Genomic DNA, 64,523 nt, shown 5'->3' on the forward strand with positions numbered 1-64,523 from the left:
TAATGAGAGTGTTTAATTTGGTCAACATTAAAATTAATGGCTTATTTGCTACGTGAGGTCTTTTTGATCAAATAGAAGTTTCGTAATACTTAAATTGTTACGAATGGACACGTGACATCCCGGCAATGTTGAGGAAAAAAACACTATACCGGAGTTGTCTCGCGATGGCTATGCATATTCGTGGTATGAGGCTAGCATAATTAAGAGTGTATTCATTTTTTTTTTTTATGTAACCTTTATTTAACTAGGCAAATCAGTTAAGAACAAATTCGTTTTTACACTTACGGCCAAACCCGGACGACGCTCGGCCAATTTTGCGCCGCCCTATGGGACTGCCAATCACGGCCGGATGTGATGCAGCCTGGATTCGAACACAGAACCTCCCTGCCACTGATGGGCATTGCCAGAGCGATGGGCAGCTCCCTTGTCCATGATGATAGAGTAGTTGGGTCCCATGGCATGTCCTGTCAGAGTAGCGATGGTAAACAGCTGAGGAGACACCTCACGTACCGCCTTCACTCTCATCTCACAAAGTAGGTCGACCATCAGCATCTGTGTTGCCTACAAGAACCATGCGACTCGCACTGGACACCACCAACCACGTAGCAGCCCATAGCATCTCTCGTACTTGAATATAGGCGGTTGACGTCAACAACCCTCATCGAATATTCAAAAATGATTACAATAATGCAAAGAAAGGATAGGCGGGAGCTTGACAGCCCGCGGTGCCGCTTTGTGGACAACGACTCAGATTGCTAGGGCGGAGGGACATGCATCTTGCCATTATATCCATAATATTTGCTATCTCGTCATTATATCAAAATCTCTGCCCAGGCAGAACCATTGGCAGGTCGGGCTCGAAACATAATACACTTCCGGTTGCATAAAAAAAAATTGCGGCTACTGACACAGCTGGAGTGGGGGAGGCCTTCCTCTAGTGAAAGCGAGCTACTGGGGGGAATGGGCGACGTTTGATCGGGAAAAGGTGAGTTCGACAGAGTAAAAACATTGATTTGGACACTAATCGAATATAACCTCATCGTCAAAACGTTGTTGCTGCTTGTGTCATTTGGTGAAAAAGGTTCCACTCTAGCGGCGCGCGCTAACTGTTCAACGTGGGTAACATTAGGTAACGCACACGCCTAGCACATTTTGGGGGAATTTGCCTGTTCTCTTCGATATCTGTTAAGAGCCATGGTCTCAGCCCGCACAGGTTTGTTCTGCATTACATAGCTTGCTAGCTAACGTTAGCCAAATGACGTCAATTAGACCTAGTTAGCTGGCTAACCAACATTAACTTATTTTGGATAGCCCCAAGTGTGTCAGTCTTGTGTTTTTATGCGGTAGGATGTATCCAGCTAGAAGCTAGCTAGCCTGTCAGAATTTGTTGCAGGCTGACGTTAACGTCCGTTCGGGCGGCAGCAAACTTTGCTCGACTCTAGATAGACAGACAAGGAATAATGCCTTTGCAACTTTTCGAAGCTAATGTCTATCTTGTTAGCTACTAATAATAATTATAGTTGGAGCTAACGTTTGCTCAAATCAAACTTTTTCTCAACAGAATTATCTTGTCAGTGTATCAAGATAACGCCCAGTTCATGTAGCTAACGGTAGATGACGTTACGATGTTCATTCCATTTCATTTGCATCTATCCAAAGCAATGGCACTATTGCATTATTAACGTTCGTGTTTTTGTGGAAATGGAAAGGTCGATTGCCTTTAGGTAGGTAGGTGACATTTGTGGGGAAATACTGTAGAACAAGTAACTAATAAACTAGCTATCTAGCTAAATTACTGTGTTGCAAGTAAAGTTGCCTAGTCTCCTGCATTGTCAGTTGATAGTTAGCTAGGCATTTAGCTAAATAGCATGCAAATTAGCTACAGTGATTGTAAACAAACATTGTAATAGTAATACAGAAATATAAAATGTAGGCTATTGGCTTAAAAAACACATGATGGGTCTGTGTTTTCGGTAGTCAACTTTACTTGGAGCATCTGACCTCGATAAAAGGCCAGATAAAACCACTGGTAGTCTGGTTGTATGTTGTAAAAACACTAGTTATGGACATGATGTAAGGACACAGCAGTACAAAGTGCATTGTCATCTGGGGTCATCCAGTTCACCTGAGTTCTCCTTGAATTCAAGGGTAATTATATTAACTTGTTAGACAGTACAATTGTGTGTGTCCCTTTCACTAGCTAATACACATACAGTACTTTGTCGATGACTTGGTCGAGAACCATACCACAAACTCAAAGGGCAGTGCATTGTAATAGTTTATTTATTTTCTAATGAAAGGGAAGACAGTAAAACAACACCCTAGAAGCCCATACAACCTTCTAGGGAGTTTTATTGTGCTGCAGTATTATAGGAGTTACTCAACCACTGAATATTTTCACTGAATGGCTTGTCAGACTATACAGAGACAAACCAATTAAGCCTTGTGCGTGAGTAGCATTGACTTTGCACACATTAAACCCTGCATTTATAGTCATGGTTCTCATCAGGATAAGCTTTAAAAGGTTTTAGTCTGCCTCTGCCATCAGTGTTGATTGAGCAGTACAAGGGCAAGCTGCTAGGAATAGCCAGACGAAGGTCTGGCTCTGAATAAAGCAGTAATAGCCTTGATGTGAGGTTCTCATTTTAATTCCTTTATCAAAACATATTTATTAACATTGCCTGTTTTGATATCTCAATGGTGAGTAGTTATTTAGGCTAAATATATGCTTGAAGTTGTATTGAGTCATCTGTCTTTGAGAACAGGTTAAGGAAGTTATAGTTATTACCAGTAGGCTAGTTAGCATAGTGTTGCATTTGTGCAGCTCAGCGCTCCATTTGGGTGAGTGTAAAAGAGAAGGATTTGACTTCTCTGCCCAACGACTTACAGGGAAGTCGTTTTTTGTTGTTGTACTGATTAGGCTATGACCAGCAAATAGGCCTATGCAAAGCCTGATTTCCCTTGCTAATTTTGTAATAGCCATTTTTTAATTAGGCCTTTGCTACTTGTAATTGTGCTGCAGTTATTCCACGGCAGCTTGGTTATCAGTTTCTGGTCATTGAAATGTTCTTTACCCAAAGGGACTGGCCTGAACAGAGATGATTGAATGGACATGGTACTCCCGTGTAGCTCAGTTGGTAGAGCATGGCGCTTGCAACGCCAGGGCTGTGGGTTCGATTTCCAAGGGGGACCAGTATTAATATTGATTCACTCAATACTGTAAGTCGCTCTGGGTAAGAGCATCTGCTAAATTATGTAAATGTGAAAACATTTAAATGTAATGGCTGAATGGCGTGAATAGTAGTCCATGTCAGTAATAGAAGTAAACAGAGCTTAGAGTGATGACCTGCCAATAGAACGAGGCAGGTAGTGACATCCCAAGTGGGGGTGTTATTTTCATGGTGTTGGTTACATTTTGATTAGGCTAGTAGCTAAAGGATTGTGTTGTCTTCCAGTGCTTTTTCTCCAATGCATGGGGAATTCTAATAGGCCTGCTACACAGATGATAGGAGATTATAGGCTAATGGATAATGGAACTCTCATGTCTTAATCAACCCAGAAACCCGATTTCATGTGGGTCAGTGCTACATTTATTAATTCATTCCTTGTTATTTCCAATGCTCAAATTTAAAATACATCAATGTGCTTGCATGTTATGCTGCTCACACCAGGGCAGATAAGATAATCCCCACACATTATCCCCCTCCAAATTCACAAAATACATTTTCTCAGAAGTCTCCCACTCTGCAGACTATTTGTTGCCCATCTCATATTGCTCTATCATGTCTTGCTTGGTTCGGGCTGCATGCTGTTTTGCAAAATACTGCGTATCTTGAAGTAAGCATTCTTTGCTTGTTTGCCAGTGCTGATGGGCAGGTTTTGGAGGTTGTCTTTGAAGTGTAGTCTTTTGTTCAGCCATAAGTCACAGGCCCACAATAGATTGAATCTTTCATTTTGGGCTTAATCAGACCTGCTAAACTAAAGTGAGTGTTTGTGTTTCCCATCCAGTCCATTTTAGCATTGCTTATGTGACCGGCACCCCTTTGGGTTCAGCTCAGCCACAGAGCATACATTCTTTGGCTGCCCTTCAACTTGGCTCTCAGTTCAGTTTGTAATGCATAGTGTTGGCAGAGGCCACTGATAGGTTTAATATGCACGCAATATTTGCAAGCCTCATGATGGCAGAGTGAAAATAATGTAGGACTGCACCTCCATTTTCCCTTTCGCTCCGTCTTGCTTCTTTCCCCCTCAGTCTCCTGTGCCAGGATGAGAACATATGGGTAGTGTGACAGGTGTCTTGGCAAGCCTTGGCAATTGGAGAAAGTGTTTTCGTTCTCAAACTGCTGACAGAAGATCATGCTGAATTGCCAGAGAGGCGGGCCGGGAGGGGGAGAGATGGGAGAGGGGCCGATGGATTGGGGGGAGAAATAAAATTGTACTTGTCACATGCTTCGTAAATGACAGGTGTCGACTAACAGTGAAATGCTTACTTACAGCCCTTCCCAACAATCCAGAGAGAAAGAAAATAGAAAAGTAATAACACGTAATTATAAATACACAATGAATAATGATAACTTGGCTATATATATATGGGGTACTAGTACCGAGTCAATGTGTAGAAGAGGGCAGAGCTTGAGAACGGACTCAGACAAACCAGTTTTTGTCAAATTGCTCAGGCCAAGTGGCTCAAACAGGATACATTTGAGCAATTCCATATTAAGGTCAACCTGAGCATGAAAAAGCGAACTAGCTTATTTCCTAATTAAACTACTTTCATATTTACCTTGAATGTGTATATTTTGAAGTAAAGACTACATTTGACCTTTATATTTGCCAAATTGAATGTTATTGTTACTACGAAGTAGGATACAAACTCTCAAAATAAGTATTTTCAGTAGAGGTCGACCGATTATGATTTTTCAACGCCGATACCGATTATTGGATGACCCAAAACCCCCGATACCGATTAATCTGCCGATTATTATTTTTTTTAATTAATTTGTAATAATCATAATTACAATACTGAATGAACACTTATTTTAACTTAACTACGTAACAGCCAGTGGAATCCCGTGGCGCATTATTCAAATACCTTAGAAATGCTATTACTTCAATTTCTCAAACATATGACTATTTTGCACCATTTTAAAGACAAGACTCTCGTTAATCTAACCACACTGTCCGATTTCAAAAAGGCTTTACAACGAAAGCAAAACATTAGATTATGTCAGCAGAGTACCCAGCCAGAAATAATCAGACACCCATTTTTCAAGCTAGCATATGTCACATAAACCCTAACCACAGCTAAATGCAGCACTAACCTTTGATCTTCATCAGATGACAATCTTAGGACATTATGTTATACAATACATGCATGCATATTTATATCAAAAACCAGCTTTTTACATTAGCATGTGACGTTCAGAACTAGCATACCCCCCGCAAACTTCCGGTGAATTTACTAAATTACTCACGATAAACGTTCACAAAAAGCATAACAATTATTTTAAGAATTATAGATACAGAACTCCTCTATGCACTCGCTATGTCCGATTTTAAAATAGCTTTTTGGTGAAAGCACATTTTGCAATATTCTAAGTATATAGCCCGGCATCACAGGGCTAGCTATTTAAGACACCCAGCAAGTTTAGCCCTCACAAGTCAGATTTACTATAAGAAAAATGTTATTACCTTTACTGTTCTTCGTCAGAATGCACTCCCAGGACTTCTACTTCAATAACAAATGTTGGTTTGGTTCAAAATAATCCATAGTTATGTTCAAATATCCTCTGTTTTGTTCGTGCGTTCAAGACACTATCCGAAGTGTAAAGAAGGGTGACGCGCACGACGCATTTCGTGACAAAAAAATTCGAAATATTCCATTACCGTACTTCGAAGCATGTCAACCGCTGTTTAAAATAAATTTTTATGCCATTTTTCTCGTAAAAAAGCGATAATATTCCGACCGGGAAAGCGTGTTTACGTTCAAAGAGAGAGAAAATAAAAACATGGGATCCCCTCGTGCACGAGCCTCAGTCTGATGGTCCTCTGATAGACCACTTAACCAAAGGCGCTAAAGTTTTTCAGCCTGGGGCTGGAATTACATCATTCAGCTTTTTCCCGGGTTCTGAGAGCCTATGGGAGCCGTAGGAAGTGTCACGTTACAGCAAAGATCCTACATTTTCAATAAACAGAGCCAAGAAGCCCAAGGAATGGTCAGAGAGGGTACTTCCTGTACAGAATCTTCTCAGGTTTTTGCCTGCCATATGAGTTCTGTTATACTCACAGACACCATTCAAACAGTTTTAGAAACTGTAGGGTGTTTTCTATCCAAAGCCAATAATTATATGCATATTCTAGTTTCTGGGCAGTAGTAATAACCAGATTAAATCGGGTACGTTTTTTATCCGGCCGTGTAAATACTGCCCCCTAGCCCTAACAGGTTAATTTAATACATCAATAAAATCAATTTAGCCTCAAATAAATAATGAAACATGTTCAATTTGGTTTAAATAATACAAAACAAAGTGTTGGAGAAGAAAGTAAAAGTGCAATATGTGCCATGTAAAAAAGCTAAGGTTTAAGTTCCTTGCTTAGAACATGGAAACATATGAAAGCTGGTGGTTCCTTTTTAACATGAGTCTTCAATATTCCCAGGTAAGTTTTAGGTTGTAGTTATTATAGGACTATTTCTCTCTATACGATTTGTATTTCATATACCTTTTGACTATTGGATGTTCTTATAGGCACTTTAGTATTGCCAGTGTAACAGTATAGCTTCCGTCCCTCTCCTCGCTCCTACCTGGGCTCGAACCAGGAACACATCGACAACAGCCACCCTCGAAGCAGCGTTACCCATGCAGAGGAAGGGAAACAACTACTCCAAGTCTCAGAGTGAGTGACGTTTGAAACGCTATTAGCGCGCACCCCGCTAACTAGCTAGCCATTTCACATCTGTTACACCAGCCTAATCTTGGGAGTTGACAGGCTTGAAGGGGTGGGTATAATTTGTGGAACGTTCCAACAGGAATCTGTTCCAAAAAACGTAAAGTAAAAGGTTGCCATCCAACAACGCATACAAAGTAACAACGCATACAAACCTAGCTAACTAGCTGCCGAATAGGCATCAACTCACCACGTAGCTTATTCTTAATGTTTGTCTATAGGCAACCAGAGTGAGGACAGACATTTTTCGGAATAAACGTGATGAGTGAAAAACACAATGAAATAGACCACTCACAACCCGGTATCTTATTCTGCCGCTATGCAACTTTGTATGCGTTGTTTTTTGGGCAACCTTGTTATTTCCAAAGTTTTTGGAATAGATTCCTGTTGGAACGTTCCACAAATTATACCCACCCGGTTTGAAGTCATAAACAGCTTGAAACACAGCGAAGAGCTGCTGGCAAAATGCATGAAAGTGCTGTCTGAATGAATGCTTACGAGTTATGTCAATGTTATGTCATAATTACGTAAAATTCTGTCAAATTAGTTCGCAACGAGCCAGGTGGCCCAAACTGTTGCATATACCCTGACTCTGCGTGCAATGAGCGCTAGAGATGTGACACAATTTCATGTTAGCAGGCAATATTAACTAAATATGCAGGTTTAAAAATATATACTTGTTTATTGATAAGGCATTGATGTTTATGGTTAGGTACATTGGTGCAACGACAGTGCTTTTTTTCGCAAATGCGCTTGTTAAATCAACACCCAATTGGCGAAATAGGCTATGATTCAATGATAAATTAACAGGCACCGCATCGATTATATGCAACGCAGGACACGTTAGATAAACTAGTAATATCATCAACCATGTGTACTTAACTAGTTACTATGTTAAGATTGATAGTTTTTTATAAGATAAGTTTAATGCTAGCTAGCAACTTACCTTGGCTTCTTGCTGCCCTCGCGTAACAGGTAGTCAGCCTGCCATGCAGGCTCCTCGTGCATTGGATTGGATTAGTAACCGGAAGGTTGCAAAAACGAATCCCCGAATCCCCCCTGAACAAGGCAGTTAACCCCCCGTTCCTAGGCCGTCATTGAAAATAAGAATGGGTTCTTAATCTGACTTGCCTACTTAAATAAAGGTGTTAAAAAAAGAAAACAAACAATCGGCAAATCGGTGGCCAAAAATACTGATTACCGATTGTTAGGAAATCTTGAAATCGGCCCCAATTAATCGGCCATTCCGATTAATCGGCCGACCTCTAATTTTCAGTACTCGTTCTAAGCATAACGGATGTGACCATTATGGACGCTTCATAACTTGATCAATTACTCACTAGTCAGCAACACTGCATAACACGATCATGTTAGAATGTTCATGCCCTTCCTACTGCTTCCAGTGTGTTTACGTTTGCAAACAAGCTAGTGGACAATCTTTATCTGTGTGTGTGATCTGTTTCGCATGTACTCACGTTCTCATATGAACTGCAATCATGCGTTCTGCTAACTGGAGCATTGCATGTGATCACATGGCATAATAAAGTCTTAAATTCATAAACATAATAAAGGTCTTAAAAATCCATGACAAAGATTCACCGGTCATGCTGAGTTTGTTTACTTCCTTGAGTATCTACGGGTACCCCCCCCCCAGTGACAATATTGATCTGTATCTGTGTAGTCTGCAATGCGCATGCTTGTGAACTGCAGCTGTCAAGTCTCAGAATCTCTACGAAAGTGCAAACCCTGTGCCACTGGTAGATTATTATAATAATGATTTTTATTTGTTTTACCATTTCAGTAAGGAAAATGAAGAAGTTAACCCTTCAGAGGAAAGGTGATATAGTAGGGATAAGTGAGGAATGAGTCCAGCTAGCTCAAATACCAGGGAATGAAATGGGTGTATCAATCCTTGAGTCTAGGGTTAGAGGTGTACACTGAGTCTACAAAACATTAAGAACACTTGTTCTTTCCATGTCTTACACTGGTCAGGTGTAAGCCATGATCCCTTATTGATGTCACTTGTTAAATTCACTTCAAATCAGTGTAGATGAAGGGGAGGAGACGAGTTAAAGATAGGATGCACTGATATTACATTTTGGCCGATTCTGATATTGTTTTCTTTGGCAAGGAAAAACAAAGTGTCATATGTTCGGTCCCGTGTGGCTCAGTTGGTAGAGCATGGTGTTTGCAACGCCAGGGTTGTGGGTTCGATTCCCACGGGGGACCAGTACGGAGAAAAAATGTAGGAAATGTATGCATTCACTACTGTAAGTCGCTCTGGATAAGAGCGTCTGCTAAATGACTAAAATGTAAATGTATATGTTCAGTTAGGAACAGATTGTTTAATAACTTGTAAATGAGAAAAATTACACATCCATGAATGTATTTTATCGCACAACAGGTCTTCATGACACAAATATTTTAGCTGCCCCGCATTACAAAGATGGTTAAGTTGTTGGTGGCTCTTCTTACTATCTAATCTTGACTGTATGTAGAAACTTAAACATGCTTTGAAAGAAATATTGGTTTAAACTAAAATGCAGTTCATCATTTTTGCTTTGACTGCTTGAAAAAATTACTGTCTCTAGTACAGGTCGACCGATTTAATCGGAATGTCCGATTTAATTAGGGCCGATTTTCAAGTTTTCATAACAATCGGTATTTTTGGCCACCGATTATTTTTGTAACTTTTTTTTTTAACACCTTTATTTAACTAGGCAAGTCAGATTAAGAACACATTCTTATTTTCAATGACGGCCTAGGAACGGGGGTTAACTGCCTTGTTCAGGGGGGATTCGGGGATTCGTTTTTGCAACCTTCTGGTTACTAGTCCAATGCTCTAACCACCTGCCTTACATTGCACTCCACGAGGAGCCTGCATGGCAGGCTGACTACCTGTTACGCGAGGGCAGCAAGAAGCCAAGGTAAGTTGCTAGCTAGCATTAAACTTATCTTATAAAAAACTATCAATCTTAACATAATCACTAGTTAACTACACATGGTTGATGATATTACTAGTTTATCTAACGTGTCCTGCGTTGCATATAATCAATGCGGGGCCTGTTAATTTCTTATCGAATCACAGCCTACTTCGACAAACGGGTGTTGATTTAACAAGCGCATTTGTGAAAAAAGCACTGTCGTTGCACCAATGTACCTAACCATAAACATCAATGCCTTTCTTTAAAATCAATACACGAGTATATATTTTTAACCCTGCATATTTAGTTAATATTGCCTGCTAACATGAAATTGTGTCACTGCTCTTGCGTTCATTGCCTGGCTTGTTGCGAACTAATTTGCCAGAATTTTACATAATTATGACGTAACATTGAAGGTTGTGCAATGTAACAGGAATATTTAGACTTAGGGATGCCACCCGTTAGATAAAATACGGACCGGTTCCGTATTTCACTGAAAGAAAAAAAACTTGTTTTCGAGATGATAGTTTCCCGATTCCACCATATGACCAAAGGCTCGTATTTCTTTGTGTTTTATTATATTATAATTAAGTCTATGATTTGATAGAGCAGTCTGACTGAGCACCAGCAGGCTCGTAAGCATTCATTCAAACAGCACTTTCGTGCGTTTTGCCAGTAGCTGTTCGCAATGCATTGCGCTGTTTATGACTTCAAGCCTGTCAACTCCCAAGATTAGGCTGGTGTAACCGATGTGAAATGGCTAGCTAGTTAGCGTGTGCGCGCTAATAGCGTTTCAAACGTCACTCGCTCTGAGACTTGGAGTAGTTGTTCCCCTTGCTCTGCATGGGTAACGCTGCTTCGAGGGTGGCTTTTGTCGATGTGTTCCTGGTTCGAGCCCAGGTAGGAGCGAGGAGAGGGACGGAAGCTATACTGTTACACTGGCAATACTAAAGTGCCTATAAGAACATCCAATAGTCAAAAGGTATATGAAATACAAATCGTATAGAGAGAAATAGTCCTATAATTCCTATAATAACTACAACCTAAAACTTCTTACCTGGGAATATTGAAGACTCATGTTAAAAGGAACCACCAGCTTTCATATGTTCCCATGTTCTGAGCAAGGCACTTAAACGTTAGCTTTCTTACATGGCACATATTGCACTTTTACTTTCTTCTCCAACACATTATTTAAACCAAATTGAACATGTTTCATTATTTATTTGAGGCTAAATTGATTTTATTTATGTATTAAATTAAGTTAAAATAAGTGTTCATTCAGTATTGTTGTAATTGTCATTATTACAAATAAATGTAAAAAAATCGGCCGATTTAATTGGTATCAGCTTTTTCTGTCCCTCCAATAATCGGTATCGGCGTTGAAAAATCATAATCGCTCGACCTCTAGTCTCCAGGCTGTCATGAACTGCTATAAATGGCACAACTTAAACTTTTCAAATGTGCTCAACTGACTTGACTAGTAAAATGAGAGCAAATTTACAACAGCTCATCTTTCATTTAGGAATAAAAAATAAAAAAAACACAACTGCTTTGTTTTTAAATTAATTGAAAATCTTGACCTATATCTGCCATGAATGAACAATAGAAAAGCCATTGGTCTTAGTAAAATTGTTTCCAGTGACTCTAGATGGCTGGGTTACAATATGACTGCCCATTTACAGTTTTAACATTTGGGAGAAGTTTTTCTTCACATAGAAGACTTGCTCTGCTTTGTCACGAGAGTCTGTTTCTTTTTTTCTTCAATGTTTGAAGCAGCACTGAAAAGGCGCTCACTGTCCACACTAGTACATAGAGCACCAAGATACTTGCATTTCCATCTTGTCTGTAACGTTTCACGTAAACCCCGTTTCTTGTCTGCATCAAAGTAGCGGTCCTTGTTCCTAGCATCGAGCATGGTGACGACACAGTATAGAGGCTCAGAGAATACCACCGAATCGCATGTTCACAGCGTCAAGTAGAGTACTTTTGCAAGTTTTAACCCCGCAGTCTGTGTTGGAAGTTTTGTTGATCAGGCATTTTAATGCCATGACAGAGGGTATCACGTCTGCTGTAGACGCAGTTGAAGAGCTTATTTCTCTAGTCAGTTGTTTGAATGGAGCTAGGAGTGTGTTCATGTTTTCAGTGAGTGCACTGGTTTGTACTGATTTGTTTTAGGTAGCTCATAGTCAGCTGCGTACACGCCAAGCACTCATTTTTGTTCCAGCAGGCTCTCCATCATGTAAAAAGTACTGTTCCTTCTGGTGGAAACGTCTTGCTTAAGCCTTTTCGTTTTCACTCCAAGCTGCTCCTGTATTGCTTGCAGGTGGCTGTATGCTAGCTGTGAGTGTTTAAAATGACCCACTATCTTCCTACCTGTTGCCACTGTGTCAGATATGCTGTGTTGGGCCAAAAGACCTTCGTTCACAACATGTCTGCCATGCATGGAAAACTGGCGACTCCGCATTCTTCAAAAGCCTTTGTCATGTTACGTGCATTATCACGTAGCACATCGTGTACTTTGTTCTTGGGGACTTGCAACTTAATTAGGAAGGTGTTCCTAATGTTTGGTATACTCAGTGTGTATATATATACAGGCAGTTTGTGGGATTGGTAACAGATAAAGACTGACTCTGATGCTGTTGAAATGCAGTTCTTGAGGAGAAACGACCACACAGGATTTGTGGACATCTTGCCAGCCAAGGATGACAAGGCTTGGGTGGCTGCAGGTCAAGTTGTCCAGTCCCTGTGTCCTTTTGTGGACAACGGGGAGGGGGTATCATAGAGCCTATGCTGGCAGATTAAAGGGTGTGAGATTAACACAAAGCATGAGTTTATAAAAAAAACTTTTGAGTTTTTGTATGTTTATTCTGTTACTCAATAGGTGATTTGACAACATTTTTGAATCAAACATTCATGATCTAGAATGAAATTACTAAAACTTTGTACAGTGTCATTTGCGGTCTGTCTTTTGGGACCCTGTTACATCCATAGCGCACAATGTCACATCCATAACATTTCTCTAGTGTTATTGTGAAAATGCAAATATTTCTATAATTGTTGAGGTATGCAGCACTCTAATTCAGAATGAAAGTAGAGTTTTTCCAAATAAAGAATTCTGAATGCATTTTCTAGCACATTTGTGCATTTATGGTTGCTTAAGATGGGACACATTAGTGCGCTTTGATAACCTGTATCTTGAATAGTTATTGCATAGGCTATTTCTTTAATATATAAACAGTTATTTTGCACAGCGTCACATCCATAACAGAGAATCTTCTATGCATAACGGTACATTTTCCTCTCTAAAGTATATGTGACAATTTTTTATATTTTCATCATTGTTGTTTTTGTGTGTAGCCAAGCCATACTTTCAAAGTGGCTATTAATATTTTACCCTAAGACTTTGAGATTGACTTTAGCTGGTGTGTCCATTCTCCCCAAAATGGCTGTCCATTTCCCTCACATACATAACGTAAGTTTTGTTGTTCCGTTACTTCAAAGTGGCATTACTTAGAATTTTGTAGTTTTGTCTACGCTTCCCCTATAGGGTTCTACAAATGTATCACAGAATTGATAGACATTTTGTTTCTCATTCTGTGTGGAAATGTCACATCCATAACACTGGATTTCCCATTTGCCTCATGGCATTGGTAATTACGGTGCCCTGGCCTGCATTTTTAACCCTCAGAGAGTGGTTAAGGTAGTTCCATCTATGTTGTAGGGTACAGCATTTTTCTTTTGATCTCCTTAACAAAGCAGTGTTCAGTCCTACTCTGGGTGTGACGAAGTGACTTTCTGACATTTACAGCTAGGCTGGGCTGGCTACCACTTTCTTGCCAAATAACCAGATTTCGTCTTTCTTTGCCAAAACGCATAAAACAACATGCTAGTGTAATTAAAATGCGGAAATGCTTTTAGAATACATTCTATTCCACATGGAGGACTACAGTTCTTGTCATATTCCTTCTAATGATTCATTTCAAATTGTGTTAGACAGTGCTGCAGCATGGTAGTCTATCTGTTCTGACCTCCAACGTTTAAGGGCCTGCTTTGTTCGTGCTGTGAGGATTTTCACTCCAGATGAAACATCTGCTTGTATTTTTTTGTTGTCGTTAGTTGTTTTTCCGTGGTGCATATTGCTTGTTTTCTGAGTGCTTTTGTGCGTTTAACTTGTGCACTCCCAACACTAAAGACATCCTGAAATGGGTGGAATGAATATGCTCTTGCACGCCATCTCCGAACTTGGATGAGGCTGCAGTTATCCCTACAGTCGTTCCTTTGGCAAATTACTGTGAAATTGCCCAGCTGCTGAATGGATCTTATTTCAAGTCCAGATTTCCAAATTGTTCTCTCATGAGAGTCAGTCGGGTCAATGCTGAACTAGGCTTTGACTGTCAATGCCTATTACTGCAATATGTCAGATGCACTAAATTTTTGCGCAGGTGATTCTTATCTGAATAAACGCTATATATATATATATATATTTTAAGCTTTTTCTGGCAAAGAATGAGAGGTTAGTCTAACTTGTACTGGCCATTTTGAAAGCATACAGTATTTTCTCAGGCCAGTGTGAATGTGAAATTCTATTGGCTGTAGCCAGGTTTCTTAGTGTTGGCATATTTCTGGCACAGACAGCCAAAGTTTGCTCATAAAGCATGCTTGTTGCTATTTGGCTGTTGTGGCACACCATGACTGTATTTGTAAAATATCTAAAATGAACCTCAATGTTAACTGTCAATGTTCTTTTGTATATTTTGTATGTGAAAATGAAACTTGAAATACACTAGTCACTAAACTTTGACTGCATGCAGGTGTTCTCAGATATATCCTGATTCTTAGTCCTAATGATTGTTTCATTTTCTGTTTCTGCCAGGTTGTCTACAAACTGGAAAGCCATATCCAAGAGATGGATGACGGCAGCGCCTACATAGAGTTTGACGTGCCAGAGTTCAGCAACACCGTCCTCAACCAGCTCAACGACTTGCGTCTGCAGGGGAAGCTATGTGACATTATCGTTCACATCCAGGGCCAGCCGTTCCGGGCCCACAAGGCCGTGCTGGCGGCCAGCTCGCCGTACTTCCGTGACCACTCAGCCCTGGGAACCATGAGCGGCCTGTCCATCTCCGTCATCAAGAACCCTGAGGTGTTTGAGCAGCTGCTGGCCTTCTGCTACACTGGCCGCATGTCCCTGCAGCTCAAAGATGTCATCAGCTTCCTCACAGCAGCCAGCTTCCTGCAGATGCAGGCCGTCATCGACAAGTGCACCCAGATCCTGGAGGGAATCCACTCCAAGATCAGCAGCGCCACCAGCCCAGACAAGGAAGGCTCCCAGGCCAGCCGCAACGGTGTCAAAGACAGCAGCCTTTTCATCAACCCTACACAGATCTCCCCCCCGTACTACTCCAGACACAGCATAGAGGCCCGCTCTGAGCTAGCAGCAGGGAAAGGCCATGGCAGGGTGCGGCACCAGGAGGAGGGCCAGTCAGACCGAGGCAGCAGTGACGGCGTGTCAGAGCAGGAGGCAGCCATGGAGGGAGAGACTGAGCAGGTGGAGCTGATTGGGAAGGATGGCCAGGTGACAGACGTGCATGTGAAGCTGGAAAAGACGGACCGGCCCAGCTACTCCGACAGCTCCTCGGCAGGCGACGATGGCTACCACACAGAGCTGGTGGATGGAGAGCAGGTGCTGGCTGTCAGTGTGGGCTCCTATGGTCCTGTCATCCATGCAGCTGGCTACACTTATTCAGGCCTGTCATCTCCCTGCTTCGTGAGCCTCAGCAGCTCCAGCCCCTCCCGCTCCATGCTCAGTGGCTTCAGGGGCGGCCGGGCCAGAGCCAAGCGCCCACCTGTAGCCGTCCCAGCAGAGATCCTGAGTCAGATCAAACCAGGAAACGCAGAGGACAGCAGCGAAGCAGTGTTGGGTCAAGCAGGCTTTGAGAATGACGTCCAGGAACGGAGTCTGCGCAGCCAGTGGTACCCCTACAATGAGAGGCTTCTCTGCATCTACTGCGGCAAGTCCTTTAATCAGAAGGGCAGCCTGGACCGCCACATGCGCCTGCACATGGGAATCACACCCTTCGTCTGCAAGTTCTGCGGCAAGAAGTACACTCGCAAGGACCAGTTGGAGTACCACATCCGCGGCCACACGGACAACAAGCCCTTCCACTGTCAGATCTGTGGCAAGTGCTTCCCTTTCCAGGGAACCCTCAACCAGCACTTGAGGAAGAAGCACTTGGGGGCCACAGAGGGCACCAATCACATGGACTCTCCAGAGAGGACGGAGGGGAGCTCTGTTCAGAAAGACCCAGAGGATGCCTCTGAGAGGATGGCCTTTGAGACGCAGTATGCTGAGGAGGCTCCGGCAACCGACATGGAGGAGAGCTCAAAGTGTAGCCCTGAGGAAGCCCAGGCGTCCAGGTGTGATTTTTAGGCCCCTGTTCTGGTTGAGGAAGCTTTAACATGTTTTTTATGTTTAGGATTTCTTTTGGAAGCGGCTCCTTCAAATGTTGAACCTACCTTGTACTTTCAGGTTTTCTGCCTGTCCATTTTTAGTGAAAGTAGAAACATAGAAGAAGAGAAGAAAAGGGTGCTTTTTAAAAATAGATTATTTCAAAAGGAAGGCAAATCAACTTGCTATTGATAAGGTGGCCTCAATAATCAAGGCCTCCTTGTTGTTTTTGTTTTCTCTTTAATCTTTCCATGTTTTTTAAACATATTTACAGAGTAATATAGGCATGTTGCAATAATTGATAATATGAAAGCTCTGCTGCTTGTCACAAGTTTTTACCTGACCTGTTTTTGCACATGTGGCCGAAGGTGGTCACTTTACTCACAAGGAATTATTTTTCTGCAAGTGCAAAGCTTCATGTGACATATCTGTTCAATACCTCATGATACAACTACATACTCATAACAGACAGTATTTTATGAAACTCCACCAGGTTCTACCTCATAGCTAAGAACCTAACAGGAACAGAAGTGTTTTCCATTTAAAAAAACAAACAGTTTTGTTTTAGAGTCTGTGTTATATTTGCCAAACTCTTAAGCAGAACAATCCTCAGTCTCAACACAAAGCCTTGATACTGTAGACTAATGTTCCTTGCTGGTTGCATGAACTCTGGACCTTGTCCATCAGTTCATGGTCAACAAGGATGTAATGTGGTCGAAGAAAGGAGTTGCTATATTTAAGCAATAAGACCCGAGGAGGTGGGGTATAAGGTCAGTATACCACGGTTAAGTGCTCTTCTTACGCACGACGCAACGCGAGTATATTGGCCATATACCACAAACCCTTGAGGTGCCTTGTTGCTATGATAAACTGCTTACCAATGTAATTAGAACATTTACAAATATTTTAGGGGTCATACCCATGGTATATGGTCTGATATACCATAGCTTTCAGCAAATCGGCATTCAGGGCTCAAACCATCCAGTTTATAATGGTGTATAAGAAATATTAAGTATGTTGTGTGTTTGCATTGAGCAAGCTCAAGGACAGTGGATAGAGTACAATAATAGAACACAATACATTACATGATTTCCACTGTCTATAGCCAAGATCTATAGAGACAGCAGATTCCACTTATCTGGCTCTTTTTTACCCAGTGAAGGTCACATGCAGTTGGCCACGGTGTGTTTTACAGATGTGATTCTATCTATTAATTGACATGGGATCAATGATTGAGCCTGACACAGTGAAGTCATTGGAGTGTCTTCCATTCTGATGGTGTTTAGTTCATTATTCTCAACCTGTTTATGTGGATCTGTTTTTTAATCTGTGTGGAGATGATGCTCAGTGCAGAGTTTCCCTCATTAGCTTGACACAGCAGGCGCAGCGCTGCCCTGGATCTGTGCATAGAATCAATATGCTCATAGTATGCAAACAGGGAGAAGAAGGGAATATCCGCCATCTTGTCATGGCATTTCTCTGTTCACTCCATTTCATGACAACTCTTGTTCTGCTCTCTTGTTTTCATTTACTGTTTCTGCCCCTGATCAGACGTAACTGTTGAGATGAGGGGATAAAATGGGAAAGTACGTAGTCTCATTGATGCTTCATTAGAAATTAAGAGTTTGATGGACAGAGGGTAGAGGGTTGTGAACCAAAGTAATGGTGCACTTTTTGTAAGTACAATAGTGGCAGTTAGGCCTATGTTAATTTTTAAATGTTTTTAAGAGCAGTGGTGACTGGTGACCATCAGTTTATTTTGTTAAAAAAAAGACTAAGTCCAATGATCAAATTAGAACTGCATCAGTCAGTGTAAGTCCATTTGACAACAGATTGGTAGCTAGCCTTTTCAGCGTTATTTGGTAAATAATAATGAAAGGGCACTGCTGGCATCGGTGATGGTGCTCTGCTTGTTTAGAGATTAGCTGGGCTCTCAGGGCTCAGCAGTTGGATGAATGTCATTTGACCACATTTCACAACTTCTGTTAAAGATTCCATTTTTCACATCGTCATAAGTCACTAATGCACACAATATGGTTGGGATGGGAGGTAGGCTATGTTTGTCAGATGTATATTGCATTACATGGCTAAGCATTGCAATGCACAATGCCATGGCATAGTTTAGGTGGCGAACGGGATTTCAATATTGGGTGAAAATGCTTCTAAGTGCAGTAGTTTTTAATAATATGGGCCTAAATTCTGATAATTATTGCTCTAACGTCCTAGCCCAGATCAAGCTCTTTATTTGGTAGATGCGGTTAAGATCAGGTGGAAAGCTGATCCTTTAAAAGCACTTTTTGGCGACAGTAATTTTGCTCCATTACCCCTCAGCTTACTGACTTGCTATTTCAGCAGTGAGTTGCCTTCCTTGTATCCTGTTATCTTTTAGTTTTTACACATGAACACACAAAACCATAATTACAGTATTGCAAGGAGCTAGCAGGCTCACTATTTAGAGAGAAATGTCCTGAAAAGCCCGGAGGTCCAGATGGGTGCGGGCAAGATAATTTCCTCTTCATTTAATGTAGCAACACCATTTACTATGCCTGTTTGTTATTTTTTGGGTTGTTTTCTGCATCTTTTTTTTTTTATCACATTACCAACCCCTTGCTTTTGGCGGAACTTGGTTTCATTATTTTGCTGTGATTTTGTTTTCATATTGGTATTGTGCAGTTTTGTATGTATTTCCATATTGTGTAACGTTAGGTCACTAATGCAGTCTTTTCTCCACTGAATGCTCACTACACAGGTGGTTGGCTCATTGTTTTACCAGATGCTGTTGGAAACTGTTCCGTTTACAACCAAAAGGACCCTTCTGTGATTCAGGGAGTTATCTGATTCACTGTCTCCATGTCTTGTTGCTGATCAGTGACAGGCCTTCCCTTTTTGTTTTATTTTTGTATTTCTCCATCAACAGAACATATGCTTGACAGTGTTGTCCAAAGTCAGCCACAATCTATTTTTTTTCTGTCAGAATGCCTGCTAGGCTAAGTCTTGGATATTTATGTTATGTTCTGTGTGGTAATGCACTCTGCACATTTGCAGAACCATCTCTGTAAAGTCTTAACCCTGCTCTTATTGAATCTGTCCCTCTGTCCCCCTACTGATTTAGAATGGGGAATCGACACTGAACAAAGTTATAAATGCAACAATTTTTTTGATTTTACTGAGTTACAGTTCATATAAGGAAATCAGTCAATTTAAATAGTCATTAGACCCTAATCTATGGATTTCACATGACTGGTAATACAGATATGCATCTGTTGGTCACAAATACCTTAACAAAAAGGGTAGGGACGTGGATCAGAACCAATCCGTTTCTGGTGTGACCACCGTTTTGCCTCGTGTAGTGTGACAAATCTCCTTCGCATAGAGTTGATCAGGCTGTTGATTGTGGCATGTGGAAATTTTTTCCCACTCTTCTTCAGTGGCTGTGCGAAGTTGCTGGAATTTCCGGGAACTGGAACACGCTGTCGTACACGTCGATCCAGAGTATCCCAAACATGCTCAATGGGTGACATGTCTGGTGAGGTAATGGAAGAACTGGGACATTTTCAGCTTCCAAGAATTATGTACAGCACCACTATGGGCCTCAGTATTTAAGCATGTTATCTCTGTGCATTCAAATTGCCATTGATAAAATGCAATTGCCTTTGTTGTCCTTAGCTTGTCTGCCAATACCGTAACCCCACCCCCACCACGGTACACTCTGTTCACCAAGTTGATATCAGCAAACCGCTGGCCCACACGACACCATGCACGCGGTCTGCAATCAGCCCGGTACAGTTGAAACTGGGATTCTTCCGTGAAGAGCACACTACTCCAGCGTGCCAATCAATGGTCATCGAAGGTAAGCATTTGCTCACTGAAGTCGGTTACGACGCAGAACTGCAGTCAGGTCAAGATCCTGGTGAGGACGCACATGAGCTTCCCTGGGACGGTTTCTGCAGATATGTTTCGCTTTTGCAAACCCACAGTTTCATCAGATTTCCTGGTGGCTGGTCTCAGACGATCCCGCAGGTGAAGATGCCGGCTGTAGATGTCCTGGGCTGGCGTGGTTACACGTGGTCTGGGTTGTGAGGCCGGTTGCATGTACTGCCAAATTCTCTAAAAGGACAGAGGCAGCTTACGATAGAGAATTAACATTGAATTCTCTGACAACGGCTCTAGTGGACATTCCTGCAGTCAGTATGCCAGTTGCACGGTCCATCAACTTGAGACGTGGCATTGTGTTGTGACACAGCTGTACATTTTAGTGGCTTTTTATTGTTCGCAGCACAAGGTGCACCTGTGTAATGATCATGCTGTTTAATCAGCTTTTTGATATGCCACACCTGTCAGGTGGATGGATTATCTTGGCAAATGAGAAATTCTCACCAACAGGGATGTAAACAAATTTGTGCACATAAACACAAAAAGCTTTTTTTTTTCTTTTTTTTTTTAATGGGAAATTTCTGCGGTCTTTTATTTTATCTCATGGAACATGGGACCAACACTTTACATGTTGCATTTATATTTTTGTTCAGTATACCATGTAAAAATATGGTCCTTAATAGGTTATTGTGCCAGGAGTCAAATCGAAGATATCCCAGTAGATAATTCTCCAAAGGTATGTCTATACATTTGGCTGATGAGGCATGATGAGTATTCTAGATAATACTTTTTTTTCCCAGTTCTTTGCTATTTCCAACTGATCTTGTTACAACACAATGCAGTTGAATCCCACACAGGATGTTGCCAGATATGATAGTCATATCATGAAAGAAATGTATGAAGCCATAAGTACTAAAATTGAGATTGTTTCATTGTCATTTTAAGATGCCAACCATACAAATCCTAGAAATATTTTAAAGAAAAATAAGCTTTTGAATCTTGATCTGTGCCTTGCCATACAAACTAACTGTATATCCCTGTGGATATAAAGCATCTGACACTTTCAGTAGACATTTGTTTTGTGCCTGCCTTCAATGGAAAGAATAAAAGGATCGAGGACAAGGTATATCTATTGATAAAGTACTGTTGATTTTCTTCGGATTTAAAAAAAAAAAATGTTATCGTTTATGCAAAAATTAAATGTCTACAAGGGAATAGGCACAGAATCATGTCTGAGATACATGCCCATGTTGCTCTCTTAAGTTAGCAGGGTAAAGGGCACCTCGTTTTTCAGTCAGCCATACCATTTCCTTGTCATCAGACCCTTTTTGATACTTGTATCCATTTGATAATGTGATGGATTGTGTTTTGTTATATCGTGACTTGCATGGCATCTAATCACAGTCATGAGCTGTTCAGTTCCTCTCTGCAGAGGCTATTTTGTATGTGTACTGTATCCTTTCTGTTAGCACTGAGGACAATCTAAGATCTCCTTCAGTCTCAGAGAGAGGAGAGTACAGCTAGACTCTTCCCTCTCAAGATTAATTTTGTTACATCTGGCCAGGGGGACAGCTTGTTGAGAATGAGCAGGTAAAAAAAAAAGTGCAAACGTGCTCGGTTATAGCTGTATTGCACATCACTCACCCACAAAATTGTTTAGAAATGCTGATGGCAGTTTTTGGAACTTAACATTAGTTCTTGTTTTTGTCTCATCTGGCATGTACTTAGAAATAGCATAACCTGTCTTTGATACATTCATGTTCCAGAGGGATATATCATCCTAGTCTCCCCTTTTTAAGGGATTGCTTTATCTTTAGGGACCTTTTTTTCCCCCCTTAAATGGTGCTTTTAGTCTGGTCAGGTTATTTATGGATTTTTATATACAAAAGACTATATACATGCATATATATACATTATAGGGGGATGGAGGGGTAATTTTGTTTAAATGCTTTTATAAACTTAAGTTACTAATGCCACAACACTCACCAACCAACTGAACCTGACACTTGTTTGCATTCACTCTGTTTGTTCAAAACTATTCATATTAAAGGCAGGGGGAGTGATATTTGTGGGCCAGAAGTGTTTACAGGGAAGGCTGTTGGACTACTTTTTGAATTTGCAGCTCGTTCGATTACTTTTTTAAAAACTGATTAACTTCAGGTAGTTTATGAACACTGATATAGATTTCCATAGCTTCTCAGCCTTTCTCCACTGTGTAATATACAAAAGCAATAACCTTTTTTTAAAGGGGATATATTGGTATCAATGAGACTAATCTAGTTCTTGGCCTTTCACTTCTCAAACAAATTCTGAATGTCAGGGAGCTGTAGAACTAAAGTAGGTCGAGGACAATTTGATATAGATTTATTTTTATATATTTTGTGAATCTTTGGACCGGTTAGGTGAAAATGCTCATTAGTTGAGACTGGTATTGCTGGTCTTTTAAGTAGGCATCCAAAGCCTAAAACTATCAGTGAACTGAAATGCAAAGCAAAACATGTGATTCCGTCAAACCCCAAGGGCACTGGTTTTAAAGTTGCACCTCCGTCTGTGTCAAATACTGAAAGGGATTTTGGGCTGCACAGCCACATAGTGGGAGTGGCAATCTGTTTTCATGCTAAAATTTCAAGGTCTTCCCTTTCCCCTCGAGTACTGAGACTATAGTTTTAGCGGGTCAGAGTGGAAGTGGTCAGTGCTGCTTTAATTAAATGTTTAGACTGACCTGTTTCATTCTCTTTGATGTGAAACTCCTTGGTCTCTGACATTCTGTGCTATCTGGTTAAGTATGTGGTCATATGGCAAAAAACGAAGTAGAACTCAGGGTTTATACTAGTGTTATAAAGTGGTCACTCTGGGCATACAGCTCGTGTGTAGAATTCAACGTGCACTTATCTTCAGGTGGGGAAACAAATCCTCATTCAGTGGTTCCCAAACATTCTGCCTCAAGGGTCTCACTGAACCCATGTTTTCCATTCCCGCTCTGCATGCATGTGACGAGCTTCAATGCTGAGGAACAGGGGAGACCTTTTAGTTTGGCCCATTGTCTGTCCACCTGCCTCTAGTCCATTCTACATACAACCACACAACCCAACTGTGAACCTCAACTCTACTGTTTTGTACAATGATGAAGTAAATGAAGCTAGCTAGAGCGGATGCTTTAACTGTTAACTTGCCATTTCTGAATTTATTTTATAGCATGAAAAATATATTTATTCAAATTATATTTTACTCATGATCATTCTGTGCTGCTTTATTTTGTTTCTTAAGCTTGTAAATTGCTTTTTTTATGATACTATGAAATGTCAATAGAAAATGTGTTTTTATTTGTAAAATAAAGATGCTCATTTGGCACTCTCTTGTCCAGTAATTTGATTGTACTAAAGGTGGAGGCGAGCACATTGTAGGTGAGATTGTTGGATGCAGAAACTGCAGATACGACCTGGCCAGCAGAGGGACATCACACACTCATTTGCTGCTGCTACTGTTTATTTTACTCTTACCTATCCTGATGTATAGTCACTTTACCCTGCCTTCGTGTACATATCTACATCAACTACCTCGTACCTCTGCAGTTTGATATGGTACTGGTACTCCCTGAATATAACTCCATTCTTGTGTATTTTATTTTATTCCGCTTACAATTTAGTTTCTACACCAGTTGTATTCGGCGCATGTGACATAACATTTTATTTTTTTAAAATTGATGTTGCACACAAACACTAGCTACATTACCGAAGATAAAAACACATAAAAAAAAAAAAAAGACTACTAGACAGTTTTACTGATTTCAAGCAGTCACTCTCACTAGCCAGGTTTCCATCCAACCATTTCATGAGGATGAATTACCTGATGCATGAAAAGTCATTACCTGGCTGATGGTAGTGACAATTTGTTCGTTCGACAAGGTGGAATCTTTTTGTGTCGGTAAATGAATTATGCGAGAAATGACAGTGGAAACAACTTTATGCTCATATTTATAGAATAACCATATCGAAATAAACTTGAAGTCACGCAATGTTGTGGTCCTCCCAATACGACTCGAGAAGCCAAGCAGCACTATTAACGTTGTAGTGTCTTAGCTGTAATTACTAATTTATATAACAAGAAAGACTCCGAATACAAGAAAGTGAACTGTAGCTTCACAATTACTAGAACTAGTTAGTACAAGAATAACAGAGAAAAAGACTGCGCATGACCAAGGGCGCTCCGTTCTTAAAGGGGACATCAGTAATTAACAGAACATAACAAACTCACATGGAGGTGAAAGTGCACTTGATATACTTGATATGCTTGATGCTCCTTTAAATGTGGGTAACCTACCCGTACTGTATATGTGAGGTGTTGGCTAGAGCGCACGTCCCAAGGCCAGAGTGGGCACGTTTGCTATATAACGCAACAGTTTGTGACAAAACCCATCAGTTGTGTTGAAAATGCGATGGGAACCCATTTAACTTTTATTTTTCATTATTACATAGGAAATGTAACCGCAAAAGGTATTTTTATGTGCTCTACGTCATCATGCACAGACGTTTATCCACAATATGTCAGTTTGATGGAAACATCTCTGGTGGGAAAATATTTTATGTAGATTTTAGAATATTCGCGTGAAAATCTGTCGCAAATTGGATGTCAACCTAGCTACTGACTTTTTTTTAATCCACAGGCATTGCGATAATTTCTCGCGCAACACAAAAGCAAGTGCATCATGCAACACGTTGATCATCATGTGCATGCTGTTATCATTCGTAGGTGGGCCTACTAACAACATCCACATGATGGCTTGCATACGGTGAAAATAACGATCCTAAACTGTAACATAGATTAGACACCAACCTAGATAAACATCTAATAATTTGGGTCATTTGTCCTCTTGCCATGAACTTCTGTTTGAAACGCTTAGATAACCGATACACGTGGTCAGTTGGGAGATAAGGACCTTATGTCAAGCTCTGCAGCTACTTTTTCCATCTTCTCCAGTTCATGGCCAATATGTAAAATGTCTGCCCTCATGGACAGCAGTGCAGTTTCATTGTTTGCAGATCCTCCCACGCTGTGGTTCTTCTGCACCTCCAGTGTGCAGTCATCACCAGGCAGCTTGTACTCCAGCCTCCTGGCCCTTGTCCAGCTGCCATAACTCTGGATACCAGCCAGCTCCAGGAAGGCCTTCATGGCCTCAGTGCTGCTGCAGCTCTCCTGCTCTCTCACTGGGACCCCTAAGCAGTGAGCCAGGTGCTGGATGATGGGAGTGTGGCCAGTCAGCTCCCTGTACTGGGGTGCAGGAGGACAGGGCTGGCCCTGGATCTGTCCTATCTCTGGAATAGAAAGGGGGTTGTCCTCACAGCCCTTTGGCCCTTCTGTTTCATCTCTATCCACACATAGCTCCTCTCCCCAGACTGTAGAGGGACATCCAGAGCCAGCAGCCTGATTCTCTGGCTCTGGTGGCATATTGTTGGAAGAGTATGGATTGTTACCTATGATCATTCTCCACTGACTGCCCTGTTTGCTTAACCAGGTCTGCTGAGAAGCCAGGTGGAAGCTCTCTGTGTCGTAGTAATGCTCTCTAATGGTGACCTCTTCGATACACCATGCCCCCTTCTCCTGCAGCCGTGCCTCGGTCTTCTCTCCCAGCTTGTACTGCATCTCCACGTTCACTCTGATGGACCCCTGGGGTCCCTCCTCTTCACCTGTTCCTGCTAGTGGTCTGTGCAGCAACATCTAGCAAAGCAAGAGCCACACCAAGAGGTTCTGAGTATAAGAGAAATCAGTGGTGCACCATCTCATAGTACAGCACAGATTACATGCCAGTTTTAAGCAGATTCAGTGTATGTTACAAATGGACAAATATATGTCTTGTGATAGTGGAATTATCATTTTAAAGTATACTAAATTATATTCTGGGTTGATATGGTTGCAGGAGTTTTGTTACCTCTACAGCAGAGATCCTCAGCTTGAAGCGCGAAGGAGGACCTGTCTGCCGTCCTCAGCTCACACACAGAATGAAGGTTTGTTGTTTTAAACCGTTTGAGCCTCTGCTGTGTGACTAGAACCTATGACGAATGAGCTAATGGCAGTCATGGCATTATTCGAGTTTATAGTGAGTCCAAGCCACTGCCTTCTTGTGTTTAGTGTTTATGGATACTGCTTTGGTTGTCATGGAGAGGTCAGCTTATCTTCCCTGCATTATCCGTCACCATGATATCATCTTTATTAACATAGCTATATATGCATGTCTCCTCCCCTGTGTGTCTCTAGTGCTCCTCCCCTTCTATCGGTGCGGCAGGTAGCCTAGAGGTTAGAGCGTTGGACTAGTAACCAGAAGGTTGCAAGATCGAATCCCTGAGCTAACAAGATAAAAATCTGTCGTTCTGCCCCTGAACAAGGCAGTTAACCCACTGTTCCTAGGCCGTCATTGAAAATAAGAATTTGGTCTTCACTGACTTGCCTAGTTAATAAGTAAAGGTTAAATAAAAATACAATAGAACAGTGATCAGTAACCATGGTAGTGTTTGTCTGAAGTATGCTCCTCCTTTTTAGCTGATGTGTTGACAATGCCACCAGAGGGGGCTAGAGGATTAACATGAATGGCAGTGCCCTGTTGATGTAGAATTGCAGCATACCTGTATGTCAGTAGTGTATGCAACTTTACTTACTATGCATTGATTGAGGAGAGCAACAGGAGAGATTTCATGCTATTCTCCGCTTGTTGTTTGTGAAGGTGCACAGGACCATGTTCATAAGAGGATCGGTCAGGAAAAACTCCTGGCCCTATAGGCTACTCTTCCTCTTGTGGTTTTATTAAGCCTAGTTAAATATAGCAGTATGACAAGGTGAAAGACATAGCCTGCATGTTGATGCTCTTCATTTCTATATTGATGTCATTGAGTAGCCTATTTAGAGGAGGATATGAGGTTACACTAGAAATGATCTTTGATTTTAAAGTGGTTGCACATGGATAGACTTACTGCTCTCTTTTCTGTTTGAGTCCAGAGGAGGAGGCGATGGCACTGATTGAAGTGTTCAAGATCAGAGAAAAGGAAGATTACATAATTTACTATTCACTTGGTACAATACTAATTAAACCGATAGTCCTATTAGTTTTGTACTTCGACTTCCTTTGTTTAGCTTTTAAAATATATAGATGCTGATGGTGAAATTCAGTATCAATTTGTTTCCTAAATAGCAGGATAACATAACCAGAAGCAGCTAAAAACCTGAGTTTGTGGAATCTCATTCACTGAGCTTTTGGTTAAGGAGCCATGCTGGCATTGAGCTGTCCCACATTACTCTGACTCTGAGTAACACAATGTACATTTACTACCAGCAGCCCTCTTTCCTTCTCAGTCTCCAGTTGAATGTTCTGTTTAATGTTCTGCAGTGTTATTGCTGCTGGCCCCATAGTGTTAAAATATGCATCTACAGGGGGAGATATACAGCTGTGCTACAGCTAGAGGCCAATGCAGACAGTGTTAGTGTTTTGTGAGTTTGGGTCCAAATTGTTCATCTGGGAATGAATTGGACTAAAATGGAGTAAATGGCAGGGAGGCCTCCCCTCATCTATCATCTGGGTTTAAAAGGTTCTCTATCACTTTTACAGCAGTGGGTTTCACAGTTGTCAGCAGTAGATGTCCCACAGTTTGTATTCAATAGTTTTCCAGTGTTTAATTGCTAAAAAATGTGTTTCTACTAAGCCTAGTAGTCTTGGGAGTTCATCGTTTTGAAGTGGATAAAGATTTGCATCTTAATTTACGTCTACTGTTCTAGCTTATTTGATTAGTGATGCTCTACTTATGCCATACCACAAGGCCATATATTATGTAAATGTATTCAATCTTAATTATATGGTTTGAAAATCGAGGCCTATTCTCTTCTGAGAGTGCTGACTCCATTCTAACTTTCTTTGCCATAGAAGGGTTTGGCAACCCTGAAAATGTGTACAATAAAAGTATGTTTTTTTATTTATTTATGCTTTTGTTGGCATTATATTATGTAATATCATCACTGTTTAGTTACATGTCAGCAACAGTCCATTTGACAAAGTATATTGAACAAAAATATAATCACAACATGTAAAGTGTTGGTCCCATGTTTCATGAGCTGAAATAAAAAATCCCAGAAATATTCCATATGCACAAAAAGCATATTTCTCTCAAATTATGTGCAGAAATGTGTTTACATCCCTGTTAGTGAGCATTTATCATTTGCCAAGATAATCCATCCACCTGACAGGTATGGTATATCAAGAAGCTGAGTAAACCACATGATTATTACACAGGTGCACCTTGTGCTGGGGACAATGAAAGGCCACTAAAATGTACAGTTTTGTCACACAACACAATGCCACAGATGTTTTCAAGTTTTGAGGGAGCATGCAATTGGCATGCTGACTGCAGGAATGTCCACCAGAGCTGTTGCCAGATAATTTTATGTTAATTTCTCTACCATAAGCCGCCTCCAACGTTGTTTTAGAAAATTTGGCAGTATGTCCAACCGGTCTCACAACCACAGACCACATGTAACCACGCCAGCCCATTACCGCCACATCCGGCTTCTTCACCTGCGGGATCGTCTGAGACCAGCCACCCAGACAGCTGATGGAACTGAGGAGTATTTTTGTCTGTAATAAAGCCCTTTTGTGGGGAAAAACAAATTCTGATTGGCTGGGCCTGGCTCCCCAGTAGGTGGGCCTGGCTCCCAAGTGGATGGGCCGATGTCCTCCCAGGCCCACCCATGGCTGCGCCCCTGCTCAGTCATGTGAAATCCATAGATTAGTGCCTAATGAATTTATTTCAATTGTCTGATTTCCTTATATGAACTGTAACTAAAATCAATCAATTGTTGCATGTTGCATTTATTTTTTGTTCAGTATAAATATAAATGTGTTTTTAGTCATAGTTGAGGTTGCATACTAAATCAGTTATTAATAGATAATAAAATGGATAGTGCGTAGCAGTAAACGTTGATCCTGAAATAACACGTTAAATCGCTCTGTGCAGTGAAATATAAGATTAAAACGCATCACACAATGAAAGTCCAGGAAACCCTGGAGTTGGTGTGTTATTACATACTGTAAACATTATGTTTGGATCTAACAGACCTGCTCAAGCTAGCTAGCCAGGCCAGGGTTACAGTCAATGGCAGTTGTGGTTGGGTCTCCCTATTAGTCACTTACGATTCCACTGTGTTTTTTGTAGATTTCTTTTGTCCAATTGTATTTATGAGATCAATATACTTGATGATACACAAGTCTTTTTTTTTATTGTATTATTATTCCAGCTTTCAGCTCAAAGATGAGTAGGCATTATAGACCTACTGTATGTATTGTTATAGTAGCTTAACCATGGAACAACTGGTAGGGTATGTAGCCAGTGTATTATGGAGTTGGATTTATGTTTGGCTGACATTTTAAAATATTTCCTTCAGGACCTCAGAGGAACAGTAACTAGTGTTCTAGCAGTTCTTTATGACATGGTAAAACACTGTACCAGGAGACTAGGAGACTCATATTGACTAAAATTGATGTATTTTCTCTCGGTAATTTGTGACATCTTAATTCAAATCTCATCATCTGGTCATCTGGATTCGACGGGATGAAAAGTGGGACTTCCACTGTTAAAAGTAAAACAATGATATGCTAATTAAGTACATGATGTATATATTTTTGATTCAGATGTAGCTTTATGATAAAAATCCTTGATAACCCCATAATAGGGGAACAGGCCTACACCTCCCTTCGTATTGAATACCTCATCTTGGTCTGTTTTTTTTTTACTATCTCTGGACTCTGACTGTGCAGTTTTATAACAATGTTATTGCATATCTCCTGTGGCCCATACTGACGAACTCTCACTGTTAGAGCACAGCATAGATTTTGTGCCTCCAGTCTTTCATTGGAGAATGTGGCCAAATATGGAAGACATGAAAGGCAATAAGCTAAGTAGTATCCATGCATGAATCCATGCACTGCTTATCAGTGTTCGAGCTCTGCCCAAGCCGAAGGAGTATAAGAAAGAGCCATTGGACCTAGATGTTAAATTACGCTTGGCCTTTTCCAGTACAGTATGTTTATGGGTCCTGCTGGTGCAATATTTCTGATGGCACTTAATGAAGGGGTTAATTTCTCTGGTTATTCCACTTTGATAGTTGGCGGCATTACAAAGGTCTCTTGATTTCATAAACCTGATGTTCCGGTCATATTTTCCATATTTTTCTGTAAACCACGTTTTATTTGTCATTTTCAGATTTGTACTTGTTGTTGTTCAGTGAAACAGGCATTACTTATGGCCTTCTTAATAGGAGGACAGGTTGTGCTGAAATTATAGACATGATGCCACCCTCCAATTTTGCCTGTTAAATCCTTATTAGACCTCTATTCAGCGCTATTCAATGTGGCTCTATTGGTTCACCCCATTCCTTTCTTTAGTACTCTCTTAAGATTTATATGTATCATCAGTACATGCATGATAACATTGAAGTGGCTGTGAAGGTTTGTGTTAGTACAATAGTAAAGTAGATAGACAGCATCACCCTAATAGTGATCTACCATGTCATAAATTCATGGAGTTAATATTTTGAGACAATCAGTCATTGATATTGCATGAATGAAAGCTGTAAATGTTAGGTATGAACAAGGAACAAGGGACAGTACTAACAGTATTTCTTTGCCTTTGACAGACAGAGTTATTGCAGCAATGTGCAAAAAATCATGAATGGTTCACTGATGTGAATTCACATCTAAAAATAAGAGCTCATTCACCACTGGCACATTAAAACATCACTTTGATTGGATGTTAGGCTGTACAGTTTAAATTAGCTGTTGAATTCAAACCATTGTTTAACCGCTCTGTGTCATCTTTCACGTTTTGCCTGAATTGCCCAACCCCTCACAACCGCAAATATATGTTTGACTGATGTTGGGATGTCACGCAAACCCAAAGATGGAGTGGAATGTTATTGTCCATTTTCTTAGTTAACATGTTATTGTTATTTATTGTGGCATATGTTGAGCTGGTCTCAGACCATTTCCACAATTACACAAATTCCAACCCCATTGGGAATAGATGCTGATGTAGGCTATTAAACGATTTGGAAATGTTGAATCCCATGTCATCATAACCACATGTCAGCTGTGCCCCAGAATCATGTAGCCCACATCACGCCAACCCTTTGCACAATACCCTCGTGTAGAAGGGTGGATGACCTCACTTGCTTTCCTAAGAGTGCATTTCAGACGACTTATAATTTTGACATGACAGAATAAGAGGGTAAGATGGAGACCTAGGTGTCTTGTTGAGCCTCCATCTCTCCCTCACATTCCATCAGGTAGGCCTAATTTACAACTGTATTATACTGTAATAGAAACACTTTGACCAATGGACTGATTTTTGGCTTCTACAGCATCTCTTCCTGTAGATGCGTATAGTGATGATGGCTGGTGAATCAATGAATGTGTGACTTGTCGATTTGTCGTCTTAATTTCATGCATAGGCTATTCCATTTCCTGCAAGTCAGTTTATGGCTGATGAGAGACATATTTACAACAAAATGCGAAAATAAATAATGAGAAATCTCTTAAAACCACCAAGGTGAGTTACTTCCTGCTACATTTGTGCTAGGTTTGTAATGGTGTGCTTAGATGTTTCCAGTAAGGCATATGAGTTTTTTAAAATTGTGTCAGATAGTACGACCCACAGTCCCCTAACAGTATGACCCTACAGTATTAGTCCTCACTGGACTTGTCCAGGTCAGAGCATTTGCCCTTGTCAAATTATAAATGTAGTCCCATAAATCTGATCCAGTCTGACGTTTATGAGTTGCTCGAACACTGTCTGCATTACCTCAGCGACTGGGTGTCGTAAAAGCTACAGCCCTCCTGGCTCTGTACAGGCTGGGATGGAGAGAACCATGGGCTGCACGTAAGTTTCCAACACTTCCAGTAAACCCGCAGACCTTCAGCCGTGTGGCACTGCTGTCAAGACCCATAGCACATTCATGTTGTTTCAGTCCCTATTAGCTGCATGCAACCTGCTGGGTTACAGTGTGACAGAAAACAGCAGCACTTTCTGCTCTTAACTGATACTTTGGACATTGAAATAGGTCAAGAAAAGGGTTCCATACATGATCTTACACTGTAGATCTTGTATCCTCTCTTTTTCCACATTCCTGGAATTCATGTGATCATTTTTCAAGTGTTATTTCCATTTTGAGGGAGATGTAGTTCATGCGTTTTATTGGACTTGTAGCTGTCATGGGAACACTTGTGAAAATGGGATTTAGTACAACAATGTGCTCAATGTTAGCAACGGACTAAGAGGTGATTGCAAATTCTTGTTCCAAATATTATTTTATCTGTAACATGTCGGTATACCATTGAAAAGTCACCTCTAAAGGGTACAACAACAGTGTACACTATATCTGCATCCTAACCTCTTCTCCTTTTGGTCATTTAGCATGATTGGGCTAAATGTAATAGCTAAAGCAGGCACACTGCTGACAAAAACAAAGAGTTCCTTCTGACTTTTCTAATACAGGGAAAGCCAGCACAGTGCTACAGATGGGTCACCCTGTGGAAGTTAAAAACGTGGAAAAATAATGACGTCATACACCCCCAAAATCTGGAAGGGAACAAACAACTGAAGATGGGAGCTGCACAGAGGTCAATAAATCATTGAGTTTATTGAGGATGTAAGGAAGTGGGATGAAAGCAGAGTCTCAGTATTAGAATTAAATGCACTTTAAACTTGTCATATTTTATTGTGAATGCTTATACGAAGCCTTATAATGCATTAATAGCTGTCTCGTTCTGAAAGGTTGATACTTTTCCTGGAACTGAATGACCTATGCTCTCTGTAATCTCTGTCATTTAGATCTCCAGAGTCCGACAGACTTGGATAGCAAGACATGGTAGGACTGTAAGAGGTTGCTTTCTGCATCACACCCTGCTCTAACTTTTAGAAGAAGTATATGATTGAATTAAACCCGGGACAGAGTTTCCACACAGAAAAGTGCACAGAAGTGGGTTGGAAGAACTTGAAACAGTGGTCATGGCATCAGTTTTTACCCCAGGCTTAAAAGCTATTAGTAGATCTACACATCACCACAATTTGAAGCTTAGTTCCATGGTTTTGGTCTTAGGGAATGCTGAATTATTCCACATTTGATACCAAAGAATGCAATAAACAACTAAGGATATTTCATCTTCAACCAGCTATACTGTATTAGCCTATATACTATGTGTGACTCTCTGTTTCTAAATGTTTCCAATGACTACCACATTGATGATAATACTTCTGTGACAATCATTTGGTTTGGTTTGGATATACATACGGAACAATATATTGGTTAGGTTTTTATTGCAATCACAATCTATTATTATAATTATTCCATCCATGTTGTTTTAAATTGCAATAAGTCAGTGAAGTGTACCATTCTGCTCACTATTCAGCGACATGCTATATGCCACCTCTATGGGAAAAGCTCTGCTCCATGTCAAAGCCAGTCTCCTTTTCCCAGGCTGATGCACATTATAGGTCTATTTGGCTATATATGGAAATAAAGGTCAAAGAAATAGAACAGTCTCTAATATTACCAGACTATGTCTGAGGAATGTTCTTCACATGGTACAATTAAGAGTGGAATAGATGGAAAGATAGGAGAATTAAAGGTGAGGGGTAATCCAGATGCCAATAGATAAACATGACCCTTTAATCAAAGGTCCGTCTGACCGCCTGTGGATTTTGTGTAAATGAAGAAGGAGGGCGAGCTCATTGTGGAGTGATGCTCATCAGGTGGAGGGGAGAGGGAGCAAGAGGGAGATGGAGAGAACGATATAGATAAAGATGGAGAGAGCGATAGAGAGAGAGGAGGGTGCTATAACAAAGTTAGATGATATACTACTGCTGGCAGATTTGTGCAGTGTATGGAGTCAAATGCCTTTAGAACTATATTACATTGTCCTGTGTTTCCACTCCTTATCTTTACTACATGTACACTGTCCTACAGAGAGTCGTGCACTAACACACACCTTCTACATAGCCGTTAGGCCCCAAGCCACAAAGACTAACTGCAGGGATCCATCTTATTAATTCCCTGCCACAGCCTTTGATGCATGAGGTATTAAGATGTCTTGGAACCTTGACTGCCCTCAATGAGTCTGCACCGCAATACGAGTCGATCAGCCGAGCCGTCGTTATTCAAAAGATGAGGCATTTGAACTGATTCTCTCAGCGTTTCTCTGCTCAGAATGTGTATGTGTGCAAATTCAACACGGCTTTGTCTGGTGGGGAGGAGGTGGGGTTCGGGGCTCTGTCAGCCACATTTGAATGGGCTTTTCCATTGTGGTGGTTCATTAGACTTATGCGGCGGGGACAGCTCACTGGCAGTCAGGCTACACTCACATTCATGTCCATGATTGATACATCTACATGTACCTTGCTCCTCAGATTTACAGATCCATAAATGGAACTTTGTTACATATGATTTCAAATCAAATCAAATTTATTTGTCACATACACATGGTTAGCAGGTGTTAAGGCAAGTGTATCGAAATGCTTGCGCTTCTAGTTCCGACCATGCAGCAATATCTATCAAGTAATCCACCAATTCCACAACAACTACCTTGTACACACAAGTGTAAAGGAATGAATACGAATATGTACATAAAAATATATAAATGAGTGATGGCCGAACGGCATAGGCAAGATGTAATAGATGGTATGGAGTACAGTATATACATATGAGATGAGTATTTTAGGGTATGAAAACATATAAAGCGGCATTGTTTAAAGTGGCTAGTGATACATCAAATACATCAAGATGGCAAGATGCAGTAGATGGTATAGCGTACAGTATATACATATGAGATGAGTAATGTAGGTTATGTAAACATTATCTAATATAAATAATATAAAGTGGCAAGTGATAAATTGATTACATCAATTTTCCCATTATTAAAGTGGCTTGAGTTGAGTCATTATGTTGGCAGCAGCCACTCAATGTAGTGATGGCCATTTAACAGTCTGATGGCCTTGAGATAGAAACTGTTTTTCAGTCTCTCGGTTCCAGCTTTGATGCACCTGTACTGACCTCGCCTTCTGGATGTTAGCGGGGTGAACAGGCAGTGGCTCGGGTGGTTGCTGCCCTTGATTATCTTTTTGGCCTTCCTGTGACATTGGGTGGTGTAGGTGTCCTGGAGGGCAGGTAGTTTGCACCCGGTGATGTGTTGTGCAGACCTCACTACCTGGAGGCTCTGGAGAGCCTTCCTGTTATGGGCGGAGCAGCTGCCGTACCAGGCGGTGATACAGCCCGACAGGATGCTCTCGATTGTGCATCTGTAAAAGTTTGTGAGTGTTTTTGGTGACAAGCCGAATTTCTTCAGCCTCCTGAGGTTGAAGAGGCACCTGGTTGAAGAGGCTGCACCTTCTTCACCATGCTGTCTGTGTGGGTGGACCATTTCAGTTTGTCCGGGATGTGTACGCCGAGGAACGTAAAACTCTCCACCCTCTCCACTACTGTCCCGTTAATGTAGATAGGGGGCTGCTCCCTCTGCTGTTTCCTGAAGTCCACGATCATCTCTTTTGTTTTGTTGACATTGAGTGCGAGGTTATTTTCCTGACACCACACTCTGAGGGCCCTCACCTCCTCCCTGTAGGCCGTCTCGTCGTTGTTGGTAATCAAGCCTACCACTGTAGTGCCGTCTGCAAACTTAATGATTGAGTTGGATGCGTGCATGGCCATACAGTCGTGGGTGAACAGGGAGTACAGGAGAGGGCTGAGAATGCACCCTTGTTGGGACCCAGTGTTGAGGATCAGCGGGGTGGAGATGTTGTTACCTACCCTCACCACCTGGGGGCGGCCCGTCAGGAAGTCCAGGACCCAGTTGCACAGGGCGGGGGTCTCGAGCTTAATGACGAGTTTGGAGAGTACTATGGTGTTAAATGCTGAGCTGTAATCAATGAACAGCATTCTTACATAGGTATTCCTCTTGTCCAGATGGGTTAGGGCAGTGTGCAGTGTGATGGCGATTGCGTCGTCTGTGGACCTATTGGGTCGGTAAGCAAATTGGAGTGGGTCTAGGGTGTCAGGTAGGGTGGAGGTGATATGATTCTTGACTAGTCTCTCAAAGCACTTCATGATAACGGAAGTGAGTGCTACAGGTCGGTAGTCATTTAGTTCAGTTACCTTAGCTTTCTTGGGAACAGGAACAATGGTGGCCCTCTTGAAGCATGTGGGGACAACAGACTGGGATAAGGATTGATTGAATATGTCTGTAAACACACCAGCCAGCTGGTCTGCGCATGCTCTGAGGACGTGGCCGGGGATGCTGTCTGGGCCTGCAGCCTTGCGAGGGTTAACACGTTTAAATGTTTTACTCATGTTGGCTGCAGTAAAGGAGATCCCGCAGGTTTTGGTAGCGGGCCATGTTAGTGGCACTGTATTGTCCTCAAAGCGAGCAAAAAAGTTCTTTAGTCTGTCTGGGAGCAAGGCATCGTGATCCGTGACGGGGCTGATTTTTCTTTTGTAGTCCGTGATTGACTGTAGACCCTGCAACATACCTCTCGTGTCTGAGCCGTTGAATTGCGACGCCACTTTGTTTCTGTACTGACGCTTAGCTTGTTTGATTGCCTTGCGGAGGGAATAGCTACACTGTTTGTATTCGGTCATGTTTCCGGTCACTTTGCCCTGATTAAAAGCAGTGGTTTGCACATTCAGTTTTGCGCGAATGCTGCCATCAATCCACGGTTTCTGGTTGGGGTATGTTTTAATAGACGCTGTTGGTACGACATCACCGATGCACTTGTTAATGAACTCGCACACCGAGTCAGCGTATTCGTCAATGTTGTTGTTGGCAGCAATGCGGAACATATCCCAGTCCACGTGATCGAAGCAATCTTGAAGCGTGGAATCCGAATGGTCGGACCAGCGTTGAACAGACCTGAGGGCGGGAGCTTCCTGTTTTAGTTTCTGTCTATAGGCTGGGAGCAACAAAATGGAGTCGTGGTCAGCTTTTCCAAAGGGAGGGCGGGGGAGGGCCTTATATGTGTCGCGGAAGTTGCAATAACATTGGTCTAGGCTTTCCGCCCTGGTAGCACAACCGATATGCTGCTAGAATTTGGGGAGCCTTGTTTTCAGATTAGCCTTGTTAAAATCCCCGGCTACAATAAATGCAGCCTCAGGATATGTGGTTTCCAGTTTACATAGAGTCCAATGAAGTTCTTTCAGGGCCGTCGATGTGTCTGCTTGGGGGGGGGGATATACACGACTGTGATTATAATTGAAGAGAATTCTCTTGGTAGATAATGTGGTCGGCATTTGATTGTGAGGAATTCTAAGTCAGGTGAACAAAATGACTTGAGTTCCTGTATGTTGTTATGATCACACCACGTCTCGTTAATCATAAGGCATACACCCCCGCCCTTCTTCTTACCAGAGAGATGCTTGTTTCTGTCGGCGCGATGCGTGAAGAAACCAGGTGACTGTACCGACTCAGATAGCGTGTCTCGAGTGAGCCATGTTTCCGTGAAACAAAGAACGTTACAGTCTCGGATGTCTCTCTGGAATGCTACCCTTGCTCGGATTTCGTCTTCCTTTTTGTCAAGAGAGTGGACATTGGCGAGTAGTATGCTCTCTCCACAAGACACAAGGATGTGAGGATGAACAGACCTGCAGTGACCTGAGCATATGAGTTTGTGCTAACAGTTGAGGAAAATTAATGTATTTAGTTCTGAGAGCCACTCTGGTAGATTCTTGGCCGAGTATGTTGGTTGGTTCTTCACCAGGCTGGCTAGGACTGACTGTGGCTGCTCAACTCTGTGTGAGTGAGCAGCTGATTGAGAGCCAGCCCACTGTCAGAGAAGCTTTCCACTCCACCTTGAACAAAGCACAGACCTGGGTGTAATTGTAGAAATAGGCTGTTACATAAGAAATTGGATTTGTGCTCTTCTGGCAGAGACCTGAAAATGAAAGGATGAGCTCTTCTTAAATTGTCCTGTCATTTCTCTCTATGCTGATCTATGTAGGCTACTGTATGTGATATGCCTTGATAGAGGTGACACCACTAGGAATTTAATGGTTCAGAAAGAGAGCCTGCTAAATCCACACAGATTGTCTGATTATCACTGATGATCTGGTGAATTGTGATCCATTGTGTTTATTCCAACAATACGTTCTCCACTATTGAAAGGTTTTTAACTTTTGCTGTAGCTGCATGGTAGAAATCTTTCCTTAAAACAACTTTCTGAAGGAAATGAAATGTCAAAATACACTGGAATGTAGTGTAGGCCTACATTTCAAGCATAACCCCTTTCATTCTGAACATCCAACTTCCATTTGTGGAAATTCTGTTCTGATGGATTTGAAATGATGAAGAGGAATGAAAATTCCAAAGGGAAAACATTTTAGTTGATGACTGCTAAAACATACAGGAACTCCTCACAAAGAAAAGGAGGATCACACAGTTTATTCTCAGTGGCTGCAATCAAGGAATCCCAGAATGGCATCTGGGTCGTTCTACCAATTCGGTGCCTTTTGAGAAGTATAACCTGGTAAAAAGAAAAATGTAATTCACCTAATTGTAACATTCATAAAGAGCACATGTTCAACTTAATAAAATAACATGTTTTCCCATCTAAAGAGGTTAAATAAAGAAATTACTATAGTAAGTGCATATTAAGTGACAAATAAAGTAAAAGGGTTGACCCTAATAGCGTTGACGATTTCTTCTTAAATCAGCAATAACTCTCCTTGTGACGGGGAATTGAAGCTTGTTTTATTGAATTAAAGGGCACGTCATTCGTTATAACAGGCTTTTAAAATTCAATATTGGTGCACAGTTTAGTTCAAATATCAAAGGGATGCCATAAGGCACTCTTTTCGTCGAATGACCCATCTCTGTTGATAAATGACTACTGAAATGTGTGTCTGTGTCACGTCCTGACCAGTAAAAGGGGTTATTTGTCATTGTAGTTTGGTCGGGGCGTGGCAGGGGGTGTTTGTTTTGTGTCTTTCGGTGTTTTTGGTTTATGTTCTATGTTATCTATTTCTATGTGTTTATCTAGTTTTCTATTTCTATGTTGGGTTTTTGGCAATGACCTCCATTAGAGGCAACTGGTTGTTGTTGTCGTCTCTAATTGGAGGCCATATTTAGTTGTGTTTGTTTCACTTGTGTTTTGTGGGTGGTTAGTTTCTGTATAGTCAGTGCACCTTATGGGACTGTTTTTGTCGTCTGTCTATTTTGTTTAAGTGTTTTCTTTAATAAATTGAGAAGATGAGCACTTTACCCGCTGCGCCTTGGTCCAATCCTTACGACGCCCATGACAGAACCACCCACCAAACAAGGACCAAGCAGCGGGGATTGGAGCACCAAAAAAGGACCAAGCAGCAGGAATTGGAGCACCGAAGAGAAGGATGGACGTGGGAGGCAGAACGACGTTTCTGGGAGAGGAAACTAAGGGAGCTAGATGAGGCCGAGAGGCATCCCCCCCAAAAAATGTTTGGGGGGGCACACGGGGAGTTGGGCAGAGTCAGGATGGAGACCTGAGCCAACTCCCCGTGCTTATTATTGGGAGCGACGGATCAAGCAAGCATCTTGTTATGCGGAGATACGCACTGTGTCGCCCATACGCGTGCACAGTCCGGTGCGGTCAATAAGGGCTCCGCAGCGTTGCCGGGCGAGAGTTAGCCGGCAGCCAGGGAGAAGTGCGCCGGCGCAGCGCATCTGGCCACCAGTGCATCTCCTCGGTCCAGTTTACCCTGTTCCTTCTCCTCGCACTAGCCCTGAGGTGCGTGTTACTAGGCTGGCGCCTCCAAAACCAGCCCAACGCATCAGGCCTCTAGTGCGCCTGCCCAGTCCAGTACGTCCTGTTCCTGCTCCGCGCACTCACCCTCCAGTGCGCCTCCATAACCCGGTACAGCCAGTGCCTGCTGTGAGCACTCTGCCATTAGTACGTCCTGTTCCTGTTCCCTGCACTCATCCTCCAGTGCGCCTCCATAACCAGGTACAGGCCAGTGCCTGCTGTGAGCACTCGGCCTCCAGCGACGCTCTCCAGTCTGCAGCCTCCAGCGAAGCTCTCCAGTCTGCAGCCTCCAGCGAAGCTCTCCAGTCTGCAGCCTCCAGCGACGCTCTCCAGCCTGCAGTCTCCAGCGACGCTCCCCAGCCTGGAGTCTACGGAACGGGAGCTACACCCAGAGCCACCTCCGTAGTGGGAGGATTGGGGGGGGGGGGTGTAGCACAGGGACCGTTGTTGACGGTGGCCACCCTCCCTTCCCTCCCTTTAGTTTGGTTGTTTTTGTGGGGTTTTGTTTTTGAGTTGCATTCGGGGTCTGCACCTTTGGGGGGGGGTACTGTCACGTCCTGACCAGTAAAAAGGGTTATTTGTCATTGTAGTTTGGTCAGGGCGTGGCAGGGGGTGTTTGTTTTGTGTGTTTCGGTGTTTTTGGTTTATGTTCGATGTTATCTATTTCTATGTGTTTATCTAGTTTTCTATTTCTATGTTGGGTTTTTGGCAATTTGCTCCAATTAGAGGCAGCTGATTGTCGTTGTCTCTAATTGGAGGCCATATTTAGTTGGGTTGGTTTTCACTTGTGTTTTGTGGGTGGATATTTTCTGTATAGCCTGTGTGCCTTATGGAACTGTTTTCATCGTCTGTTTATTTTCTTTAAGTGTTTTCTTTAATAAATTAAGAAGATGAGCACTTTACCCGCTGCGCCTTGGTCCAATCCTTACGACGCCAATGACAGTCATCGTGAGATGTGCTTAACTGATTTTTGTTTCATAATTAATATAATGTGTTAGCATTCCTGAAGCTAATGTTAGTCATGTCTGTGAGTAATGATCAACAGAGAACTCCCTAAAATTCCTTAATGATTGTCTGGAGGACACTGAGGGGGGGGAAAGGCCAGGAATTCAAAAAGCTTCGCAAGTGAGTCATCTTTCATAAGTTTCAGATGTATTATTTGCCTATAAAACCAAACAATATGTCTTTGTCTACTTTATTCTGTATGGCTCTAGAGCTTACTTTGAGACTTTACTTCAGTTATTTTTTAAGTGTATGGTTATAGATATGGGTCAGTTTGAGCAGACTGTCTTTCTTTTTCCCAGGTTTATTCACCTCCAACAGAGGTCGTGACAATGTAGAGAGTGAATACAGCACAGGGGAATGGCTTTTCCACTTTTCCTAAATGCCTATAATCTAGATGTGTAATTGAATTTGACAGAAATGGAGACTCAAAAGAGGCAGAAAAAACTATGTGACTTACATTGCTTTATGTGTATAGCTCCTCTCATAACAACATGAGGAGGATCTGGTGCAGCATGCATGGTTTGCTGTCCCATTCATTTCCTGTGAGCACACAGCTGATCCAAAAACAATTTTCTATTGGAATAAGGCATCAAAGCTGCAGATTTGAGAGCCAGTTCAGTGACACTCACTCCTGAATCTTTTTCTTTTTTCATGGTCTTCTAGCCAGGAAAAAAAGCACAGCTGCTCCCTCTTTCTGTAGCATCCATTAGCATGCTATCTGGCAGTGCCTAAGACTTTTAGATTAATTTATTATTAAAGATGGAATCCGCAATAGGGGAAACAGGGCCACTGTCTGCCCCACGGCCGTTGTTATTGTTTGTGTTTTAGTTTTGTTGACGAAGCAGAGATGAGGAGCGTTGCACATCGTGGGGGGAAAATAGTGCAGTACATATGCTGCTGTTCTATTGCGCATGCAATGATATCTGAGGGGGGGGAAACATTGTTACAAACATGACTAACATTGGCTTCGCAGTAACTTATTTGTTATTATTATATCGCAAATCGGCGTGGCAGTTTCACCGATAAGGATTCTAGCTTTAAAACTAGAATCCTTATTAAGTGAAACTGTCATTTCCGTTTGCGATATTACATTTTAGTAATTTAGCAGACACTTTTATCCAGAGCGACTTACAAGAGCAATTAGGGTTGCCTTGCTCAAGGGCACATCAACAGATGTTTCATCTAGTCGGCTCGGGGATTCGATCCAGCGACCTTTCGCTTACTGGCCCAATGCGCTTAAACGTTAGGCTACCTGCCGCCCTATTACAAACAACGAATAGAGTTTTTTTTGTTTTGTTACGGTGATGCCGGACGCTCCTCTCCGTTTCATCAGAAAAACAAATGCGGAATAGATCTTTAAAGAGCTGTTCCAAATATACACTCTCAACACTCTCAACAAGCTTTTGTTTTAGACACGTCTCATTGGTTATTTTTGGATACATTTAATCGAGTGGTTGCAAAAGGATGTTCAGATGAAAAACATCTGATGGAACTAGATTCATTGCAGTGTTAACATGCTTTTCCTTTCTCTACAGACAGGCAATATCCATCTACAAAGTTTGCTATACCATTTACATTTCTTAATGCATTAAATGTCCTCTGTCATACATCTTAAAGCTGCAATATGTAACTTTTTGGGAAACCTGACCAAATTCGCATAGAAATGTCAGTTATAGATCTGTCATTCGCATGGAAAGCAAATCTAAGAAGCAGTAAATATGTTGTATGTGCACTATTTCTATGCTTCCCATTCTTAAGTTTAGTTTTAACAACTTGTACATTCAGTTTTGTACACCAGCTTCAAACAGCTGAAAATACAATGATTCTCTATACTTGTTTTATTACATAAAATTAGCTGAACTATTAGAATTCTAGCAACCAGGAAATGGCGGCGCAAGTTTTGCACATTACACCTTTGATGGGGAATATTTTCAGACAGCAATACAAATGAAATTTCTCTCTCCCCTTCAATCTCTCTCCATTTTTCACCATGGATTGGAAATCACTGGTGCAGTCGAATAAAAGCGCTGTGAGGGGAAGGGACTATGGCAAGCCAGAGGTTTTATAGGCTGTCATGTTTCATTCGTCATCCCATGTTCCACTGGCCCTGTGGTCGATAAATGCTATATCAAAGACTGTCTCTATCTCCTCAATCACACGTTGTACACAGGAGAGGAGAGCTGCTAGCTGACATCTTCATCGCAGACTGCCTGTAATTATCCTAATCTCCATGGCTCCTGTGAACCCAGGCCCTGCTTGGCTTGGACTCTCAGACTTACAATCTCGCTCTCGCTCTCGCTCTCTCTCTCTCTCTCTCTGTATCTCTCTCTCTTTCTCTCTCTCTGTATGTGTGTGTATGGCCTATAATACTACATCCAAGACACGTGAACATATACAAGGTAATACAACAGAATATACATTTACAGTTGTGTCTGTACATACAGAAAAACTCTCAAAGAAGCTGCACCTTGTTTATTGCAACTATATAGTGATACATGTTAGCTTTGTTACGTTATATTACAAATATATTTTATGTACAGACAAAATGTGTTGGCTCAATTTACACCAACAATTAATTTATACAGTACATCCTTGCTTGGTTGCTTTGTTACAAGCAAATGAATACCTGGCCTTACATTTGAGGTTTCATGTCATAAAGTAATATTAAAATATGACTGCTGCAGGTAACCATTATATTTTATAGAATATCACTCTACCATCTAGACTTCCAGTGCATTCGGAAAGATTTCATACCCCTTGACTTTTTCCACATTTTGTTACGTTACAGCCTTATTCTAAATGGATTAAATGTTTTGTGTTCCTCATCAATCTACACACAATACCCCATAATGACAAAGCAAAAACAGTTTTTTTGAATTTTTGCAAATGTATAAAAAATAAAAAACAGAAATACCTTATTTACGTAAGTATTCAAACCCTTTGCTATGAGACTCAAAATTGAGCTCAGGTACATCCTGTTCCCATTGATCATCCAAAGAGATGTTTCTACAACTTGATTGCAGTCCACCTGTGGTAAATTCAATTGATTGGACATGATTTGGAAAGGCACACATCTCTCTATATAAGGTCCCACAGTTGACAATGCATGTTAGAGCAAAAACCAAGCAACGAGGTCGAAGGAATTGTCTGTAGAGCTCTGAGACAGGATTATGTCGAGGCACAAATCTGGGGATGGGTACCAAAAAATGTCTGCAGCATTGAAGGTCCCCAGAGAACACAGTGGCCTCCATCGTTCTTAAATGGAAGAAGTTTGGAACCATCAAGACTCTTGCTAGAGCTGGCCGCCCAGCTAAACTGAGCAATCAGGGGACAAGGGCCTTGGTCAGGAAGGTGACCAAGAAACCAGAGTTCCTCTGGGAAGATGGGAGAACCTTCCAGAAGGACAACCGTCTCTGCAGCACTCCACCAATCAGGCTTTTATGGTAGAGTGGCCAGACGAAAGCCACTCCAAAAGGCACCTAAAGAAACAAGATTCTCTTGTCTGATGAAACCAAGATTGAACTCTTTGGCCTGAAATCCAAGCGTCATGTCTGGAGGAAACCTGGCACCATCCCTACAGTGAAGCATGGTGGTGGCATGCTGTGGGGATGTTTTCAGCGGAAGGGACTGTGAGACTAGTCAGGATCAAGGGAAAGATGAACAGAGCAAAGTACAGAGAGATCTTTGATGAAAACCTGCTCCAGAGCGCTCAGGACCTGACTGGGGCGAAGGTTCACCTTCCAACAGAAGAATGACCCTAAGCACACAGCCAAGACAACGGAGGAGTGGCTTCGGGACAAGTCTCTGTATGTCCTTGAGTGGCCCAGCCAGAGCCTGGACTTGAACCTGATCGAACATCTCTGGAGAGACCTGAAAATAGCTGTGCAGCAACGCTCCCCATCCAAACATGACAGAGCTTGAGAGGATCTGCAGAGAAGAATGGGAGAAACTCCCCAAATACAGGTGTTCCAAGCTTGTAGCATCATACCAAAGAAGACTCGAGGCTGTAATCGCTGCCAAAGGTGCTTCAACAAAGTACTAAGTAAAGGGTCTGAATACTTATGTAAATGTGATATTTCATTTTTAAAAATGTTCATACATTTGAAAAACTTTCTAAAAAACAGTTTTTGTTTTGTCATTATGGGGTATTGTGTGTAGATTGACGAGGGCGGAAAACTATTTAATTAATTTTAGAATAAGTCTGTAACGTAACAACGTGGAAAAAGTCAAGGGGTTTGAATATTTTCCGAATGCACTGTATGATTAAGTCAGTTGTCATTATTCCCTGTACCTTGCACTCTGCCACACCAGCAGTATGTTTAGTGGAATGATCTAAATCATTGTTTACTTTGAGTTTGTAAGCCAGATATCAGGTCATAACTGTTGACAGTACCAGTGCTGTAGAGCAGACTGTTGAATCTATTCCTCCTTTTACATAAGTGGTAGACATTAGATTGTGTATGTAGAGAAAGATTATGGCTAACATATTAAGAGTACCTGGTTTAAGAAATGTGATTATTGTTTCCTATAAATGACTCACCTGAAGAGCTTGATTTAAACACAATAAGGCTAGTCACTGGATATAATGTCCTGTGTCATCTTCATTCTCATAAAATTATGTTCTGCACTATAACACATACGGACTACAGGATTGCTATCCCAAGCTACTTAGTGTGAGCACTGTGAACTGACATACGCTCTCCTCTTTTTCTTTTCATCCTGTTTTCTCCCATATGAATCACACCGTACCATCAGTTCTAAGGCAGTAGTACACTTTGCTCTAAGTTAAGTAAACAGACACATTTGAACTCAATTTAAAGGGAGAGAAGCAAGCATACAGCCACACGTTACATGTGTTTGTCTGTGGAGCAATAGGATGCACCCTGCTTCTCCTTTATTGCCCCTCCAAGAGTCCTGCCTGAGGCTTAGATATTGCACTTTCTATGTCATCATCTTCTTGATCTGGCTGTGTGAGATGCCTTTATTTCAGAGTTCAAGAGTTGTTGTTTGAATTGAAGTTTTTGTGGAGAGGAATTTGTTTTGAAAAGGGGCTACTTTGTCTTGTTTATGGATATTTAATGAAAGGTGTTTGGGTTCGGTCTTATCATCATAGATACTTTCTTCAGGGAGTAGGCACCTCCTCTGAATTCAGCCCAGTAGACTCCATCTTGGTAGCGACTGCGGTAGTGTCCTCCTCTGTACCATACTCCGTTGAGGTTAGAATGGGCACATGCGTTGTACCACCAGCCTCCCTTCTGGTAGTGGGCACAGTTACCTGGGTTGAAGCAAATATTAGTTAGACAACATTGTAGAATCTCAACAAAAATGTATTGTGGGCTTACAGTATGGACTAGGCTAATTGTTAGTTAACTGAGTCAGTACTCAGAGCACTAGAAATGTTATCTCGTGTTTCTGTTTCAACGTGACTGAGTGAGTGTGTGCTACCTGTATACGCATCATGGTCTCTGTCCAGCGTAGTGAACTGTTTGCCATTGTGCCAGGTGAGGGAGTCTCCGGCGTTGCCATGGTAGCGGCCCACCCTGAGCTTGTAGAAGTCTGCCTCAGGCTCCAGCCTGAAGCTGGCGTACTCTGCAAACACCTTCCTGCCAGACCAGTCTTCCAGAGTCACCAGCAGCTTGTAGTTCCTCTGGTTGGTCAGCCAGTAGATGTTCTCCAGGCCCAGCCAATACTCTCCATCGATGTTCCCAAAGCCTTGCTATGAGGGGCAAAGGGAGAATACATACAACACAGTCAACATGATGGGCTTTACACAAGTCCCTTCAGCAGAAAGCAGTTGGTCTTGAGGTCTGGGGGATAATTCAGAGCCTCTTCTCTAGTCGGTGCCCGGGAAGTACTGAGATAAACAGTCCCTCTAGTTGCTCTGACAGTAAAGGTCAATATGAATCTGTCTTAGAGTGTTGTTTATTGTCCATTTTTTATTTTATTTTATTTTTTATTGTGGCATTTATTTCCAGTATGGCAGCTTTTCATCCACACGTTTCTCATTAAGCCTGTATGCGTCCTGTGTGGACTAATTTCACAAAGACCCAGCTCATGTTGACTGATGGTATGAGTCATTCGGCCAGTGGTGTGACTGACAGGTGCGGAACCCTGTAGGTACCTCGTCAGAGCAGGCAGTGCAAGGGACCATTCTCCTCAAACCTCAACAATTACTTAGTTGATTTATTAGTTCAGATCTTTTTAACGTCAGACACACTAGACATAAGTAACCTGTTTCACTTTGAACTACAGCCAATGTTCAGCATACAGACACAGTTCTACCTGCCTTCACCTTTTACGAAATGAGTTTGCCTTAGTGTGGGGCTGTTTACATACCTTGTAAGTCTCCCAGTTCCTGAAGAAGTTCACTGAGCCGTCCAGTCTCCTCTGGATGACGGTCCAGCCACCAGGGTCATGTCTCTGGTCACACCACACCTGCATTAGTTTGTTGGCATTCTCTGGCTTCACCAGGTACATGCCACTGGCCGTGTGGCCATCCTCAAGGGCCTGTAGGCAGTCCTTCCATGGCCCTGCATGGGACAGGAAATGAGACAGACACAGTGGTTAGACAGAAACCCTGGTGGAGTCAGTGGAGGTTGTCAAAGCATATTCTTTCTATAATATGAGTCATTTTCATATTCATAATTAACCCTTGTGTGGTGTTCATGTTTTTCTTATTCACCCAATGTTTTCGGGTCTGGACCCACAACATTATTGGGTTTTTAAAACAATACAGCCATAACAATTTTAGTAAAAATACTTAACACTTAATATTTATATGTTGACTGATATCAATTACAAGGAATATAGACAGCATACACGATTCATATTTGCCATTTACCTCTGCTAGATCACATTGATCAATAAAAGGGCTATTTGTTTTTTTTAAATAAAATGTGATTTATGTAAACAAAAATCAATTATAATCAAGACATGGGTGTAAAAAAAAATCATGTTTATCTTGAACAAATGTAAATGAAACAAGGTTTTCATCACTATTGATGTTTATTGCTTTGAACTGAACAAATTGGAAGGACAAATTTTACATACAGTATTTTATGGAAATGATAAATGAGCCCCATTGAACACAAATTAAGGCCGGTCAACACACCACATGAGGGACAGAATTTTACTGTGTGTGTGTTGCTAATGTATTTATTGCATTTGATGCATGTGTACTGTGTCTTCCTGTCCTTAGGTCCACACACATCGCAGTGCTTCTTCTTGTTGCTATCGGTTGCAATCTAGAATGATGAAAACACTTAGTTGAGTAATTTTACTAACATCTCACTCACTCGCATATATAGTTACAGCAGGCCAAGGTAGGAGAGTCACACACACACACACACATACAACAACATCACTCACACTTACTTCCGGTATTGGAGTTGTTGGTTCTGTGTGTCGGACGGATGGGGCACCAGCATCCTCCTCACGATGGCTGCAGAAGCTGGGGTCCTTGGGATATGTTGCCTCTTCTGGATTTGAGGTCTTAGTAATGCCTTGCCCAGCTCCTCGAGAAAATGCCATCTCCTCTGGAGCTTCCCTCTGTTCCAATCTGGGTTCAAGGCCATCCAGATGACACCGGGTTGTACACCGAGATGTCCAAGATGTTGAAGAATATCGTAGGGTTCTTCTTTTCAGCTGTAGCCAGTCACCAGCTTGTCTAAATTGTCCACCCCTCATTTTGTGGCACTGTAATGCATTATGATTTGTTTTTTTATGTTCCCGGCCACAGATTCTCCCATCCCTATGCAGCGTACTCATGAGTACCACATGTTTGCCTTTCTTTGGCACGTAGGACACTAGGGACGTGTAGGCCGTGAACACAAATGTAGAGGAATTGATAGGCCTGTTCTGTGTATTCAACAGCTGAGTTGGGAGCTCTGGCTTGTTTTTTCATACTGTTCCTACCATCGTCAGCTTCATCTTGAGGAGCTCCTGTCCCAGCTTGTGTGAAGTAAAAAAGTTATTTCATATGATGTTGTGGCCACGGAGTCCCTGTGTCACGTCCAGGACAACCTACATCCCTTGGTTCTTCTCAGGGGCCCCTCCATCTGGCTTCCCCATATACATTTGCAAGTTCCACGCATATGATGAAGCAGCATCACAGGCAGCCCAGATCTTGATTCCATATTTTGTATGTTTAGACAGAATGTACTGCCTGAAGGGGCAGTGTCCCCTAAATGGTATGAGCTGCTCATCAACAGTAACGTTGGGCCCAGGGTTGTGAAACAGGGGAAGGCAGTCCAGTGGACCCGAACACCACATACTGTATGTAATATACATGTGTAGGGGGGTGCACAGTGTGCACTCAATGAACATGTGTTATTTTACATGTTTTTCACAGAAAATGAGCCAAGGCCAATGAGTCTCAGGTTGAAAAAATAATTAATTTGATCATTTTTCTTTAGTAAACATTGAAAATGGGTCCCACAGACCTGAATACCACACAAGGGTTAATACAACGTTCTTATTGTGTGACCATCACAGTACTGGAGATAGATGCTATGCAGTCTAATTGAAAAGACCACAGCATCATGTTACTGCTGCTACTCCCATCTTTCAGTAAGAAACGTTTTCAGTTTAAGGCCAGGATTGACTTTGGTTGCTGCTCTCACAAGTGAAACGACTGCAGGCTGTGCAGCCAAGAGCAACATTGGCACATGGCTATAGGGAGACCTGATTGCTGAATGATGCAACAGTAGCAGATACTGTAGATCAGAAGGTACTCTAAAGGTCCCTTGTTGATGAATGATATCATGGGCATTGGGCTATAGAAAACACTCTTTTGTTGAAGTAGAGTTGGAAAGTCTCTTAATATTTAATCACTGTCTTCCTAAACCCCTATTAAACCCTTGCATGTTTCTTATGTTGTTATTGTCAATGGGTGTTTTTGACCTACCCCAGTGGAGGTAAAACCACATCCTCTACCATACTGACCCAGAGAGCAGTTGTGCTGTCATGCAGATCGGAGACATTCCATGTGATTGATAGTGTTTTCATATAGCGTGTTAACTCAGCACTGGGCTTTAGCTTGGCCATTCTCTGGTAATCTAATGTCAGATATCAGCCATTAAAGCTCTACTGAGACAATGGCCTCCTTCATCTGGAAAGGCCTGTGTATTTGTGGACACACAATGTGCCATACTGCTGTCTGTCCACATTTCATCAACATATTGTTTTGAACATTTGTTTTAGGACTGATACCCAACTGAGCGTTCTACTCAATACAGTCTTTTTTATTTTTTTAACCTTTATTTAACTAGGCAAGCCAGTTTAGAACAAATTCTTATTTACGATGACGGCCTACCCCGGCCAAACCCAGACGACGCTGGGAAAATTGTGCACTGCCCTATGGGACTCCCAATCACGGCTGGATGTGATACAGCCTGGATTCGAACCAGGGACTGTAATGACGCCTCTTGCACTGAGATGCAGTGCCTTAGACCGCTGCACCACTCGGGAGCCCTAGTGAGTCTTAATGGGTGTCTTAATGGGTGCTGATGAAGATTTTGTCTAAAGTGCATTACTGTGGCTTGGAAACACGATGACATTTCAAAAGGAGGGAAATAATTAGTGGGACATGCTTTTGTTATCATTGTGATGTCTCCAAATTGACTAGCTAGCTAAGATTGAGGGGAGAGCACTGACATTTTAGCTAGCTAACGTTAGCATTGCTATCTACAGTTGAAGTCGGAAGTTTACATACACCTTAGCCAAATACATTTAACCTCCGTTTTTCACAATTCCTGACATTTAATCCTAGTAAAAATCCCCTGTCTTAGGTCAGTTAGGATCACCACTTTATTTTAAGAATGTGAAATGTCAGAATAATAGAGAGAATGATTTATTTCAGCTTTTATTTACTTCATCACATTCCCAGTGGGTCAGAAGTTTACATACACTCAATTAGTATTTGGTAGCATTGCCTTTAAATTGTTTAAATTGAGTTAAACGTTTCGGGTAGCCTTCCACAAGCTTCCCACAATAAGTTGTGTGAATTTTGGCCCATTCCTCCTGACAGAGCTGGTGTAACTGAGTCAGGTTGTAGGCCTCCTTGCTCGCACACGCTTTTTCAGTTCTGCCCACACATTTTCTACTGGATTGAGGTCAGGGCTTTGTGATGGCCACTCCAATACCTTGACTTTGTTGTCCGTAAGCCATTTTGCCACAACTTTGGAAGCATGCTTGGGGTCATTGTCCATTTGGAAGACCCATTTGCGACCAAGCTTTAACTTCCTGACTGATGTCTTGAGATGTTACTTCAATATATCCACATAATTTTCCTACCTCATGATGCCATCTATTTTGTGAAGTGCACCAGCCCCTCCTACAACATGATGCTGCCACCCCCATGCTTCACGGTTGGGGTGGTGTTCTTCGGCTTGCAAGCCTCCCCCTTTTTCCTCTGAACATAACAATTTTCATTATGGTCAAACAGTTCTATTTTTGTTTCATCAGACCAGAGGGCATTTCTCCAAAAAGTACGATCTTTGTCCCCATGTGCAGTTGCAAACCATAGTCTGGCTTTTTTATGGCGGTTTTGGAGCAGTGGCTTCTTCCTTGCTAAGTGGACTTTCCAGTTATGTCGATATAGGACTCGTTTTACTGTGGATATAGATACTTTTGTACCTGTTTCCTCCAGCATCTTCACAAGGTCCTTTGCTGTTGTTCTGGGATTGATTTGTACTTTTCTCACCAAAGTACGTTCATCTCTAGGAGACAGAACGCGTCTCCTTCCTGAGCGGTATGACGGCTGCGTGGTCCCATGGTGTTTATACTTGCGTACTATTGTTTGTACAGATGAATGTGGTACCTTCAGGCGTTTGGAAATTGCTCCCAAGGATGAACCAGACTTGTGGAGGTCTACAATTTTTTTTCTGAGGTCTTGGCTGATTTCTTTTGATTTTCCCATGATGTCAAGCAAAGAAACACTGAGTTTGAAGGTAGGCCTTGAAATACATCCACAGGTACACCTCCAATTGACTCAAATGATGTCAATTAGCCTATCAGAAGCTTCTAAAGCCGTGACATAATTTTCTGGAATTATCCAAGCTGTTTAAAGGCACAGTCAAATTAGTGTATGTAAACTTCTGACCCACTGAAATTGTGACACAATGAAATATAAATGAAATAATCTGTCTGTAAATGATTGTTGGAAAAATGACTTGTGTCATGCACAAAGTAGATGTCCTAACCGACTTGCCAAAACTATAGTTTGTTAACAAGAAATTTGTGGATTGGTTGAAAAACGAGTTTTAATGACTCCAACCTAAGTGTATGTAAATTTCAACTTCAACTGTAAACTTGACCACATCATAATGATGACAAAGTTGTTTTCTACAATTTATTTGTCTACTTCAGCAATGTCCAAGCAGCAATGTTTCCAAGCCATTATAGTGTACATTTGATGAAACAGTCATTAGCCCCCATTCAGAAAGACTTGGCATCAACCATCAGCCAGACATCAATATGCTGCGGCATCTGTAGAACGTTTATAGCAATGGCAACGATGCAACCTAGTGACGGAGGTGCAACCCATGAATACGCTAGCCCCTTTTCCAACTTGGAGAAGTACAAATACAGGCTATGCTCTATCTTATGGTTGCACCTCCGTCGAGTAGAAATCATCAAAACAATTCTAATAAATGCAAGAGTTGGACAATAGATGAAGATACGGCAAACGTTTTCTTTTTTTTCTAATCCAGCAGATTTTGACTGATTTATAGCACATCAAACATTTTACTGACATGGACAAATAATGAATGGAGTTCAGTGATTTTGGCGGGAATTCAGGCATTGAATTTATTGTTGAATTTCACTTTTTCTTAGAATGCAATCATATATACATTTTCTTATTGTATCAGATATTTCGTGTTAAAATAGATAACTATTGGGCATATTTGCATTAATAAATTTAAACAAAGGGATGGAACAGAGCTAAAAATGGCTGCAACCACCAAACACTTTGGTCTACCCTACCTGCACTTACCTGTGCTGTCTAGACAGTCTCATTAATTACTGTTGTTGTCACGTTCTGTTGCATAAAAGTGTCAATAGCAGGGTACCCTCGGATTAAAAAAAAATCACAAATATATGGCTGAAAATGACAGATCCTCAGGTGGGTGGGGCATGTGCGTTGCTAGTGTAAGTAAGTGGGGGGGGGAAATGTGTTGGGGTGTTCCAGCATCAGGTTTTGCAGCACTACAATGACACTTTCTGCAAAACATTACCTCAACTCAGATTTTCCTGAACCTCTTCAAGTGTACACTATAAATCTGGTTGTTTATTCAAGTTCATTATACTGATTTGGACTAATTTAAGATAATCCTACTACATTCAAATCCTTATTTTACCTCAGTAACTCTGCCAGGGAGACCGCTGGAACTTATCCCAAATTCCAAAATGTTCAACCTTTCACTTCACGTTTCATTTATCTGACATAATTCCCAACTTGGCAGTTGGTCGTTTTACAGAAGTACTGTGATGAGGTATTTAATATGGCTATGTTTTGAAGACAAATTTGAAAACTGACCATTAAAGCATTGTTGTTGTCTTTCTGTGGGTTAAAGTATGTTTCCTTATCTCTGAAACATCCTCCACCACCATAGATGTTCTAATGCATTTAGCAGCATATGTAATATGATTCACTGCATAGAAGTAACAGAACTGTATGCTAAAATGGATGCTCTGACAGATACCAAAGTCTGAGCAGGATGTGTTTTCTATTGTTCTGCAGTATATCATTTAACGAGGAATGAAGTTTATGTTAAATGCTGCACGTGTTTGGTTTATTCGTTTCTCTTGGTGTTCTCTTTGAAACTGGTTAATATCTGTAAAAACAGGTTCATATCTGTAATAACATGAATTGGCTCTCAGAAGAGCTCTAGTCATCATACTTGGAAACAGGCTTCTATTGGGCTGCTGGCTCTACTTCTTTAATTGGATGTGACCACACTAGTGGTCACCAACCTTTTCTGAGTAAAAATCACTATCGCAGTCAAAAAGCAAGCCGAGATCTACCGCTCAGATTTTTTTTTAACATTTGTTTTTTATTTACATTAACCTAATAAAAACTGTTCTGTAGGAATGAGGTTTTTGCCGTAGGCCTAATATATTTTCACAGCATATTGGCTATGTGCCTGGCCTGCCAATATTGTTCTTCTCAGACCAAATTATATTTGAAAACTCAAGCTTTCATAACATAATAGATAAGTTGATGTGCAAGGCACAGCTGAGCATAAATTTAAATAATTAGCTGTTTTATTTTAATGGACTGATGTTACCTGCATCTGATGGTCATGGTGCTTTCAAAACAACTGGGAACTCGGGAAAAAACGAGGTCAAATCATGATGTCAGTGATCTTCAGGTCGGAAAGTTGGAGCTCTAGAAAGATACCCATGTGTTTTATATATTTGATACGATTCCGATGATACCGCTCCAGCCATTACTACAAGCCCGTCCTCCCCAATGAAGGTGTCACCAACCTCCTGTGATAACGATACACTTGGCTACTCATTCATTGCAGCTGCAGCGCTTCTACTCATTCATTGCAGCTGCAGCGCGAGTGGAAGTAGGGAGAAGCGCGCTTGATGTTTTGTAATAGTGTTGAATAAAAACAGTGACAATGCTGAATAAAAACATGAACTGGACCAGTTGGTGACCACTGGTTAACACTGATGTGATTAGCCAACTGACCCTGTTCAGAACACGATGGACATTTGTACAGAGACAGGAGGAAGAGAGGTATACACACAGAGACTGAAGCAGCTAGTCTGTGTCCAACCAGGGAATGGAAGCGAGCCCTGGTTTAAATAACTAGGAAAAGGCAGTGTGTGTGTGTGTGTGTGTGTGTGTGTGTGTGTGTGTGTGTGTGTGTGTGTGTGTGTGTGTGTGTGTGTGTGTGTGTGTGTGTGTGTGTGTGTGTGTGTGTGTGTGTGTGTGAGAGGGGTGATAGAAAGAGAGGAAGACCAGACAGGGGGATGTCAGGCTTTCATAAAGAGTTCACACTGACAGCCTGGCTGAATAAGAAAAAAAAGGACGGAAATCAAGGAGCTAATTCCAAATAGGACTGTAAACGGCAAGCAGGACTGTCACAGACAGAGACAGAGGAACAAAGGTTCACATTGTAAATTACCAGGCTAAAACAGGTTAGGTTGTGCTTGGATTGCATGTGGGAAGTAATCCATCAGCCAGCCTCCTCCTCTCCAGTGGGCTTTATGGAAGAGCTGTGTTGTTTAGACATAAACCAGAGGGCTGAGCTTGCCACTGTGGCATAACATTTGACTGATATAAGCCTGGTGGGGATGGAATAAATGACATCACACAAATACGTATTCATTATCTTTCCTCTGTCTTGCTCTGTCTTGCTCTTTCTTTCTTTCTTTCTTTCTTTCTTTCTTTCTTTCTTTCTTTCTTTCTTTCTTTCTTTCTTTCTTTCTTTCTTTCTTTCTTTCTTTCTTTCTTTCTTTCTTTCTTTCTTTCTTTCTTTCTCTCTCTACCACCACACCTCTCTCTCTCCCTTCCTTTCTGCATTGTATAGGACTCCGTTTTTGTGTGAGGATTTTGTATAACCTTTGGGTGGTGAGTTGCAGTCGGCCCTGACAGGAAATTGCTTGCCTCCCTTCAAACACAGAGTACAGAGCACAGTGTCTACACCTCAGTCAGGAAAGCACACTGTGGAACACAAACATTTCTATGGAAAGAGCTGTACAGCATAAGCCAGTGTTTCCTACTACATTCAAATGACATGGTATCTAGTAAATGTATCTGTTAACAAGAAAATACTTATCAAATAATTTTCAGTTGATTTGGAGAATTCCTTATGGAAGCCTCACCGAGTCCCATACATCCTCTGGACAATCTGTGTCAGAGTGCTGCTAGTCTGTGGCGGGGTTTCCCTCATAACTGAAACACTATATTTACCATGCTACCATTGTCAGGGATATATTGACCATGAAATGCAGTGTAAGCTGGCTTCGCCCCCTCAGCAGTCGGCTTGTAGCCTATGGTGAGTTGAAACCACACAAACCCTGTCTCTAAACTCCCCTTCATCTGGTGTCTGTCTGCTGAGACACATCTGCTTTTCGCTCAGCCCATTTGAAAAAATACTATAGTATACTATGGTATAAATACTATAGTATTCACTGTAGGGTTTTTGCGGACTTTACTGTAGTATACTGTAGTATTTAGAATTTACTAACACTGTTGTAAAAAAACTGTAGTATAAACTAGTAATTACTATACTGTTTTTGAGAACTGTAGTATATACTATAGTAATTACTGTAGTGTTTTTGCTGACTGTAGTATACTGTAGTATTTACTGTAGTGTTTTTGCGGACTGTCTTATTTACTGTAGTGTTTTTGCGTACTGTAGTATACTTTAGTATTTACTGTAGTGTTTTATAGCGGACATTACTGTAGTGTTTACTATAGTGTTTTTGTTGAATTATCTTTGACATAGAAGTGGGGTCTTTCTCCTTGAGCAAACCTACTGGACAAATACTAAAAGAGCACATTTTCCATAACATGTACAGTAGTTAGGTAGGTAGGTAGTTAGATAGGTAGCGCGGGGACTGGGGTCTGAACAGATAGTTCAGAGCGTCTGCTCTTTTCTGTAACCTATAGGGAACACAATATATGGTCTATACTTGGCATGCAGGTTTATCACTTATTGGTGGCACAAATTGGGATATGGAGGAGGGGAATAGGCAGGGTATATGCAAATTAACTGCTATAGTATTACTATAGTTTAAAAAACAGTTGTGATTTTGCGAACTGTAGTGTTTTTGCGGACATTACTGTTGTATTTACTACAGTGTTTTTTTTTGGATAATACTATAGTATTTACTATAGTATTCTACAGTATACTACAATAATCTATAGAAAGTACTACAGATGATCGAGGGATACTACAGTGTGTATTCTACAGCAGTGGTTCCCAGACTTTTTCACTCGGGCCCCCCTTCCACTACTGGTGAACATCAATAAGTTGAAAGCCTGACTGACTTCCTTAAAAAAAAAGACAATTGGAGGAGAGGAGGAACTCCACGCCCCCCTTGCAGACCTCACCTATCGTTTGGGAACCACTGTTCTATAGTATACTACAGTCTACTACAGAATTCTATAGCAAGTACTGTAGTATGCTATAGTTAACTGTAGTATTTTTTTCATGTCAGAATATTCATATCCAACAGCAATAGTCACTCGCACAGACATACAAGCTAACATTTCACTGTTAACAGTTAAATATGAGGAATACAATAATAAAACTTTAAAGACAATGATATACTGTAGGTATTAGTCATGTTTTGTTGAAGACCAGTCAGATTGTTTTACTTCTCTTATCAGATAAAGACCAAGTTAACTCGCCAGACACACACACACAGCTAGAGTACATGACAGACAGCCTTATCCAGTTGTGATCCCTGTTGTATTTAGTCAACTATACAGTTAACTAAATCTATCAATTAACCATCCACTTACTTAAGCTTCATTAAGTGTACCAAATCAAGGAGGATAGGTTCAGACAGCTCCACTTTCACTGGCCTCAAAACCAGTGGGCTCTAGTCCAACCATCCATGAGCACACACAAATATGTGTTTTAAGATTCTTGTGTGGATTGTAATCAGCTGACTGTAGTATCAAGCCCATTAGATGATATGCATCTCAAAGGGTTTTAGACAACAACAGCTCTGTTCTCCCTTAGAGGCCTTTTCTCAGGGAATGTGTGGAACTTATTATTCCCATAGACAATAGTGAGAAGAATGGATAAAGAATGGAGAGCTGCTGTTGGCTGATGATTAAGAAATACCAAACTGCTCTCACACACAACCCTCTGTTTCAGACTGGCGTAGACATTAGTCTGATGAGTGTTCATAGAACATGCCAGCTTCTCTTTTTCCGCTTGACCCCTCATATAAATGTAACTTCAAACCAGATCTGTTTCAAGAAATATCAATTTCAATAGGTAACATAAAACAGTCAGGCTGCTCAATGAAACAGAGAGACTCACCAGAGGGTTTGGAAGTGATAGAGGGGCTGCCTGTGCCGCTGGGCATGGTAGGAATGACAGGCAGTACAGACTTCTGGTCACTCTGAATCTCATTGGTGATCTGGTTGGTGAGGCGTGGGTAGGTGGGAGGTTGGTAGGGCTTGTTGATGGGTGGTGATGGTGCAGGTGGGGGCTGTGGCCTTGGCTGGGGGACGGGAACAGGGCGAGGGGGGCTGACAGACCGACCCTGGCACTGCTCCTCCAGCAGGGTAATGAGGACCGACTGGTTGTTGGCCAGAGAGGCCAGGTGCTGGTACTTGTGCTCCAGGTCCTTGTAGCGGTTAGTGAGCTGCTGCATCTCCGAGGTCTGGTTGAGGATGCGGTTCTCCATCTGGGACAGCTCCAGGGCGTTGTCCCTCTTCCTGATGATCTCGTGTAGCAGCTGCATGTAGAGCTGGGTCACCCTAGAGTTCATGTTCCTGCTCTCCTTCCTCAGCAGCTTGACCTCGTTGACGATGCCTCCGTCCACCTCAACCAGCTGCTGCAGCGTCTCGATCTGCATCTTCTGCTTCTGCAGCTCCACGTTCAGCAGCTCCAGCTCCTGCTTGTTGACGCGGTTCTCCAACGCTGCATCCGGCTCCTTGCGGTTCACACAGATGGCCCCTGTCACCTTCTGCTGGGGAACGATGAAGGTGTAGGAACACTTGTCAGGCTGCTGGGGTTCGGCGGGGGCTCGCCTGCTCCTCTGCCCAGCATACAGGAACTCTCTCTCCAGGCCATCCTCACTGCTCTCCCTTTCCTTGCTCCTGGCCTGGGGGTTGCTCTCCTGAGGGTTCCCCTGACCCTGGGGCTGCTGGGCTCCAGAGACAAGACCATACACTAGGAACAGCAGCACCACGGGGAGCTCCATCAGTCTGGGAAGGGCTCTCACTCACACACACCTTAGGAGGCATAGGGATTTAGAACAACAGGAATGGATGGGGAAAGAGAAAGGGAGGTCATTGGTTTGGCAAAAATAATGAATTGTTTTAAAAATACTGTGACATTCCACCCTGTGGTCAGCTATCTCATTCAAATGATCTCTAATCGCACAGTATAGGCCTACTGTTTTGATAAATGGATGAATGTGTTATAAAACCTAAACAAACTCATTTGTATAATTCAAAGGAAAGGTTCACCCATTTTTTATGTTATATTGTTTTTGTGCATCTCTGAGTGATCTATTGATTCCTTGGATCATCTCATGTTTTCATGTTTTTGAGCAAGCGCCCATTAGACTCCCATTCACTCCTTGAAGGAGAGCACTCTTTTTCCCAGAATACACCTCGCGGCCCATTGACGTAGCATGGGCAACGTTTCCCATCTCCTCAAAAGTATATCTGCCGTTGTAGACTCCTAAATTAATTGTGCAGTTTGTTTAAGCAATTTTACACCTAACTAGCTACGTTACATGCTGATATTGTCTTTGGTATTATTGTGTGTTTAGCTACGTTTGCTAGCTAGCCAGCCAGCCTATAGACAAAGCATTGCATTTTGAATTTTGTAGTCGGCTTGAGCTGCAACAGATTTCCACAATGATTTTCCATGTTGCTACCAACCTTATTATAACGCCAAAATGAAACATTTGTTCACAAAAAATATTGTTGTTACATATTACTGTTATTTAACACTGTAAATTAAAGGAATGAGTGGTTTTTCCTTTAAACTCATACTCATATTCACTTCTTGGGGTTAGCATGTCTCGAGTGAAAGGGTATTATTTTGTCAGGTATTGTCACTTTGGTAATGGTGTGTTTTCCATGGGTCCTGTCTGTACAGGCTGAAAGAAACAAGACACTGATTCCAGCACAAGATCTGGCACCACATATTCTATGCTTGTGATATTATTGAATGTTATCAAACAGTGGAAATCTCAACTCCGAGGCAGATTTGATTTCACCAAGGTGCCAAGCTGGCGTGCCATCATGTTTCTAAACAGGCACCAGGCTTGTGGTGTTGGCTATGGTTGTGAGAGCATGGCTGGCTCTGGGCATTAAGAAACCTTTTTTGTGGCCTGCCTGTTTAGTCCATTAAGGCCCCTGCTGGAGACCCACAGGGCTGGGATCTACTCTTACACTGACAGGACATTAATGGGAGCCTTCACAGCTCCACTGACTGAGACCAGAGGCCACCTGTCCCTTAGAATGGCCTTCTCCCAGTCTCTATTACCTGTGAGGGCCAGGCAGGCACACACCTCAGGGAGCAGTCCTATCCTGCCCTGGGAGCCCCTATTCATTCCAGAGCCCAGCCCAGCATCTAGGGCAACTCTGGGGGTCCTTAGGGCTAAATAAATATTGGCCACCATAAAAGGAAGCATTTCCTGCTTAGGATGCTGTGACTTTGTATTATATAACATCAACTGTAACTGTGTTGCATAATACAAGTAGAGGAATAACCTTAAAATGTATGTTTGAGTATGAAAAACATAGCCAGACACATAGCCAGACACATACAATTTGATCTGGATTGTGGTTTTGTTTAGTGTGAATTGAACAGATTTTAGGCACCTCTACTTAACAGTAAAGTCATCTGCGATACAGTAGCTTGGGTTTGTGAACTGTTATTCAGTGGACCAGAATTAGATGTGTTAACTGGAAGCTGTTGGAGTGTCAATAGTCTAACCCTTTCCACCTCTGCTAAGGCAAGTGTTGTTTTTTTTAGCTAATAAGGTACTGATCTCTCTATTTGCTAAGTTTTTTTTAATGATGTCAGGGAGTTGTGTTTAGCTAGCTGTCCTGACTCTGGCTCTCTTGGGTGACTGCCACTGTTAGGAGGAGTGTTTTCACGTCTATCCCCTATCTGCTCCTCAGTGCTGCGCAGGCCTGGGCATCATTTCTTATGGAAAGTTTGACACGCATAGCAGCTGATGCTGTTCTTGCACCTGTTTTAATATATTGATCAGATTGTATCAGACCTGAACTGTTTACCAAGAGAAAGATACTGGGGTGCATTCACAAGTTAAAGTACACATCATTGTGTATATATAATTTCCTGTATGTATTTGGAATTTTGGAATTTCAATCTAAATTTAACCTGAAAAGAATGTAGAACTCTTGAACCTTCTCAATGTGCTCTGGATCATTACATTGCTCTGTTTATCAGTGTTGAGAGAATGTTGTGTAATATCAATCTTCCCTGACACAGTGTGTCTCTGCAGAGAGGCTACATTTAATTAGAGTGATTAATGCACAACGACTACATTTTAAGATACAACCCTTAGCTTTTCGCAGGAGTGCATGAAAAAGAGGCGCTTTGACTGTTTGTTCCATATTTCAAAATGAAGGCATTTGTATTAGACAAATAGCCGGGCAGCAGTTGAAGGGGCTGTGGTGTTATTGGAAGCGGAGGGGATGCCCCAGAGTGCAGAGGAGAATGTGATAACAAGGGCCTGTACCCCTGGGGCTCCTTAATTGAAAGCTGCTGCATATTGGATTACAGAGGAGCCTGTGCAACACCTCCCCAGAGCCAGGACAAGCCTTTCTAATCTCAAAGTGGGAGGCTTGGTGCAGGGCAGGCTCATGGCTGCCCAGTTCTGTTGAGTCTGTTCAGTATGAGGGTAACTATATTAACTGTTCAGTAGTTACTGCTAGAGGTCTGACCCAAAGGAGAACCACGTGCATGATGTTCAGACTGCCTTCAGAATGAGAGGGGAGAACACTTGTTTTTGCCTTGCTATTCTGGGCATGGGGCCAGCACATTAGGTTCAAGAGATGGAGAGCAAAACTGTCCAAGAACAAGGCCTTTGGAGATCTCTGGCTGGTATGAGGAAAATTATAGTTGAAGATATGAAAGAGATAAAGGCATGGAATGGGAGAGACAGCCAGATACTAACTCACTTAACCTTTAGTGCTGCTGCCATGTTTTGTTGCTACCATGTTGTTGTCATGTGGTGTTGCTACCATGCTGTGTTGTCATGTGTTGCTGCCATGCTATGCTGTTGTCTTAGGTCTCTCTTTATGTTGTGTTGTGGTGTCTCTCTTGTTCTGATGTGTGTTTTGTCCTATATGTTTATTTTTTATCCCAGAACCCGTCCCCGCAGGAGACCTTTTGCCTTTTGGTAGGCCGTCATTGTAAATAAAAATGTGTTCTTAACTGACTTGCCTAGTTAAATAAAGGTCAACAAAATATATACAATACCAGTCAAAGGTTTGGACACACCTACACATTCCAGGGTTTTTCTAACTTTTTTTACTATTTTCTACATTGTAGAATAATATAGTAAAGACATCAAAACTATGAAATAACACATATGGAATCATGTAGTAACCAAAAAAGTGTTAAACAAATCAAAATATATTTTTGAAACGTATATATATATATATACAGTACAAGTCAAAAGTGTATTATATATTAGTATAAGCCTAGCCTACATTTCTGTCTCCTATTAATCTTTAAGCTAAATATATTGTTACTGAATGCCCATATGTTATTCTCACAAAGCGTCTGCCCACGAGTAAAAGTTCAGAAGAAGCCGTGATTAAGTTTTGGTTTCAGTCTTAGGCTTTTAGTGTGAAACTCTCCTCTGGATGCAGTATATGGGTCCCTTTCATGGAATTAATCAATTCCCACAAAGCCCTGTTGTATGATGCGGTGTGACGTCATCAAAGTACATGCTGATTGACTCAGAGACAATAGTAAAGGTTGCATCTAGCTACATTATCTAAACATACACAGAAGTCCTTATTAAGGTTCTGAACGAAAGAGACAGTGATGGCCTTCACTAATATAAGACCACGTTGTGGGATGTACAACAGGGGAAAAAATGAATTCCTCAGTGGGACACAGAGGACAACAACACATGATAATGATCTGGTCTAATGGAACAGTCACTGTCTCCCTTATGTTAATAGCCTGGGATTGATGTGGTTTCCCTCTCTGGAACATTAGCTCTGTGTCTGTGAGAAGCTATGCACTGGCCACTCCATGTCACTCCATGCCACAGAAAAGACCCATAGTAGTACGTGGTCAGCCAGGAGTCTCCAATTAGTCTCTCAGCCAGGCCTCCCACCACCTCAAAGCTGGAGGAAAATGCCTGAGCTGGCAGTGGGGGAGTGTGTGTGTTCAGATAACACAACATGCCAGACTCAGGCTCTCAGGGCTCCCAGGGCTCCCAGGGACCAGAGTTAGTCCCATTTGCCCCAAGACAGTCAATCTATTATTAACCCCTCTGTTACCTAGCACCTGAGGCAACAACAGCAAGCCCCATGCCCTCTTCTCCTCCGTAGTTATACAAAGACAGCTGACTAACTGGCCTTGTTATTGTCGTGACATAAAAACAGGACGGTGTTACTATAGACAAATACAGTAGCTTTATGGATGACAGTGCACTTGAGGTAAACAGTGTTCCTTATTAGGACAGTCTAATTACGGCTGTTTTGCTCATTAGAATGTCTGTCAAATTCACAGCTTGGTAATGACTTTATCAAATAATTTCTCTGTTTTTTTCCATATCTAATAGCGTGTGGCAGGCAGTGCTTTGTGTGGGTCAGTGTGGCTGTGAGCAGCAGCGTGCTCCAGTGTTTTTGTTCATGCGCAGCTCATAATAATTAGTAGGTGAGCAGAGCGGCCCGGTGGGCCTGGCTGATGTCTCTCGCCCCAGCCCCTCTCATTTCAGAGTGAGTGTGGCATTCCTCACAGTCTTAGCCACTCTTTAGAGTGAGCTGCCACAGACAGACAGACAGACACACTGGTAGTTGTGAAGAGAGAGAACGGCAGAGAGAGACCCCTCCTCTCTGCTCCAGCTCTGCTGTACCTACAAGCCAGTTCTGCCTTCTGCTCTACCACACCACAGCTAGTCATACATACACCAGCAGCTCTGTTATCTCAACTACCACAAACTAATACAAGTGCACATAATTATTCACAGTTTATTACTAGTCATAACATATCAATTAAACACCTCCCAATCTACAGCACTGGAGCACTGTGCAAAATGAAGCATATGCTCAAATTAAGACCAATTGACAGTGCTGGTTGTAGACATTCAGTATGTCTTGGATCAGAATTAAGTTAACTTTGAAATGGTAATCTGAGTAATTCATTATCTAAGGTGACACCATTTTTTCCATAAGCATGTAATGCTGGTTAGCCCATAACATGACACTGCAGACATAATTAACCTCAGCCCAGCCTCAGCCCCAACCTCCACTACCTGCTCAGTCTGCTCTGTCTGACGCTGATGGAAAGCAGCCATTGTTATGGCTTTCCACGGCAGAGAATAGTTCTGATGATAATTGACCATATTTAATAAGGTTTCTTTCTTTGACTCTTTCAGGATTGTGTGTTGTGGTGTGTTTTAGACATGATGTCAGGCAGGGGGTTTCAGGAATTGTTTCGATACGTCCCTAATTGCACCGTCAAAGCACTCTTATCCACAGCCCTGGCAGCAGAGAACACAGAACAGCCCTTTTCGTCCGAGTCCACTTCAGCATGGAGGAACATCATGAGGCAGCAGAAAGTTGTACCCAGTACTTTGTGCAGCATTTTATAAAAAAACACTGTA

At 41.8% G+C, this 64,523-nt stretch overlaps 3 protein-coding genes and 1 non-coding gene across 9 annotated transcripts in view; 1 reads left to right on the plus strand and 3 right to left on the minus strand.

Moving 5' to 3' along the window:
* The first annotated feature begins 401 nt into the window (after positions 1-401).
* On the plus strand, positions 402-23,541 carry LOC106585539 (zinc finger and BTB domain-containing protein 34). Of its 2 annotated transcripts, none has more exons than XM_014171859.2 (2): positions 402-533; positions 14,743-23,541. In XM_014171859.2, exon 2 carries the CDS (start codon positions 14,776-14,778, stop codon positions 16,297-16,299), a length of 1,524 nt encoding a protein of 507 aa, XP_014027334.1. In that variant the 5' UTR covers positions 402-533; positions 14,743-14,775; the 3' UTR covers positions 16,300-23,541. The 2 variants fall into 2 exon arrangements, with proteins under 2 accessions (XP_014027334.1, XP_014027333.1); XM_014171858.2 differs by lacking the exon at positions 402-533 and adding an exon at positions 551-985.
* Positions 23,542-23,838: 297 nt separating this feature from the next.
* Positions 23,839-26,523, minus strand: si:dkey-191c17.2 (uncharacterized). The gene is made up of 2 exons (XM_014171432.2): positions 26,117-26,523; positions 23,839-25,905 (listed from the first exon to the last, which is right to left on the minus strand). Exon 2 carries the CDS (start codon positions 25,903-25,905, stop codon positions 25,108-25,110), a length of 798 nt encoding a protein of 265 aa, XP_014026907.1. The 5' UTR covers positions 26,117-26,523; the 3' UTR covers positions 23,839-25,107.
* A 19,530-nt stretch (positions 26,524-46,053) lies between these two features.
* The window catches only part of LOC106585538 (angiopoietin-related protein 2), a 19,814-nt gene continuing 1,344 nt past the window's right edge, over positions 46,054-64,523 (minus strand). For all 5 annotated transcript variants that reach the window (XM_014171857.2, XM_014171856.2, XM_014171854.2 and 2 more), the window contains 4 exons: positions 58,004-58,923; positions 47,322-47,515; positions 46,431-46,701; positions 46,054-46,260 (listed from right to left, as the gene is read on the minus strand). In XM_014171857.2, the coding sequence (XP_014027332.1) occupies positions 46,061-46,260; positions 46,431-46,701; positions 47,322-47,515; positions 58,004-58,892 (1,554 nt within the window). In that variant the 5' untranslated portion in view covers positions 58,893-58,923 and the 3' untranslated portion in view covers positions 46,054-46,060. The remainder of the gene's footprint in view (positions 46,261-46,430; positions 46,702-47,321; positions 47,516-58,003; positions 58,924-64,523) is intronic.
* LOC123730458 (U7 small nuclear RNA) lies at positions 56,456-56,509 on the minus strand. Its single transcript, XR_006761902.1, has one exon. It is a non-coding gene; the product is annotated as a U7 small nuclear RNA (small nuclear RNA).

Source organism: Salmo salar, chromosome ssa24 (genome assembly GCF_905237065.1).
Source record: "Salmo salar chromosome ssa24, Ssal_v3.1, whole genome shotgun sequence".
NCBI lineage: Eukaryota > Metazoa > Chordata > Actinopteri > Salmoniformes > Salmonidae > Salmo > Salmo salar.

Coding starts and splice junctions, on each gene's coding strand:
- LOC106585539 (XM_014171859.2), top strand. CDS start 14,776: ATGGATGACGGCAGCGCCTACATAGAGTTTGACGTGCCAGAGTTCAGC.
- si:dkey-191c17.2 (XM_014171432.2), bottom strand. CDS start 25,905: ATGTTGCTGCACAGACCACTAGCAGGAACAGGTGAAGAGGAGGGACCC.